At 41.7% G+C, this 69,063-nt stretch overlaps 3 protein-coding genes across 21 annotated transcripts in view; 2 read left to right on the forward strand and 1 right to left on the reverse strand.

Annotated features, from left to right (window-relative positions):
• Positions 1–919: 919 nt before the first annotated feature.
• Positions 920–18,102, reverse strand: ppp2r2ca (protein phosphatase 2, regulatory subunit B, gamma a). 5 transcript variants are annotated; one of them, XM_015954184.3, is made up of 10 exons: positions 17,818–18,102; positions 17,088–17,298; positions 14,480–14,577; positions 14,212–14,395; positions 13,833–13,945; positions 13,441–13,618; positions 11,344–11,508; positions 11,087–11,256; positions 4,139–4,230; positions 920–4,031 (listed from the first exon to the last, which is right to left on the reverse strand). In XM_015954184.3, exons 2-10 carry the CDS (start codon positions 17,149–17,151, stop codon positions 3,734–3,736), a joined length of 1,362 nt encoding a protein of 453 aa, XP_015809670.1. In that variant the 5' UTR covers positions 17,152–17,298; positions 17,818–18,102; the 3' UTR covers positions 920–3,733. The 5 variants fall into 5 exon arrangements, with proteins under 5 accessions (XP_015809670.1, XP_015809672.1, XP_015809668.1 ...); XM_015954186.3 differs by having other exon boundaries at positions 11,344–11,499; positions 17,088–17,385; XM_015954182.3 differs by having other exon boundaries at positions 17,088–17,385.
• A 407-nt stretch (positions 18,103–18,509) lies between these two features.
• Positions 18,510–33,825, forward strand: hpf1 (histone PARylation factor 1). Its single transcript, XM_015954181.3, has 8 exons — positions 18,510–18,662; positions 19,272–19,455; positions 20,319–20,505; positions 20,611–20,709; positions 20,900–21,053; positions 22,309–22,396; positions 22,469–22,641; positions 33,515–33,825. The coding sequence occupies exons 1-8, from the start codon at positions 18,513–18,515 to the stop codon at positions 33,647–33,649; spliced, it is 1,170 nt and encodes a 389-aa protein (XP_015809667.3). The 5' UTR covers positions 18,510–18,512; the 3' UTR covers positions 33,650–33,825.
• Positions 33,826–41,447: 7,622 nt separating this feature from the next.
• Positions 41,448–69,063, forward strand: part of ank2a (ankyrin 2a, neuronal) — a 110,709-nt gene continuing 83,093 nt past the window's right edge. For 8 of the 15 annotated variants that reach the window (XM_070553790.1, XM_070553791.1, XM_070553796.1 and 5 more), the window contains exon 1: positions 41,448–41,791. In XM_070553790.1, the coding sequence (XP_070409891.1) occupies positions 41,660–41,791 (132 nt within the window). In that variant the 5' untranslated portion in view covers positions 41,448–41,659. Of the gene's footprint in view, positions 41,792–67,821; positions 68,154–69,063 lie in introns of those variants that run through there. The other 7 variants (XM_070553793.1, XM_070553803.1, XM_070553806.1 and 4 more) reach the window with 1 other exon arrangement.

Below are 69,063 nucleotides of genomic sequence, written 5' to 3' on the forward strand. Positions count from 1 at the left end.
TCTTTCTATTCTTTCTCCGTCAAAATAAACGGTCAAATACGGGAACTATCCGGTCAACACAACACCAGCCCTGCTTTTAACTGTTCTGTTTTCTTGTGAAAATTGTTGCAAAGACATTTAATTTAACTTGATTAATACTGCCCCGTTATCTCCGTCACTATAAATGAGGGAAAAACAAAATGATCGGATCCTTTTCTGACCTTCCCCACCTGCAATGTTTAATTACAACAATCAAACGTGACAGAGCCTGGATTTGTATTCTGAACAGTCTAAACATGTTTTAAAAAGAAACGTATGACAAAAGTGGCACCTGCTCAGTAAAACCACCAACAGGGTGAAAAATATCAAAATATTGTAGGCAGAGACGGGCTACAACTTCTGGATCCATGCTATATAAATCGTTTTATTGATTATCTTCTCATGAAAGATAACTTTGACGTACACGAGCGACCGGTACTGGCTGCTGTCACCTGTTGTGATTGGTTAAAGAGCTCTCTGCTGTCTGAGGGTAGGCCCCGCCCACAACGCCGCGGCTGCTGTGGCTCCCAGTGTTTTCTTTACTGTGGGAAATGGGTAATAATGGCTCTTTGATGGGAACAGGTTGCCGACCCCTGCACTAGGCAGTAAGACAATAGTGTTTTTCTTTTGGATCATTTGTTTTTAATGAGGAAGCGTCGGTGAAAGAAGCTGACGTGTAAATACAATTAAAGTGTGTGTTACATGTTGATGTGTTTATGGGACTGAATCTTTTTAAAGACATTTGAACCACAGCTAGTGTTGGAACACCACAGCTGACCTTTGACCTTTCTTGTACAAACTGGATACTTCAGAATAAAAACGTTTACAAGAACAAATTGAAAAGCTGTTGAATGGATGACTTTTAAACTTACGATATTTTTAAAGCAAAACATTTCAGTCGTGTTTTTCATGTTATTTTATTAATGTACATTCCTTTCATTCACCTCACTTAAGATTTCTTTTCCTTGAACATTTAGATTTTTATTTTTTTATCGTGATAGATAAACACGCAAGTAGCTTTGAGTAGTGGCAACATGCTGCTGTTGTGATCCTGAACACAAGTCCTCCCACGGCCGACGGAGTCAGGTGGTGATGCATTTACAGCTGACTAAAACACACTGGAGGGTTGGGTCCTGCATGAGGCTGCAGAAGGCCCGACACTCATGACATTTATGTAGAATTATGTGAAACCATGTTTGCACAAGTTGGTGTCTGCATTTCCAAAACAAGGAGAAAGAAGAGGAGCAAGCAGAGAAGTGGGTGGGAATGTAATCTCTTCCTGGGATTAAAGACGCATTTCAGCTCTTTTGGAGTGTGTTTCTGTGTAAAGATTAACAGCTGTGGACAGCTTCCTGATCAGCCTCAGTTAGAAGAAACAATGTTAATGTCCTTCAGAACTGACAAGCTAACGGCTAGTCCAATTCCAACCAAGACCGAGAGTTTGTCATCTGTCTTAAAAAAATCTAGTTTCCAAAATGTCATAAAGATTCATAAAAAGTTGTTATGAAATAACTTTACGTTGCCGTTAGTGTCACAGCACAGTTATTAACCTTTATCATTTGCTGGGTTAAATATGACAGGAACTTCCTGCTAAAAATGCCATTCATTGTAAAATCAAATGAAAATGTCTGCTGCGTAAACTGATTTTCAAGACTGGAGCGACTTTGAGACAGAAGCAATTCCTTTTGGACAGCTCATTAGCTCAACAGTTAAATAATAATAGAAACACACTTTAAAATGGCTGAAATATGAATTTAAATGCTTATCGTCGTGTAAGAAAAGTAACTGACCCTTCACGTGTAAAATTTTGAACAGCACAAAAAGATGCCCAACTTCTTTAACTGTTTTGTTGCTCTATTATTTCTGGTTAGCATCCAGATCCACTTAGAATAATCCCATCAGGACCAAGGTCACTTAAGGACAAAGTGATCCAGCCTGTAAGAGTCTTAACAGAGTTTAGTCCAACTCAAGCATCGCCCTATTGTACGATGTGTGTTTAGCATGTAGCACTGCGAGGTATACGGTACGATAAAGTCACATTATATTATTGTTTGGACATGAAAAGATAAACATAATAAGCTATTGCACTTGACGATCACCTCCAACCCTTAAACACACCACAGACACGAACATTACATCTCTGATGAACTGAAGCAGGGCTTCTCGTTTGAAAACAACGTGCTCGTTTTCTCTTTCCGCCTGTGATTCTGAGATCCCTCATCCAAATGTGCTGATGGGATAGAAAATGAGCGAGACCCATTTCAGGTTTGTCTGCATTTGAACACCATCAGACTCAATTGAAGCATATATATATATATATATATATATATATATATATATATATATATATATATATATATATATATATATATATATATGAGTTCACCTAAAACACACTGCTCATAAAGACAACCAGACACAACAAGTGTCCCCCCCCCCCCACACACACACACACCTCTTCCTTCAATAACTTCACATGTATTGCTACAGAAAATCTCTGAATGAATGTAATTTGTTTAAGTCTAAGGAGCTTTGAAAGAAAAGTGTCTGGACTTCTTTGAGTTGCTTGAAGACGTTTCACCTCTCATCCGAGAGGCTTCTTCAGTTTTAAGGTCAAATGGTGGAGAGTCCCAGATTTAAACCCCAGTGGGAGTTCCCCCCCGAAGAGGGAACAAAAGGCCCCCTGATGATCTTCTACATAAACACATGAGCCAAGGTGTGCAGGTGGGTGTGGGTCCTGTACTTTTGTTCCCTCTTCGGGGGGAAACTACCACTGGGTTTAAATCTGGGACTCTCCACCATTTGACCTTAGAACTGAAGAAGCCTCTCGGATGAGAGGTGAAACGTCTTCAAGCAACTCAAAGAAGTCCAGATGCTTTTCTTTCTAAGCTCCTTAGACCACAATGACCTGGATGACTGAGAACCTTCACAGACGTAATTTCTTTAACTTCTGTTAAAGAAATCTGATGCAACAAATCCTGTCAGTTACTTGTTTAAAAAGGAAGCTAGACTATGTACAACAGTAAAAAGAGCATTTATGGTACCGACTGTAAATAGGGAACAGCCGTGCTGTTTGTAGGTGCTACGTTTTCTGAGCTGAGTTGGTTAAATGTGTAGTGTGTGTGTGTGTGTGTGTGTGTGTGTGTGTGTGTGTGTGTGTGTGTGTGTGTGTGTGTTCTCCTGGAGCATTGCTCAGGAGGAGAGATTCAGAAGCTTGAGGGACAGAAAACAAAAGGACTTTGTGAACAGATCCACAATTTCACCGTTCCACCTTAAGATTTGTTGCAGGTAGACGCCTTTTCATCCATTCACTTGTTTTGTAGCAGCCGACACTTTGAACTTTTTGTGTTGAAACGAGACGTGAGCGGTGCGACGCTGTATTTAACAGCACTATGTCTCTGCAGAGGGAGAGAGGTGTCCCTGCACCTTGTTCACTCTGCTTCCTGACTGGAAAATTACATCTTCAAAAAGTGGGAGTGCAACAAATACAAGCCATCAGAGACATCAGTCCGTCTGTGTTAAAAAAAAAAAACTATTGTGCACATTCAGCGGTGAAAGAATAAACCAGAAAAATGGTCCGATCCAGTCTGTGCTGTTGAGACACAGCCTGACTCACCCTTTTAAAAGGCTCCCAGCCTCACATGCCTTCCTTTAACATTCAAATATATTTAGGTAACAGTTTGAGCGGCAGCAGCGACCATCATTTATGTTCCTGTCACTGCGTCTGTGTGTCAGCGTTGACCCGATCCTGGAAGATGTACAGGTTGTTGGTGGCTGCAATTGCGATTATGTTCTCAGACGGGTGCCAGGCCATGTGCAGGATCTTCTTAGTGAAGTCCAGGCTGTCAACACCCACATCACCACGGCGACGCTTGCCACCGGTGTACACCCGCCGAGTCCGTAGCACAGCCCTGGGTTTACTGCTTTCCCGCCACGCCTCCAGGGTCACACCTCGGCCCGTTTCCCTGTCGAACATCCGGAAGAAGCTGTTGTACGCCCCTGTCATGATCACGCTGGATCCAGAGAGAGGGGAAAATTAAAGGAGATCCTTTAAGTGCTTTTTTCAGATCGGCAAAGAAAATCTGTGAAGCATTGTGATGTTGTTTCTACCTCTACTCACCTGTCAGAGCTGTTCCAGACACACTCAAACTTGTCAAAGATGCAGTCGTTCTCATAGAGGGCACACAGCTTGCTCCTCAGATATTCATGGACCTGAGGACGGAGCACATGGTCAGCATCAGTTTCTGATTCAGTTTAGATCATCAAGCTGCTCAAGTCCTGGCTGTTCCTTCGGCTCTTCCTTCTGACACTTTCCTTTTGTGTGCAAAACAATCAGTGGAGAAACGAACCTATCCAGGCTGAATCAAACTGCTTCTTTTTCCTTATTCTTTACTTCATTCTTGTGTCATCGTTAAGTCCCGTGAAGTTACAACATATTTCCTTCTTTACCACATCCTGGACCTAGCATTTATTTGCTAACTTGCAAAAATGTGATCAAACGCCAACTGTTCGATAAAATATTCTGGAATATCGAAACCAAAACATTGTCATGTCCTGTGTCGCTCGTCTCCCAGTTCATTCCATGTTTCTCCCCTGGGTGTCCTTGTCCTCCCTGACCCTTCCATACCCCATCTCCCTAGTCTCCGGTCCCCTCCTTCATTCAGGCCTCACATTCATCCCCGGCCACAGATACTTTAGCCACTCCTCTGCCCCAGTTTAGCTCATTTCCCCAGCTTTCTAGTTCAGCTGGAGTTATGTTTTACTTTTGGCCTCAGCCATCCTAATTTAGCTTTTCCCCGATTAGTGTATTATTTCAGTTTTTAGTTTTTGTGTCTTATGTTCCCACATCTTATTGTTCTGTCTAGTTCTCTCTCACCTTGGTGTTTTTCCCTCAGTGCCCGGTTAACTAGTCACACCTACTCATCATTGTAATCAGTAATCATCACACCTGTTCCCTGTCTCCACTCACCCTCAGTCTATTTATACCCAGCTCAGTCCTCCTCTCACTGTCATTTCCTTGTGTGTGGGTGCGCTCCTGCTCCTGCTCCTGCTCCTGCTCCTGCTCCTGCTCCTGCTCCTGCTCCTGCTCCTGCTCCTGCTCCTGCTCCTGCTCCTGCTCGATATTTTAAAACTACCTGGCTGCCTCCTGGATTCCACCTTCTTAGATTATTCTTGCCCAAAGTGCTGTATACCATATAATAAAAACACACCAATTATGTAGCCTACAATTAACAACAATTTCACTTTAAAATTGAAAATAAAAAATGAAATAATACAAATATTAAAACTACCTCATATTCAAATAGTAGCAGTAAGAAAAAAATGCAGAGAATAAACAAAACTCACTGCCACTCCTTTAAAAAATGCCAAAGGATAGTAGCAGCTTTCAGACACTAGAGGTCAGCAACTCCCCATGTTCTCTTCTTTTCTAAATGCTGTTGGAAACCAGAGTGTTGTTCTACTTTTTGCCAGCAGAGGGCAAAAATTCCCCATTTTTTCACGGCAACGAAACAAGGTTTGGAAGAATTAGAGGAATGTTTCTACTAAGGAACTTGATAATTCCAGTTACTTCTTCTTCTTCTACTCCTCCTTCTCTTCCCTACTTCTATATTTCCCAAGAGGACAAAAACAAAAAAAAATTGATGTTTTAATTTTCCCATTTCAAAAATTCAATTCAATAATACTTAATCCCAGAGGGAAATTAGAGTTTCAGTACACCCAATTCTGAGATCAGACATACATACATACACACATGACAAGAATTGCTGACTGTGGTCATTCGCAACCCGAGTCGCGCTACCGTAATAGACCAAGAGGGTTTATATGAGGATAGAGTGGGGGGGAGGGGACAAAAGGCACTTCAGAGTTACTTCACCAGAGAGGGCAGCTTTGCTATGCAAAAAAACACCTCTGACAGATATGCACACAGACTTCAGACATTATACAACATAAGTGTCCACTAGGTGGGGAGGTAGGGTTGGGTATCTCCTCACTTCAGTGCATGCAGCCGCAGAGCAGCACGTTTCACCTCCGTTTGGACAGGGGAGGGAGATAATGGGTTAGAGAGCACAGTGACTCCTAGATACGGTTCCACGGCCTTCACCGGTCACAGGCCCGCCCAGGCTGGGATAGGGAGAAGGGTTGCCATAGCGACAGCCGCATTCCACATTTCTTCTGAGGTGGGAGTTTTCACTTCAGCCTCACAGGCTCCAAGGGCACCAGATTCAAATAAGGATGTCACGATCTGCTCCTACCTCCCATCATCCATTCCTGCTTCTACGCCTCTGGATTAATCAATTCCCTCACCTTCTGGATCTCCTCAGCCTACCCAGACCTGACCTAACCCTCCCTGTACATTTCACCACTACCAAGAAACAGTAAGCCCAGCCTCCAGATAAGTATCCATTGCTTCCACCTTATATTCACTCTGTCTCTCTCCTCAGAATCCCCTCCTGGAATCCTGCTGCCAGCCCTGCACTTGGCCGGTTCCCGTCTCTCCCTTTGCTCCTCATTTAATAATAAAAACCTTTTTACTTACTTACTGGTTCTCTGTGTAGTGATTCTGCATGTCGTGGGTCAAGAAACTGCCAGCCACCATGACAGAATCATCCGGCCAAAATATTGACTCCATCGCAGAATCCAATCCGCCCGTTAACATCCCGCCTGCCGTTTCTGAAACACTCTCCCGTCATGAACACGCCATCCATAAATGGTAAATGGTAAATGGCCTGTATTTGATATAGCACCTTCTAGAGTCCTAGAACCCCCCAAGGCGCTTTACAACACAATCAGTCATTCACCCATTCACACACACATTCACACACTGTTGGGGATGAGCTACAATGAGCCACAGCTGCCCTGGGGCGCACTGACAGAGGCAAGAATGCCGAGCACTGGCGCCACCGGTCCCTCCGACCACCACCAGCAGGCAACGTGGGTTAAGTGTCTTGCCCAAGGACACAACGACAGCGACAGACTGAGCGGAGCTCGAACCTGCAACCTTGCAGTTACGGGGCGAGCACTTAACTCCTGTGCCACCGTCGCCCCACTAGCTTGCTGGAACAATTATCTGACTCCCACCAACGGTTACTCCACATGGACAACATGTTATGCAACCTCACCGCTAAGCTAACTCCTCCGGAACCTTCTGTTCAGCAGCCTCCAGTTTCTCCTCCGTCCGCACATCCGGTTCCGTCCCCAGCAATAGACTTCCAGGTACTCAACTCTCTCCCTTCAGACACCTATTCTGGTGAGTTTGGCAAATGTCGTATGTTGTTGTTCCCGCTGTATCATCTGCCATTAAATCCATTTTACTTTGTCTGAGCCTGCATTTCTGCCTCCTGGTCAGCTCCACCACACATGGTCCGCCGCCACCCACACCTCAACGTGACAAAGGATTGTTTTTGGGACAGACACAGATAATTTCCTCTCTGCCTTACAGTTCTGTTTGTCATCAACCCCTCTAGATCCAATAATGGTGTAATTAATCTATCCCAATCCATGCTGATCCGTCCACAACTCTGTCCTTGATGGAATCCACCTTTTGGGTTAGAGCCTGAATCTCACCCAAAGTTCCAAACTTACGACTCATCTCGACAATGATATGAGTTTGTGAGTTCACAGCATGATACATTCCATCCCTGAGCTCCAGGATTAAGCCAATATTCCTCGAAAGCTTGTTAATTTTCCGGTAAGCCGGGTAACCACTCAGGCCAAACAGCATGAATCCCGACACCAATACAACGAATATCCAGACGTCTTCAGAATCCTCTACAGACAGTTGAGAGAGGCAAATCATGTTCCACTGTTTCCAGGAGTCCATGATATACCCAGCTGGCTCTGTCCCAGAGGGGCATCTGGGAGCCCCTTTTCCCGTTCTCAACATTGAAAAACTTTTGTCAATCGCGTTGAGAGACCAGCTGACCAGATCCATTTTAATAATTTCCAGTTTTCAGAAATAATGCAGAAAGCACCGTGCACACAAAGACAGGACAAAGAGCTTTAGGATAAGAGAGGGAGGGAGAGGAGAAAATAGCATTTGTACTCTCCAAGAGCCGGAAGAAGAAAGCCGAACATAAAAGTGAATGTCTTATCAAGTACATTGAAATAATGTAAGAAATACATCATTTTTGCTAAGCCCACCCCCTGCCCCGTAAAGCTCAATGCAATGAACGGAGTGCCAGTCAGAACTAACCAATAGCTTTTGACTACCGCTTACGTACAGACGTTAACAACAGAGCATGCTCAAGCATTAAAGGATGTACCTCGGTTGATGCAGAGTTGGTGACCTTTCTCATGGAAAATTAAGTATTTAAAATATAAATATTCATAACAATAATAACAAAACATGAGCATAATATTTGTAAAGCTATGTGTTTTAGCTCTGTTTTGTTGGCTAGAGGAGCGCGTTCATGAACGAGAGGTGTTGCTTTCGGACGGAAATAAAAGTAGATAATGTTGTGATACACTTGTCAGACACTAGATGAAGCCATCAAATAAAGAAATATATTGACAGCTACTTCAAGGAGGCTAAATATTTTCCATAAAAATTGCTCAAAGGTACAAAAGTGTAGCACCAGCTTTCAGACACTAGAGGGAAGCAACTCCCCATATTTCCTTCTGTCCTAAATGTTGGAAACAATTCAGTATATTTGTTTTGTGTGTTGATTCATAATTATCTTCTTATTTGACACAGTTAAGTAATTAGATGTTTATTTACAGAAACGATGGTGTTTACACATTGTATCACACATGATGGGGGCAGCAGAGAGCAACATCATTCTTTGCTGCCAGGGGCGTGTCCAGGGAGTGGCCTGGGGTAGCACATGCCACCCTTAGAATCTGATTGGCCACTCCAGGTGCCACCCTACCAAGTTCCATTTTAAATTGACTTTACATCGTCGAATAAAGGCTTGGGTTGTTAACTCCAAAATAGTGTAGTAGCATGCACCTTTAACATTGTTTACTAGCCCAGGCCTACAGAACATTTCTGTAGTATTAATATTATTTATTATTTTTTCATATTTACGTAAATAGTATTTAGAGTCCCACTCAACTCCAGTTGGTGGCAGTAATGCAACAAGAAGTGACTTGCTAACCACAACAAAACTAGAAGATGAAGAGGAAAAAATGGTGATTGTGCAATGTGAAACTTAAAAACTCACTACAAAGTAAAAAAAAAAACTAAATAAACGATTTGTGTGAATAAATAAATAAGCATAACCATTGGTGCCACCCATGCATGAACAAGTGCCCCACATGGGCCACCCCATTTTAAAAGTCCTGGACATGGCTCTGTAACTTGCTCACTTTCCTTTGAATATGGCACAATGCTGGTACAAAGACTGAACTGAAAGTTGGTGAAAAAGAAGCCAAAGTCCAAAGAAAAAGATCCTTGGAGAGAAATGTTAATATCACTTACGTAGTTCTTCAGAATTCATTAAATTTTTGCAGAGAAAAGCACGTATGCTACGGGTTATTGATAGATGCAGACATCTCTTCGCCGCAACAGAAAACATACAATACAGCAGAATTAAGATGGAAGCAAGAAGATTCATGTGTATTAGAACTGTGGTTCGCAAACTTTTCACTCAACAGAATACCTGGCATAGATGCAGGGGCATGTGCAGGGAGTGGCCTGGGGTAGCACATGCCACCCTTGGAATCTGGATGGCCACCCCAGGTGCCACCACACTAATTTACCTTTAAATAGGCTTTTCATTGTCCACAAAAGGCTTGGGGGTAAAACAAAAAAAAAGCACAACCATTGGTGCCACCCATGCACAAAGTTGTGCCTCACCTGGGCCACCCCATTTTAATAGATCTGGACACGCCACTGTTTGCTGCCCGCACATAAACGGAAGTGATGCCACGACCAATTGGCGGCTCTGATGTAGGCGGAAGTTCCAGTCGAAACATGTCAGCCGAAGGTAAAGAAACACCTAATTACTTCAGAAAAAGAAGATTATGTTGGAAACCAGAGTGTTGTTCTAGTTTCTTCCAGCAGGGGGCACACATTTCCCGTTCGCTCAAGGCAAAAAAACGGTGTTGTGAAGAATTTAGAGTAAGTGCTCCTACCGGAATGCTCTTAACTTAATAAAAACATCCCAATAGCTCAAAGCTTTTTCACAAACAAAACTCCAGGTTTCTCTCTAGCCTTGTCACTAAATATTTATATAAACTGTATAAAATGTTTCACCTTTTTTGTAATTTGTATTTTGTAATTTGAATTGCTTTTTTTTTTGATTTATTCAATATATTTACCTTCTACTGTACCATGTTCAGCGCCTTGGGCTTCCTGACAGGGTTGCGGAAGGCGCTTTATAAATAAAGCTTTGATTGATTGATTGATTGATTGATTGATTGATTGATTGGTTGATTGATTGATTGATTGATTGATTTATTGAAACTGACTTTGCTATAGGGTCCTTTGACTATTACAATGCAATAAGCTGCTGTTTTAGGTCTTATACATAAAAATATCTTTCCCTCTCAAGTGATTTCCTGTGATGAGTTTAAATATGATCTATAGTCTGGTTCCTAAATTTGTCAGGATCTGCCCCTGCAGCACTTACCCTTCCCACCGATTCCCTGATTATCCTCGTTTATTTGAATCCTCTGTGCTTGTTTTGTCAGATTCTCGTCTCGTCTTCCCGACATGTCGTCCTGCCTGCCATTTTTCAATAAAACGGTTAATTTTGAACCTGCATCCTGTGTCAGCTCGCTTGTTTGGGTCCGTTTTCATTTTGACATCTTGGCAAAAATGATTGTGATATTTTGGCTGGATTTAAGTAACAATCCTAAGTAGTTTATAAACTTGAAAAACAGGAAGGAAGTTTGAGTAATAGTTGTTTAAACACCCCAAAACATTTTTGTCTTACCTGTCTGACATGTTCAGCCAGTCTGACATTTCTAAATCTACTTTAATCTACTCTCTAATGCAGAAAGACACGGGTAAGGACTAATTTTCTTTGTTGTGAGCTAGATTTGTTTTCCACATCTGACTTTTCACTAACATTAGAGTTTCATGTTTGACTTCAGATGTCATCTGAAACTAAAGAAGCCTTACTTGGTATGTTTCCACAGGACCTTTGTCCATATGCAGATCCCACACCTTGGCGGTCAGGTAATCTCTAGTCAGCAGGTAGCGCCCGCTGTGGCTGAACTTGACATCTGACACAGAGGAAATAATCTCTGAGAAGAAGGATCGGTTCCCTGGATCTTCAGGCTCCTCAAAAACTAGTTAAACACAGAGCAGTCAGAAACACCAAGCAACTTGTTGAGACTGATCTGTTCGTTAAAGCTCGGGTGCAGCAACCCACTCACGTTTGGCGTGTCTGTCACATAGAGCCGAGGCTCTCATGTCACAGAGGCGCAGGGTCCCCTTGCTGCTGCTGTACACAAACAGGTGGCAGTGCTGGGGGTGGAACTCTGCTGCTGTAATCACCTCCGTCAGGTCCTCCATGTTGGCGGGTTTGATGTCTACAATATCTGTAAAGGAGGTCCAATCAAGGAATGTAAAGACAGAAGATTACATTCACATTTGAAATGTATTTGTTTATTTTTAATCTCTTTGTATTAGGGATGTAAGAAAATATCGATATGGCAATATATCGTGATATTTTTTCCAGCAATATTATATCGATATTCAAAAACCGTGTATTGGAAATATCGATATGGCAATATATCGTGATATTTTTTCCTGCGTTTATTACATCAATATTCAAAAGCCATGTATCTAATCTTTGAAAGAATTTACATGCAAACATTAATGTATTTTCTTTTCGTTTTGTGCAATTCAATTGCCACCCGCTAGTTGGCAGCAGTGTGCAACGGGTTTTGTTTCCACCATTGAAATGTAAATCCCTCCATCATGGGTCAGATACCTCATGTTAAACATGGTACGTATCAGTTTGGACTGTTCATTGAGCATTCTTTCAATAAATTCAGTAAAAAAATTGCTTGTAACGTCTGACTGGATGTATTGCAATATATCGTGATATGTATCGTATCGCCAGAATTTCAACAATACACATCCCTGCTTTGTATGTTTTTTTACAGCGACTTCATCCAATGAAACAACAATAATGCCCATTACAGATCCGTTATTTAGATGCACACTCTTTTCCTTGTTCTATTTGTGTTTCAGTCCTATGTGCTTCAGTGGCTGAGTGAATTATTCAGACTAATTTTACATTGATGCCTCTGACTTTCTAGGTCAGCTTCCATTTGGATTGGAAAACACCAAAGGCAGCTGGTGTGATGTGTCCCAGCCTGAGCTGAAGACAACAAACCTGATTACATCACACAGTTAGCCTAGAACCTAGACCCACATTTGCCCAAATAAAAATGACAGTCTAGACACAATCCACTGGAACGTCGCAGCTCCAGCCAGAATTGTGGCTGGCCAATCACAGCATGTTTATTTAGAAACACAAAGTATTATTTTGTGTTTTATGTAGTTCTTCCACAATGCACTGGCAGAATGCCCATTGAGAGCCCTCCGGAGCAGTCCAATCACAGCATTTTATTGGTTTGGTGGGCCAATCACAAGTGGGTGGGATGTTGCTGCGACTGTGTGAAACAAAGATGGCCACTGCTCCGTAGCGTTCCAATCACAGCGCTCTATTGGCTTGGTGGGCCAACCACAGCACTCTGTTGGTGGGCAGGATGTTAATGATACCAAGACGGGGAAAACTCTTTTGAAACAGCTTTGGCATCAACTTTGGACTATTTTTATTTGGTCTTTTCTGTGACTCAAGAGCTGATAGAGGTACTAAAGTTTATTTAGGAAAAGGGTGTATTTGACAAAGCAGGGTGGACTGCCTCATTGACTGGTATCCATAGCGATGAGTATGTCACATTGTTTATTATCCAATAGCATGCGGAGACAGTTTGAAAGACAACCGTAGATCCCGCCCCATGACAGAACCATCAATGGACTGTGGCCATCCTATATATTCTCACATATAGGATGGCTTGCTAGGCTATCACAGAACGGCATGCATCATATGTGTAGTGTCTCTGTAGAGGTTATGAATTAGAACTTTGTTAATTAGGTATTTCTTGTAGTTCCATTTCCTCCTTGAGTTATTTACTCTCAACTCCCTGCCCATAAACATTCTGGGTTTTCATTGTCAGAGTGTCCTCTTCTCACTCATTGTTCTCCTCATTGATTCTTGTCCAAGTTGTGGCTTCCTGACATAGCTTTCTGACTGTTTATTTCACAAGGCTTAATATTTTTCTGTTTCAGAAACCGATTATCACAAATCCAACCAAACAAACTCTACTGTTTGGTTATTTTCATATTTTACAACCAATGAGAAGTTTTCACCTCAACGAGAGACTGAAATGGACCGACACAACTGTCGTTTTTGACACCACGATCAGTATTTAAACGACCATTGTGGTTGTAAAGGATACTGAAGCTACGATCTGTGATGTCCAAGTGCCACATGTTGATACGGAGGTCATCAGCTGACAGGTAGGTCTCCCCATCGCTGTTCACAGAGATGGAATTGACATGGTAGGTATGACCGTTGGAAAACACCCGCCTGGGACGGACTTCCACCATCAGATCAGTTGGTCTCAGTACTGGCACCTTGGATTAAAATATTAAACGGAAAAATATTACTGAAAATATGTTTTGTCAGCAGTTAGAAAAAGTGTGACAGACATTCACGAAATCTCAGAGGCAGAGGGCGTGAGAGTGAACGATCCCAAAAAATGTATCATGAAGAACAAACAACTTGATGGTTCATTGAATGCTGACTGAAGAAAACAAGTGTGTTTCTGTGTGTGCAGGTGTGTGTTACCCTCAGCGAGGTGATGGTGGACACGTCCTTGGGATGTCCCTCCTCATCTTTCAGGTTGTATCCCTCTGGTCTCTTGTCTCTCTCACTCACCTTCCACAGTTTGATGGTCTTATCTGTGGGAAGAAGTTCATCAATTAATGTGGTCTCAGTTCAAATAAATATTAGAACTCTTTATTTTTGCTTGATGTTGACAATTCACCACTGATTCATCCATACTGAGCCTTGATTAGATGTAATTTTATATTATTGGACTTTTGCTGCATTGGAACATGCGTTACTAAAACTTTTACGATTCCATGCCTTTTCTTAACATCTCTTTGAAAACAATTCCTTCTGGAAGTGGACTGAACCTTCTGACAGAGGCTGGGATGTTCCTCACCATTGGTAGAGAGCAGGAAATGTGCAGCATTTTGCTGTGGCAACCATCTTATCTTGTTGATTTTCTCCTCAATCTCCAGACTCTTCAGGTAGTCGAAGTCTGGCTCGTGGCTCTGAAACGTGCTGTAGACATTGTACTCCCCTGAGTCCCCCGTCTCCCCTGCCTCCTCCAGCTCATCTTTAGACTAAAGAAAGAGACGAAAACACGACTTTTACTAAACACTCTGTGTTCAGATACAAGAACTGAGCTGGACACTTAGTAACCTGACCTCAGTCTCTCTTTGGAAGATGACCACTCGGCCACCTTTATCCCCTGTGGCCAACAGGTCCCCCGTCTGGTTAAACTCCACCGTAGAGATGACATCGGCTGGGAGGAACATAAGAAAATGAGATGATGATTGGAATAAAAACATCAAGACATATTTTATAGCTACAGGGTAAATGGTGCAAGTATACATCCTTTTTTGTCCTCGAGATGTTTTGCGTTGAACCCGAGGAATCCTCTTTCAAAACATTCATAGTTTGGTCAGAGAAATTAAATAAATTGTGCTGAGCTGAAGAAGCCATAATGAAAATGAAAAGAAACAAGTTAAACCAAAGTGATCTACAATAATAAAATGGATAAATTATATGAAATAAACAACATTAAAAAACAGAAAACAAACATACAACCGGCCCAAAGCACCTGGTCGGCTGATCTAAGGGCCCACAAATAAAACATAATACAGAAACAGGGATTTAAAACATTAAACTAAGTAGGAGTTCTGTGGTTTTGCCCTCTCAAATTTAAAAATGCAGCCCTGGATCTAGATTAGTTTCACAGCATGCAGCTTCAGGACCAAAACATCTCACATGTGGACCAGGAGAAAAAAGCACCGCAAAGATCCTCAGGAAGTCGATAGAAAACTAGCTCATATTAACAAAGCTCTATCGAACAACGTTTTTATGTCCTTGAGAATGAAGAACTACACCTTCAATCCGGAGATTTGTAACCAAACAGAACATACACATCTGGATTTAACTAAGCAGCGCCTTCTTAGGGTCCTACAAGCCCCCAGGGTGCTTCACAACACAATCAGTCATTCACACATTCACACCCTGGTGATGATGAGCTGTGTAGCCACAGCTGCGCTGGGGCACGCTGACAGAGGCGAGGCCTGCCAAACACTGGCGCCATCAGTCCCTCTGACCATCACCAGCAGGCAAGGCGTGTTGAATGCCTTGCCCAATAACACAACAGCAGCATTCTCTGGTGGGAGCTGGGATCCAACCTGCAACCCTCCAATTACTGGGCAACTCAGAGAGGTGATGGTGGACACGTCTAGGGTTAGGGTAGGGTTAAGGTTAGAGAGAGCCTTGTGAGCTACTGCTGCCTGAGGTAAGAGCCCCCTATTGGAAAATTGCATGGGCGATTATCTTTCAGCTAATGACAAGTTATTTAACCCCAGCTGGTGAAATGAGTTGCTTCTCATTTCTTAAACAACCATGTGGAAAGGCACATGTGGTGGTCATGGAAAAGATGTTAGTCTGTTTGAGAAGGGTCAGGGTTGTTGGCATGCATCGAGCAGAGAAAGCATCTAAGGAGATTGTAGAAATGACCCAAACTGGGTTAAAGAACTGTCCAACGCATTTTTAAAGACTGAAAGAATAGTGGAGACCCATCGTCTTCGAGGAAGAAATGTAGCTGGGGGGAAAAATCTAGAATGAACGTGATCTGCGGTGCTTTCCCGTTTGGTTAAATCAACAGTAGAAGTCAGGGCTATGCTTAACAGTGAAACTAAGAGCATTTCCACACAAGGGGTGGGGTTAGGGCTGGCTACTAGGACTAAAGCCTCGGATGTTTTTCAGTCTGCCCCTGTTCCACACACAATGCAAAGGGAACTCAGGGGACTGGGAATAAACAGCTGTATAGCTGTAAGAAAACCACTAATCAGTGAGGTAAACCTGGGGAAAAGGATTCAATTTGCTAGTGAGCATAAAGATTGGACTATGGAGTAATGGAAGAAGGTCATGTGGTCTGATGAGTCCAGATGGACCCTGTTCCAGAATGATGGTGCATCAGGGTAAGAAGAGAGGCAGATGAAGTGATGTACCCATCATGCCTACTGTACAAGCCTGTGGGGGCAGTATTATGATCTGGGGTTGCTGCAGTTGGTCAGGTCTAGGTTCAGCAGCAGGATGTGCTCCAAGAATGACGTCAGCTGACTACCTGAATATACTGAATGACCAGGTTATTCCATCTTCCCTGATGACACGTGCATGTTCCAAGAGGACAATGCCAGGAGTCATCAGGCTCAGATAGTGAAAGAGTCGTTCAGGGAGCATGAGACGTCATTTTCACACATGGATCGGCCACCACAGAGTCCAGACCTTAACCCCAATGAGAATCTTTAGGATGTGCTGGAGAAGGCTTTGTGCAGCGGTCAGACTCAACCATCATCAATGCAAGATCTTGGTGAAACATGAATGCAGCACTGGAAGGAAATAAATCTGGTGACGTTGCAGAAGTTTTTTGAAACAATGCCACAGCGAATGTGTGCTGTAATCAAAGCTAAAGGTGGTCCAATGAAATATTAGTGTGTGAACCTTTTCTTTTGATGTTGACTTTTTGGGGGGCCGGACGGTGTCTTAGTAAATACAATTCAAAAGAAAGCATAAATAAGATCCATAAAAAACAGTGAACCTGTGATAAAATATCAATAAAATTTAGAATCACTAAAAACATTATCTTATTTCTAAAGCTCCTAACCACATTTCTATCTTCAGCCTGAGAATTTAAAGATGCAAAATAAGATCAGAGTTTGTCAGAATAAAAAATAAAACCAAGTTTCCTTTTTCAGTCACTCTAATCCGACCCTAGAGGTGAACCCAACTCACCTTCAGTGACGTAGTCTCGCAGGAAGGTGTGGTTGATTTTGGGGTTTTCAGCGTCCTCGCCCATCTGAAGCTGAAGGTAGGTGACCCGCCACCACACCCGTCCTAAGAGGAAGGGTCCAATCTTTGATATCTCGTCCCACCCAGGCTCCGCCCATGCTGCTGGGGCCTACCGTAGTGGCCTGAGGCAAGGCATCCTGGGAAAAGCGACCAGCTGGGAGGAGTAGAAGTTGTGTAAGGAAGAGGGAGGAAAGAGATAAACAGGATTGAATCGAGAAGGTGGAGGAGAGGGGTGGATGGCCTGATGTTGAAGAGGGTTTTGGAAAGGAAAACATGAAAGATGTAGTTAGTTAACTTCCTAAATGGTTGCATGTTCAGTGCTCTTGCTAACATGTGCTTGAATGAATTCATGTACTGTGGAATTAAAACAGGAAACCAAACATCACAAGCAGACACAGAAAACAGATCCATCCGAGGGGAACTGCATGCATTCAGCGAGAAGAGAAGGATGGAGCAAAGATTATATAAAAACATCAAACATTCATTCTGCTGTGCCGGAGGTTGTAAATGATCCCAGGGTGTGGTAGTCCTCCCAGCCCTCTGTCTCCCTCACACACAAACACACACACTTCTCAGATAGATAGTCCTTGACAGAGATCAGAGGAGAACGCGCTGTCTTGCTTGTGCTGCAGGAAGAAGGGGAGGGGGGGGGTTCAGGCCACAGCTCACCTACCAGTCCACCCGCTGCTGCTGATCCTGCTGCTGGTGTTCGTACACGTCCCTCTGCTGCAGTGTGCTCAAGCAGGGCCTCGACGTGTGTGAGTGTGTGTCCGCCGAAGGGAAGGGAGAACGAGCAGGAGAAAAGAGACAGCAAGGGTGGTGGTACGAGGAGGAGAGGCAAAAAGGAGGAGGAAAAGAGAGAGAGAGGGACAGTGAGGAGGAGGATGCAGGAGCGCTGGATTGCTGATGCTGAGGATGTTGTTCTGTGCAGCATCCACCGTGTGTCATGGCAGCCTCCTCTAGGAGAAGCCTATCACAGCACAGCTGTCACTGGTGGCTCCACCCACTGCAGGTGGTGAAGGGTGGGGGGGCGACCAGCAGAGGGAGACATTTAATGAGAATGGAGCGTGGTGGGGCCAGCCACGCTTTAAAATGAGACTGCATTCATTTTTTTATTGTCTAAATTAAACAGCTGAGTCAACTTAAAACTTAATTCATAGAAATGTGTATTTTCCCTTTCATTGGATGATTTTAATTATTAAAACTAACTGTTATTGTTTTTTATTTTTATTTTCTTATATTTATATATATATATATATATATATATATATATATATATATATATATATATATATATATTTGTGTGTGTGTGTGTGTGTGTGTGTGTGTGTGTGTGTGTGTGTGTGTGTGTCTTTAGGTGTAAAATTGATGATGTTTACACCGCCACGCCTCACGGGGGCACTGACGCACGACGTCACGGTGAACCCTCTACCACTGTCTTCAATCTGCAGAAGAAGAAGACGAGACGAGAGGAAGAAAATGACAGGGCGCGCAAAAAGAAAACCCAAAGCTATTCAGGTAATTTCTCCTCCTCCGATAAGCTTCCTGCGCTGAACGTGTCAGGTGAGAAGTCGGGCTCTCCGGGGCAAACGCAGACTTCTGTCTGGTGTCGCTGTTTTCCGGGTACATCTGTGTGAGACCATCGGGCTGAACCGCTGGAGCTGAGTGAGCGGCGGCGCTTCCAGACAACATGGCAGCAGCTGCTTCTCTGCTAAACTGTGTTTCCAGTCTAATCGTGTCCGCTTCGCATTTCTGACACGTGCGTTCGCATCTGGAGCGTTTGAGATGGGTCACCTGTCGCGTGCCCTGCAGGATAACTTGTGCATGTGTGTTTTATCCATAAAAGCTGAGCTTTAGATGGTCTCACGGCTACCTCTGTTCAGCTACTATAATAATGTTCAACCTGCATAAAACACCTTAGGTGTTGGGGACGCAGGACGCCCACTGGTGCACCTGTGTAATAAAACAAACCGTGACTATGGAGGCCATAGGAAACAGGAGGGTGTTAAACTTTAATATAATTAATAATCAGAGAGCAGCAACAGGCTGAGACAGGAGTGACAATGGTGTAACCTGGGTCCACAAACTAAAACTTGTAATTTTTCTTTTCTTCCTCTGATTCATTAGGGGTCGGATTCAGCCAATGGAGAGGTGAAGAGGGTCCGGACTGATGAGTCCACACCTGTGCTGCTGTCAGAAAGGAATCCAGAGCAGCGGGATGAGTTGACCCGGCTGTACGGTTTACAAATGCCAGAAGATCTGTTCCACTTCTGGGATTTCTGCAAGGAGCTTTGTCCCGACAACCCCTGTGGTACGTCCTGACTGCTCTCACCACTGATGGGACTAAAGCTGCAACTGGGATTTAGGCCCTGTCCACTCGTAGCCGGGGATCTGCCAAAACGTAGATATTTTTCTATGTTTTGGCCTGTCATCCACACGAAAACTGAGTTTTTTCACACGAAAACGGATCTTTTTAAAAACTCCGGCCAAAGTGAAGATCTGCGTTTTCTCCGTTTTGGGTGTCTGCGTGTGGACAGACAAAACCGGAGTTTTAAGGTCCGCAACGTCACTTTCCACGACAAAAAAATGCTGACATCACGTGTGCGACCTGTGTTTACACTAGCCGACAGCATGGATGCCCTCAGAGCCGCGCTCACTTTATCAATTGTCCAAGCGCTTTTTGCTTGTTTGTTTTTGCAAGCGGAATTACTGCTCCTTGCGGAAGAACACAGACGAAGGACGAGGTTAAGAACGGGGGAAGTACTGCCGCCTACAGGTCTGGCATGTCCTTAACGTATTTATCCGGGTACGTGTGGACAGAGTTTTCTTTAAAACGCGGTGGTGTGGATGCAAGTTTTTGGAGGGGCGGATATTCATTTTTAAAAAACCGGCTACGTGTGGACTAGGCCTTAAACACTCCTCTTCAGCAGTCCTTAGTTGGTGCAAGAGGCTAAATGTAATGAAAGCACGGTGAACTGTTTCTAGTGGGGCATTTGGAGGCTGTCTTAGAGGGTTATCCTGCAGAAAATGTGTGTTTTAATGTTGTTTGACTTTTAGGTGACGTCATTTTCCACGGAGTCCATCATATTGTTGTTGAGTTATTTATTTTATGCTGATGTAAGGGTTTCTAACCTTTCCAGTATGTGCGTGCTTCTGTTGTGTAAACCTGTGCAGGAGCGCTCAAAGACACGCTGGGCTTGGTGCTGGTTGGTCCATTTGATGTTCTGGCGGGAGCTCACAGAATCTCCAAGAATCTTCAGCCTAACTTCCACCTGCACTGTCGGTACTTCTACGACCCCCCCGAGTTTCAGACCATCCTGAAGGGGAGCGAGGACACCCAGCATCACATGGGCTACTACAGGTAGCGTCGCCACTTTTCAGCTTTGAGCTGAATCGATGGGAGAGCCTAAAACTGGGACAACAGATCACGAGTTACTGTTTATTTATTTATTTATTTATATTCCAGGGACACGGATGACTCCCTTCCTTCGTTTGTTGGGGAAAATGAAGCCAAGAAGGGCTACACCATAGCACAAATGGGGGATAACATATTTGCAGCTGTCTAGTGAGTCTCAACCATTAGTTGTTTTTCTCATTAAAGTTAGTCAACAATTAAAACAGGTTATAGAAGAGGATTGCGACTTTTTTACAGGTTATTTGAAATATTTCTTAGTTTTTGCACTTTCTGTCTCCGCTTTTGGTGTTCATTCCTCTCTCTAACCGACCGTTGATGTCTCTGATCTCTTCTCCGTCAGCCTGTTTCTGCAGAGGAAGAAGAAGGAGAGGAGCAGTAACGGCGCAGGAGGAGACGCTTTGGAAAGCTTGGAGGCAAAGCTGAAAGAAAGGGTTGTGACTTTAGGCTTGTCTTTAGAGGCGAAGACCAAAAGTATGAAGCAGAGGGACAAGAAGGTAAAGTTCACCCACGATAGGACAAAGCACTCACCTGCCGAGGTCGCTGCAGGACTTCTTAGATCTGTGTTTGTGTGTTGCTTACTGTCCTGTTGCCAGTGGATTTAGTTTCAGTACATTTAATTATTTCTTGGACATTGCTGGCTAGATCTTAGGGAAACTATAATATTACCATTATTAGTTAATAATTTTAGCTAGACTTTTCTTATTTTGTTTGTTTTTAAAATAAAAAGCAGAATGAAATGAGGTGTAAACTGCAGAGTTAGACTGGGGAGTCCACAGAGGTTTTTCTAAGGCTTTTCCCCCATAACCCTAACGCCGGGGACACACCGGCCGCGGAAGCGCCGCGAAAATGGGACCACCTTCATTCGGCGCCCTTGTTAAGCTATTCTATAGACCACATGGGCCGCCTCGCGCCGTGCGGCGATCATTTCGCCGTCGGCTCTATTTTTTCGCGAGCCGCGGGTGAATCACGTCAATCCTGGCAGGAAGTCCAACCTAGACATAAGAGGCAGACCGGTAAAGTTAACAAAATAAAGCATTTCAAAAAGAAAATTCCGCAATAGTCAAATGTGTTCGTAATCAGACACTGCAGAAAAACCACACGAACACACACACACACACACATTGAACTTGTGTGCGTGTGTGACCGCGTGAAAGGGGTGTGGTTGTGGGTGTCTTTTCACCGGAGCAAACAGGACAGAGGCAGAAAGTCTGAGGCAAGCAGTTAAGATGGATGACTTTAAATGAATTATGGAAGTTGAGAAACACAAGGAGCTGTACGACCCCCGAAAAACACGGTTATTTACGTACCCATGTCGGAAGAAACTGCTAGGACACAGCGGCAGAATTGGAGCGGGTTCCAAGAGATTCAACTGGCAGAAACAACTCATACCATAGGTACACACACACACACACACTCAAACACACACACACACACACACACACATAGAGGAAAAGAGCTGAGAAAAGGCAGAGAGGAAATGGAGGACAGCAAGTGTTTAAAAGAAAAACCACAGCTGAGCCGAGGCGCGCCTCGACTGGGGCGCGTCTGATCTGAACTGAGGAGCGACGAGCAGCGGCCGAATTTCGTGAGTGATTCGCTTTGCGGCGCTTCCGCGGCCGGTGTGTCCCTGGCGTAATCTGACTCAGGCTGCTTATTGCCTGTATAAACCCATATTCTGCTTTAAATTGAGTCTTATCAATAACAGTTAAATAAAAGCTACAGCCCGCACATTTGTCCGTCCCTCCGTAGGTTGTCACCAAGACGTTCCACGGGGCTGGAATCATTGTGCCTGTGGATAAGAACGGCGTAGGATACAGAGAACTGCCAGAAACAGACGGTGAGATCTAACTCCAATCATGATTCATGTAACGTGAAATCACCTAACAAGGTTTCTTTCCTCGTCTCCTAGCTGGCCTCAAAAAGATCTGTAAAGCTATTGCTGAAGCGCGGCATGATGAAGAGCGTGTGAAAGCTTTTGGACCGATCCAGGAGATGATCACGTTTGTTCAGTTTGCAAACGACGAGTGCGACTATGGAATGGGTTATGAACTAGGAATAGATCTCTTCTGTTACGGATCCCATGTGAGTCTTTTAAAAGTGTTGTTTCTACATCTACGTATTACTTCCTAAACTTGAGAACTATATTCAGATGCAGACGCTGATAAGTAGGGATGCACCGATCAGTTTTTTTCTGCCGATACCGATATCAAAGAATGCTGATCACCGATACCGATCACGTGGATTGGCCAGAAATTTTATACAACATTATAATGAGTGCTACAAACTACATAATCTGGGAATAAAGGAAATGTAACCTAATCTAAAATGGTCTGGATTAGGGTTATCACGGTGTGAAAATTTAACCTCACGGTTATTGTGACCAAAATTACCACGGTTTTCGGTATTATCGCGGTATTTTTTTTAAACGTGCTACATTTTCACACAATTAAATAAACCCTGTATGTCAGGAAATATTGTCCTCAGTTTGTGTTACTCCCCTCGAGTCTTAATAAAGCTCAACTTGTTCTTTGGTTTTTACTGACATTTATTTCGGACAGGAGGATTCTTGACATGTCTTAACATGTAATGATGTCCAACCACAGCCGATACAATGCCGTCAGAACTAAAAAGAAATACAAACTTAAATGAATATTCTTAATAAAGTCCTTAAGCATTATATGACGAACATGTCAACAAATAGATCAATAAAATACACGTTACACTTAACACTGCGGTAACTGCACTAGAATATCACGCAAATCTACATAATTTACATATACAACGATAATAAACAAAAGAAAACATTTACCTCATTGGCCTCACTCAAAGGGAATAAACTTTAATCCGTACACCGTGAGGTAGTCCAAAAAAGGCACTCTTTATTTAACTTACTGCAGACGTACAACCTCGTGGCTCGTCTCTTAATTGCTTGCTGAGTGTGCCAAGAAAAATGCCCCCTTAGCAACAATGGATGGAACTATAGAAAAGGTTCCCATCTAATTGCACAGTTAACACAAATACACATTTAAACATATAAATCTAATGAACAGAATATGAATTACTATTGAAATATTATTTCTCAATCTTTGAACTACTAATTGTTTCAACATTAAATCCAATAAAATGAACTTAAATGCTAGAGTTGCCTTTGACGGCAGCTACACTCCCACCAATCACTTGTGATTTTACCCATGAACTTATGAAATGTACACTATTCTGCTTCTAACAATGTCACAGTTTTGTGTATAGGTCTGTCAAGTAGAACTGGTTTACTCAGTCTCTTTCCATGATCATCTAGCAATGAGTCACTCATTAACAGTTGTACTTTGCGTATACATCCATCTTCACTCGGGTGTATGGCAACAACTTTGGCCAACTTCCAGTCGTTTCTCGATGCTTGGTCATCTTGTACGATCACTATGTCATTGACCTTCGCATTTCTGTTTGTTTTGTGCCACTTTTGTCTTTGTTGTAGGCTCAATAAGTACTCTTTCTTCCATCTGTGCCAAAACTCATTGGCCAAGTACTGGACTCTACGCCATCTTTTGCGAAGATACAAATCTTCCTTTACAAAGTCTCCTGGTGGTGGCAGTATTACTGACGACTTCATGGTCAACAGAAGATTAGGTGTAAGTGGCTGAGGTCCAGTAGGATCGTTGAGTAGATGTGGAGTAATAGGTCTGCTGTTAACTATCGCCATCACTTCATAAAGATAGGTTCTTAGTGATGAACTGTCCAATGATCTGGATGACTGATCCAGAATGGTTGTCAATACACTTCGGATCGTACGAATTTGCCTTTCCCAGGCTCCACCCATATGACTGGCAGAGGGAGGATTCATCACAAACTCGCAGCCTAGCTGTTTCAGACTTTCCTGATCCATTTCCTTTACTGCTTCCAGAAACTCACGTCTGGCTCCAACAAAATTGGTGCCATGATCGGACTGCAACTGACGTACATTCCCACGCAAAGCGATGAAAGAACGCAGTGAGTTTAGAAAAGCGTCGGTTGACATGTCATCGAGTAGCTCTATGTGCACTGCACGAGAGCATAGACAGGTAAACAGAAGCCCGTAACGCTTCAGTTCTTTTCTTCCTTCTTTAATGTAGTACGGGCCGAAACAATCCATCCCACAATACGTGAAGGGAGGAGTTGTCTCCATTCTCTCACTTGGTAGGTTTGCCATCTTTTGTTCTTCTGTTCGACGTCTGAATTTCCTGCACTTAATACAGTTGTGGATAAAGGATGATACTGCTTGACTGCATCCTAGTATCCATATTCCATTTGATCTCAGCTCATTCATCGTCATTCCCCGTCCTTGATGTTTCACCCGCTGATGATAGTGATCAATCAGTAACTTTGCGATATGGCAAGTCTTTGGTAAGATGACTGGGTGCTTGACGTGTGGCTCCAAAGTAGAACGCTCTAATCTACCTCCAACTCTAAGAACATCCTTCTCATCCAGGAAGGGATCGAGTCGATAGAGTCCATTTGTTCTGTCCTTGGGTAGATCCTTTTGCATTTGAAGTGCTTTGATTTCCTTGCAAAAGACTGATCCTTGTACAATGGATATGATTTTAAGCTCGGCCTCTTTCCTTTCTTCAAGGTTAGTGGCTTTATTGCTTCTCCTTTCCAAGCCCTTTAACTCTTTCACAAATCTGAGAAGTCTTGCCATAGCTTTAACCAACCTTGACCAACTGGAGAATTTCCGAAAACGTTCTGCCAAAGAATCTGTTTCCGTAGTTGTATGGAGTACACCAGCTTTGCGTACTTCTGGATCCTCTGCATCAAGTTTACCCACCTTGACTTCTTCGAGGGGAAGTTTCTCTTGCCAAAGAAAACTTGGACCGCTGAACCAGTTGGAGGCAATGAGGTCTTTGGCCTTCAGTCCGCGCGACGCATGGTCAGCTGGATTGAGATCTGATGCCACAAACTTCCATTGCATCGGCTGAGTGCTTTCCTTAATACGCTGAATGCGATTTGCAACGAAAACATGGAAACGTCTTGCATCATTGTTGATATATCCCAAGACAACTTGAGAATCTGTCCAGAAGGATTCTTGAGCATCTTCGAGCTCCAACTCTGCTTTGAGCATGTCCCTAATCCGCACTGCTACAACTGCTGCAGACAGCTCTAATCTTGGAACCGTAGTAACCTTCGTGGGTGCTACTCTGGACTTGGCAAAGACAAGAGAGCAGTGGACTTGTCCAGCTTCACTGACAGCTCTCAGGTACGTACAAACACCATACCCTGAAACACTTGCGTCTGAGAAATGGTGAAGCTCGTACTTCTGAACTGTTTGAAAATCTCTGGGCAGGTAACATCTGTCAATCTTGACATCTGCTAGATTTTTTAGATCCAACAACCAGCACTCCCACCGTGACTTCAGATCGCTTGCGAGTGGTTCGTCCCAATCTGCTTTCTCACGACACATCTGCTGTAGTATCTGCTTCCCAAGTAGAACAAAAGGTGCCACAAAGCCAAGTGGATCGTAAATGGAGGCTACTGTGGACAACACTCCTCTTCTGGAAAGTGGCTGCTCATTCACAACTACTCGAAACTGGAAATGATCCGAGTCAATGCACCATTTGACACCTAGGGCTCTTTCAATTTGTTGCTCGCCCAGTGACAAGTCTTTTCTCACTGTATCTGCACAATCTTCTTCCGGCAGCGAATGAAGTACTTGCTTACTGTTTGAAACGAACTTATGAAGTCGCAAGCCTCCTGTGCTGCAAAGTTCCTTTGCTTCCTTCACCAAATGAATTGCCTCATCTTCTGAGTGGAAACTGATAAGACCATCGTCCACATAAAAATTTCTCTCAATGAACCTTATGGTAGCTTCACTGAACTTGCCTTGACCTTGTGCAGCAATATACTTGAGACCAAAGTTTGCACAGGCAGGGGAAGAAGCAGCTCCAAACAGGTGTACGCGCATGCGATAGACAGATGGAGTAGAGTTGAAGTCTCCATTGTCCCACCACAAGAAGCGAAAGTAATCTTGATCTTCTTCTCTGACTCTGAATTGATGGAACATGCGCTCAATGTCGCACATCACTGCAACTGGACCTTTCCGAAATCGACACAGGACCCCCACCAGAGAGTTGGTTAACTCTGGCCCTGTAAGCAGGTAGTCGTTCAAGGAAGCTCCTTCGTACTTTGCTGAACATTCAAACACCACTCTTATCTTGCCAGGCTTTTGTGGATGATACACCCCATGGTGTGGAATGTACCAGGCAGGGCTTTTGTCCAGGTCTACAGAGGGAACTCTTTCAGCATCACCACGCTCTATAGTCTCTCTCATGAACTCTGTATAGTCTTTGTGGTATTGCTTGTCCTTCTCAAATCTTCTTTTCAAATATTTGAGTCTGTGTTCAGCACAACTCCGGTTGTTTGCCAGACTTGGTCTGTCTTGCTTAAATGGCAAAGGTAACTCACAGTGTCCATCTGATTTCATCTTCACTCCTTCTTCCAATATGGAGATGAACCTCAAATCTTCTTGAGAGAAGTGTGAGTCTTCCACCTTTCTTTCATTGAAATCGGACTCGAGCACCTTAATTACATCTGCGGATGTGACCACCTCTTTGACTTGTGTGCGACAGATGTATCGCACTTCTTTGACCAACTGCTTAGCTGACTGATTAGGTGTCACTTCCTTGACAATGATTTTGTGGCTACATCCTATGGCATCCCCATAGTCAACACATGGATTAGTTCCTCCTACTATTGTCCAGCCAAGGTCTGTTCTTTGGGCAAAAGGTTCATTATCTTCTCCTGCCACAACTTCTCTGGGTACCAACACTTGTGAGCAATTGTAACCAATGAGCAGGCCTACTTCACATTCAATCAGTGGAGCGATTTCTTCAGCCAGGTGCTCTAAGTGTGGCCACGCTCTTGCTGTCCTTTGTGTGGGAATATGACTCAAATTCGCAGGAATAAACTCTCTTGTGTATGTCACAGGAAGCGGAATTCTCCTTGAAGAATAGAAACCTCTGACCTGTAATCCAAACAACCGTTGACTTGGTACTAAAGTATCTTTAGAAGACATTGTCGAGAGCTTTAACTGCACACATGTCTCCTCTGCATCTAGAGCTTCTGCCTTTTCTTCCAAGACGAATGTCGTGTCACTTTGGCTGTCAAGAAGAGCATAGAGAAGAATCTCATGTTCAGGATTGCTTATTGTGGATAACCAAACTGGAATGATTGTAGATGTGAGATTACTTCTGTCACTTTGAATCACACGGTTTGATATTGCTTCACTTGGTGCTTCCTTGGGTTTGGTTTCTCTACTCTCTTTCATTTGTGGTTCCTTGTCACTTTCTTCCTCTTTCCTTTTCCTTGAGGATTTGTCTCGTTCTTCATGCAAACATGTCGGGTGTTTCCCTTTACATGTGTCACACATCTTTCTCTTTTCACATTTCTTGGATTGGTGTCCAAAGCCTAGACATCCAAAGCACAGTCCCCTGGTTTGCACAAACTTGACTCTTTCACTCAAGACCTTGTCCATAAACTTCCTACATGTGTGAATGCTATGATTTGAGTTTTCACAAAACACACATTTTTTTGTGTTGGACGTCTCTTCTGCAGCACTCACTAGCACCTTTACTCCAACACTTCTTGTCTTGGATGATTTCATTTTCTCTGAGTCACCTGCTTTGAGTGCATGAAGCGATGTTACTGGATTGCACGCAATCTTGGCCTCTCTCGCAATGAAGTCAACAAAGTGGTTAAATGTTGGAAAAGAACCATCTTGCTCTTCAATTTCAATGACCTTTCGATTCCATCTTGCTGACAACCAATCAGGTAGCTTGCTTAGCATTCTCTGATTCTCATGGCAGTCGTTCAAAACTTCAAGACCTTTAACCTGAAGCATGGCCGCTTCACATCCTCTGAGGAAATCTGAAAATTCTCGAAGTTCAATGCTATCCTTGTTACCAATCCTTGGCCATGATGTCAACTTATCTCTGAAAGCTTTGGTGATTACAAATGAACTTCCGTATCTTTCCTCCAAAATATTCCATGCTGAGTAATAAGCACGCTCTGTTCCCAACAGAAAATAACTCTCAACAGCCTTTCGCGCCGGTCCTCCAACATACTTGCGAAGATAGTAAATCTTTTCATTCACTGGGATGTTCTTTCTGTCTATCAGCATTTGAAACGACAATTTCCAATCCTTGTACTTGAGAGGATCTCCGTTGAAGACTGTAGGCTCTGGTACTGGCAGGCGACTTATGTGAATGGACTCAGCTAAAGCTTGGGCCAATGTTATGGTACTATCTTCATGTTTGCTTTCTCTTGTTTGTGCCCTTGAGTTGGCTTGTGGCATATCAAACGGCTCTGCATTTGCATTAAGTTGCAAATGTGCAAACTGATTATTCGGTTCGGATGTAACATTTCTCCGTTTACTCCTTTCGTGCAGAATGTCTGATATTTCTTCATCTGAGTTTCCTTCCTCATTGTACACTTTCAGACGTGCTTTAGCAGCATTCATTTTCTTTACTGTTTCTAGCCTTTCAAGCTCTCTTCGCTTTTGCTCCAAGGCCTTCTGTTTCTCAGCATTCTCTGCTTCAAGGACTTCAAGTGCCTTTCTTTCACTTTCCATTTCCTCCATAATCTTCAGAGTTGCTTCAGTAGCCGCAAGCTCTGCAGCTGCTTCTTGCCTCTTTACAGACAACTTACTTGAGCTTCTTGATTGCCTGCTATTTGAACTCTTGGATCTTTGAGAGGTCGCAGAATTAAATGATGATCCTTTATCGCTCCAGTGAACTAATATCTCAGAAAGTTCTTCGTCTTCTTCTGCTGCTAATTTTTCTTGAGTTAGCCTTATGATCTTCTGCGAAACCGCGTCACAGGTATCCACTCTGCGGCGAGTGTCTGCATCAGGAGTTTCATGACTGCGCAGCTCATCATAAACTTGTTTCACTTCTGCTGAGGCATATTCGACTCGGTCAATAAGCTCTTTAAGTTTTGCACTAACAGGTTCCTCAAGTGCCTTTTTGCCTTGTTTTGCAACAACTTTCCACCTTTCATAACGGACTTTAAAGCAAGCTTGAAGCTTGTTCACCTTTTCATCATGTAGTGCTTGGCCCTTTTCAGTGAACCTCTTAACTCTTTGACTTTTCCTCAAACTTCCTTCTTTAGTAGCTTTACTTGTGCATGGTTCTTGCAAACTTTCTTGCTCTTCAAAAGCTTCTTGCTGCTCCACAGTTTCAGTGTTACAGCCTTCTTGCTCCATGTCACAGGCAGTCAAAGGTATAATACTGAATTCACAAGTCACCTAGGTCCACTTAAACACGTGAATGGTCACCTTATGAAGCACCTAAGAACTTTAAATTGCTTTACTTTAAAGAGTCTGCTTAAATATATGTCACCATCACTTAAACCAAATAATAAATTGTTCTTCACTTGTAGTTTAACAGAAAATAACCTTCAAAGTCAAACAAAATACTATAATGTGACCTTTAAATATCTAATGCAGTCTTAAAAATAAGCAAACCCTTATAATCAACTTAAACGTGCCTTAATTGCAGTTACTTAACATGAACAACTAATAACATGAACTTAAACTTTTACTCTCAACCACCACACTTTCCCTTTCACTGCTTGACAGAGTCCTTCAAAGATGAGCTAAAGAAATCTTCTCTCCACATTTAACTTGTATAAACGTGTTACTTATTTCTAGCTTAACAAGCTGCACCTCTGGACTCTGGTTGCCTTATGGGATGTCTGTGTGTGTGTGTTTGGGTGTCTTTAATGTTTGAGAGCGAGACGCGATCTTAATCACGTGACCCAGCGCGCTGTCGGCTCAGCTTCGCTCCCACTCGGCTCCGCTCGCTCAGCTGTCGGCTCGGCTCTGCTGCGGCAGACTTCTTTCTCCTTCTCTCTCCTCCAGCACGAAGCAGGCTGAGTTCTGACTGTTACTCCCCTCGAGTCTTAATAAAGCTCAACTTGTTCTTTGGTTTTTACTGACATTTATTTCGGACAGGAGGATTCTTGACATGTCTTAACATGTAATGATGTCCAACCACAGCCGATACAATGCCGTCAGAACTAAAAAGAAATACAAACTTAAATGAATATTCTTAATAAAGTCCTTAAGCATTATATGACGAACATGTCAACAAATAGATCAATAAAATACACGTTACACTTAACACTGCGGTAACTGCACTAGAATATCACGCAAATCTACATAATTTACATATACAACGATAATAAACAAAAGAAAACATTTACCTCATTGGCCTCACTCAAAGGGAATAAACTTTAATCCGTACACCGTGAGGTAGTCCAAAAAAGGCACTCTTTATTTAACTTACTGCAGACGTACAACCTCGTGGCTCGTCTCTTAATTGCTTGCTGAGTGTGCCAAGAAAAATGCCCCCTTAGCAACAATGGATGGAACTATAGAAAAGGTTCCCATCTAATTGCACAGTTAACACAAATACACATTTAAACATATAAATCTAATGAACAGAATATGAATTACTATTGAAATATTATTTCTCAATCTTTGAACTACTAATTGTTTCAACATTAAATCCAATAAAATGAACTTAAATGCTAGAGTTGCCTTTGACGGCAGCTACAGTTTGTGTCTAAATTTAGCCTAAAATGTGTTATTTTGTCATTATGTTGTTTATTTGTTTACATTTTTCCCCTTTAGTCTTTAAAATACCAATATTTGCCCATAACTTCTTATTTTATGTCAGTTTGATGTCATCATTTTAAAAGTATTAGACCAGATGATACTCAGTACTCAAGTAGCCTTCTAATCACATACTTTTTTACCCTTACTTGAGTAATAAACCCTATAAAAGGAAAATATTGTCCTCGGTTTGTGTCCTTCCAGTGAGCTTTGCAGATGTGGGAAAATGTCATCAGGCAGTAATCGTTGTTAAATTCATAATTATTCTCGGAGAGAGACCAACTCTTATCTGCCCCTGGGAGCCCCATAATGCATAGCGTCATTTCAACATGGGGGTGTCCGCGACAAGGTTTATATGCAGGTAGCGGCGCTGCGGCTGCTTTATATAGCGACTCGTTGCATTCTCCCTCAACCCAAATCCTCGGATCACGCATTTTAGCTAAAACGCTAACGTTAGCTTGCCTTGCGTTGACTAGAGTTGTGGGTGATGGTCACGCAGATGTGTCATGAGATTTGAAGCGTTGCTGCCTTTCACAGACACTTTTTCTGCACGTGCTGCAAACAGGATAGCTGTCTTCTATCAGCTGTCCCTCGGCATTCTTCAAATATCCAAAACATGCCCGTACTTCCCAGTTTGTCTTCTTTGAGGGATAATAAATGTCCTGAGCACTGCCGTCTCCTCCTTTGGCCGTTATTTCAGCTTTAGCTTCAAGAAAGTTTTGGTTGTAAATAGGGTTGTCACGGTATGAAAATTTTACCTCACGGTTATTGTGACCAAAATTATCACGGTTTTCGGTATTATCGCGGTATTTTTTAAACGTGTTGCATATGTTCAGGAAGCATTGATAGTCCTGTTCTACACAAACTGAAATAGTTTTGAAAAGGTTTAATATTGTTTATTAAACCTAGAATAACACAAAGCCTTAGCAAAAGTGCAACTTTTCACAAGTAAAGGAACAAATAGCTTCTTTTTCTGGAACATGTTACAGTAGTCAGTGCAGGTTTAAATTAAACAAATCCAAACATTCAAACCATAAACAATATGTAAACAAATCAAAGAAACACCACTTGTTTTCTCATATACTTGTTTTCTTCATTATCAAAATGAAAATCTAAAACTCCAGTCCACACTTGACTTGAAGTCAACCTTAAAAAAATATGTATTTAAAATAAATAGCCACTTTAAACAAATGACTAAAATAACTACTACACTATGTAATCAAATCCAAATGTTCAAGTATAAATGGCATTGAATAAGTAAACAAATCAATGACAAGGAACTAATTGTATATTTCTCTTCATCATCAACAAAGAAGATGCTTCATCCAGCAACAGGGTGTCCGTGACACGGTTTAAATGCTGGCAGAGGACGCTGCGGCTGCAGTATATAGTGACTCGTTGCATTCTCCCTCAGCCAAAAGTCCTCACGTCATGCATTTAAGCTAAAATGCTAATGTTAACTTACCTTGCACTGGCTGTAGAGACGTGGGTGATGGTCACGCAGATGTGCCATTAGATTTGAAGTGTTGCTGCCTTTTGCAGACACTTGTTTCCTGCACGTTCTGCAAACGGGATAGCCGTCTTCTATTAACTGTCCCTCAGCATTTTTCAGAAATCCAAAATATGCCCATACTTCCGATTTAGTCTTCTTTGAGGGCTGATGGATGTCCTGGGCGCTGCCGTCTCCTCCTTCGGCCATTATCAGCTTCAAAGTTTTGGTGCCGTTGCAAACTAAAAGTGCGTGTGTGCGCCGCGGGAACTTCAGCTGAAGCGATGGTGGCTGGTAAGGGTCATTGCGCCGAAACCGCGGCCACGGTAAACCCACCGAGATAATTGAGTTTTTTAAAAACTGGACGGTTATTTTTATTGTCAACTTTTTTACCGGGGTTTACCGCTATACCGGTTACCGTGACAACCCTAGTTGTAAACAACAAAGTGCGCATGTGCCGCCGGCAACTTCAGCAGATGATACTGTGGCTGGTAAGGGTCACCTCGCCTACACCGCAGCCTCGGTAACCCACCGAGATAATATATTTATTTAAAAACAAGACAGTTATTATTATTGTCAACTTTTTTTTACCGGGGTTTACCGCTACACTGGTTACCATGACAACCCTACCTGATTGGTCTGCTTTGATCTATTTTGAAAACTCTGATCAAAACCGATAGGGGCGCTACCAGCCGATTGGGATCAAATGCCGATCCATTGGTGCATCCCTATTGATGAGCCTGGATTGCTGAGAGCTCGGTTGTTATGGTGTGAAGTTCTAACGTACCTGTCGGTAAATCTCGGTTTCCTCTCTTTTGCAGTACTTTCACAAGGTCATCAAGCAGCTGCTGCCCATGGCTTACAGCTTGCTGAAAAGAAGTTTGTTTGGTGAAATTTTGGAGGCCCACCTCTCCTGCCGCAGCCATGACAACCTGGACCAACTCTCCGCACATTAAAAAAGCCTCTGAAGTAGTCCGTCAGAGGTTCCCGTTCTGGTTCTGATAAGCTTTCCCACCATGCGTCTTTGATTTGTGTTTGTGTTTTTGGTGGTTTTGTTGCTGCTGTCACTTATGAAACCATTCCACTGGTTTATTGTTAGATGTGTAATAAATCATTTTTATATTTTTACTTATTTTTTTGTGTATTTTTTTTATTTTAATGCTTTGAGAAATTCTCCCCCAGTGACTGACTGGATGACACAGAATCCGCTTTATTTAATATCGTTAAAGCTGCTTTTCATTTGGTCATATTGAAGGTTTACATCGTTCTGCACAAAGTTTGCTGCAGCGGGTGTTTGCTGGATTTCCCTGAGCATGCTGCAGACGTCACAAATGCAGTCGAATGATTTTGGGATTCGTTGTCATGAAAATTAAGGTTTTTACAGTTTGGTCACATTTCATGCTTATGTAATTTGCTAGAATGAAAGGGAGAAATGTGAATTGTGTCATCAAAATGAGTCCAGGCACAAACTAGCATAAACTGGGATAAGAAATACTGTATAACTTGAAATAAAGCTTTAGCCTCACACTTGATTTAAAGAAACAGCATTTACAGATAAAATGTTAAATTGCATCAAAATAATCTGCAAAATGGATGAATGGTAAATGACTTGTATTTGATATAGTGCCTTCTAGAGTCCTCGGACCCCCCAAGGCGTTTTACAACACAGTCTGTCATTCACACGCTGGTGGTGATGAGCTACAATGCAGCCACAGCTGCCCTGGGGCTCACTGACAGGCGAGGCTGCCGTGCACAGGTGCCACCGGTCCCTCCGACCATCACCAGCAGGCAAAGTGGATTAAGTGTCTTGCCCAAGGGTACAACAACAGTGACAGACTGAGTTGGGCTCAAACCTGCAACCTTCCAATTACGGGGCGAGCGCTTAACTCCTGTGCCACCATCGCCCAGAAAAACTGAAGTCCCATACAGAGGGTAGATCAATCCATCCAGTAACTTCAGAGAGAAAAACTATTTAAAAGGTACAAATAAAATAATCAGTTAACCCATTAATTTTCTAACGTTTTTGTCCTTGAGCACAACAAAATGCACTAAGGTCGTATAAGGGTTAAAAGAACGACCCCAAACTCCCTCATGAGCAGAGTTTTAGCTGATATCTGAAAATGGTTAAGTCCTGTTAATCAGTTTCAGTGATGAGATGATGTATCTTTCCTTTTACAGGCAGATTCAGACTTTAGATAAATGCTTTTACAAAGTAATTTAGGCTGTTTAAAGCCCTTTGTGTTTATATGAGCTGTAATTTAATGTAATCCAGAAGATGGCTTCATAGCACAGTTGGTAGCACTGCTGACTTGCAGAAAGATGGTGTCATGTCTGCAGCTTTTCTGAATGGAGTTTGCATCTCCAGCAGTGGCGGATTTAGCAATTTGGGGGCCCAAGGCGAACACAGACATGGGGCCCCCTTACACAAAATTTTTGACAATCTTGTCTTTAACTGGATTTGTGAAATTCTACCCTCTTATGACATGAGTTGTTTTCACTTTTTATTAGTCCTCCTCTTTTTTCCTGTCTTTCTCTCCCTTTGAGTGCCTTCAGTATTCGCTCTTCTTTCTTCTTCTAATCAGTGCTCCTGTGCTTTTGCCTTTCTTTATTTCTTCTATTTTCTATTTTGGTCTATGTTTTTCTCCCTTTTAACATTTTCCATTGTCTTTCCTTTTCTGCTTCCTTTTGATGTTTACATTGAAAAACGACGTCACTTTTGGAAGTGAAGATAAAAGCTTTTTTTAAAGCAAGCTGCTTCTTTCTCTTATTGGAGCCACTAGGATAACTCCACTTCCTGCTTAATGTTTTGACTACCACTTCGAGTTTGTTATGAACATAGATATGTATACGAACATCAGATGGCTAAAGCGGGAGTCGAGGGCGTAGCTAAACGGCGGCCATCTTACTTCAGACAACAGACCCCTCCGCTCTCAATGGTAGCAGCTGGAAGGTGAGTGATCAGCTTAAACAAAAACACCCTTAACTCGATTAAATATTAACGGATTTACAAGCGGTTTGCCTTGTTATAAACCTTAGAACACATGGGCTTGAGACAACATACTTGCACATCTTGAAAGTAACGCTTTTGCTTTTGAAAGTGGCTTAATTGTGAACCATGTGTCCCGCCTAGGCTATCTGCATGTTATTCAGGTTGAGACCACAATCAATATTTTATGCGGTTTTAATAACGACTTTACGACAGCCACATTGTTGTGGAAATAGCTGTTTGTGGATGTTTCTGTATTTATTAGCTGTCTAACTTGGCTTAGAGATGACGAGGCTACGGTGGGTGCACTGCTTAGCAAAACAAAGTTGGCTGTTTACCTCAGTGGGAGTCATTTATTTTATTTTAAGTAAACTAATGCTAAATTGCCCGTGATTTTTAAGCGTCTTGGTTTGTTACACTAAACTTATATTGGGATATATTAAACAGGACATTTCTGGATTTACGTTTGCAGAAATACACCTTTATTAATCGTGAAGCTGAGGGTCAACAGCCTACGGATGCTCGAATCGCCGCTGTGACAAATCGAGACAACGAGGGATCACCTGCCATCTGTAACTGTTGCAAAGAAAACCTATACTTGTACATTATTCAGTCTGTTAATTGTTTTTATGTCAATAAAATAATTAGAAACTGCTGTTCCATTGCTGCTGGTACCTCCTTCTATACATTATTTATCTGGTTTGATGAATGTTGAAAATCTCCTTCACAAGATCAGTCCATCATCCATCTGTCTTATTTATTAACCTAATCTATCTTTTGATTATTTCCTAACTTTTTCAGACAGCATTTCCAAAGAACTCATAATTAATAAATGAAAGTCAATAAATAAGAAAACAAAAGTTAAGAAATGGTGAAAATAATAAATAATTTGCTGGGTTAAATTTTATTGCTAGTGGGCCGGTTCTGGCTGACAGATGTGATTTGGGTGTTGGTTGTCTTATTTGCTGGGGTGCATTTATCTGTGTTCTGTTAATGTGGGCTTTACCTCAAAAGAACCTTGAAATCTCATCTCCACACAAATCTTATTTCACAAACCAGGAATATAGATAGATAGATAGATAGATAGATAGATAGATAGATAGATAGATAGATAGATAGATAGATAGATAGATAGATAGATAGATAGAGCTATATAATATAATAATAGGCTATGTATAATTTAAGTTACTGTAATTAAATGTGTTATATATGAAAGATTAAATGCTTTGTGGAGTGAAATAACAAGAATTTCTGGGCCAAGCCCATCCTTTTTCATAGACACGTCTCTGGCGTTTATAACCAAACAAACCATTTGAAAATTGGTTGAAAATTGAGCAAGTTAGAGTTGTTTAAATATTACATGCACCATACACCCCAATGTCAAGAAAGGGGGCAGCTGTCTGAGGTAAGATGGCCGCCACGTTCCTACATCACATCCCATTGGCGAACAGCGGGGACGAGGCATCTAGTGTTTATGTATACATATCTTTGGTTACAAATGCTCCCGCCTCTCTTCTTCTTTTTCTGCTTTTCTTCTTCTTATTTGAAGTTATCTGAACTTGAGACAGTTCTCCACACCTTCATCTCCTCACGCTTAGACTACTGTAACTCTCTTTTCACGTGTCTGAGCAGAACCTCCCTGAACCGTCTACAGGTGGTTCAGAACGCCTGTGCTCGGCTTCTGACCAAGTCCACCAAACACACCCACATCACCCCGCTTCTCCTCCAGCTTCATTGGCTGCCAGTCAACTTCAGGGTTCATTTCAAGATCCTGGTTCTGGTCCATAGGGCCTTACATGGACAAGCACCATCTTACATTGGTGATCTTCTTAGTCCCTACACCCCCAGCAGGTCCCTGAGGTCCAGTGATCAAAGCCTACTGGTTGTGCAGCAACAGGCTAAAGGTCAAAGGTGACAGATCATTTGCTGTTGTGGCCCCCAGACCCTGGAACTCTCTCCCCCTGAGCCTGAGATCGCTGGACTCAGTGGTCTCCTTTAAAAAGCAGCTGAAGACTCACTTGTTCAAGCTGGCTTTTGTATGACCTTCTTCACCACTCTCTCTTTATTCTGCTCTCCCCACCTATTCCACCTTCCTCAGGATCCACTGATTTCCCTCTTTCCTGTTCACTCTCTCTCTTTCTTAACATTTTTTCTTTTAAATCCCAATTGCCTATTTTTGCTCATTTTAAATATATTTTTAAAGAGCTAGTCACCGCCAAATCAACAATTTTTTTCTGATAAACTATATAAATGTGTGTCTAATCGTGCTGCAGATACGTGTAGTCAATAGTTTAGCACTTTAGTGCATTTTAGCTAAAATTTAAATTTTCTGCCTGAAACTGTCAGTGTTGTGCCGTTGTCAGGTAAAAACTCTGCACTGCAGTTGAATTTAAATCTGCCATCGCTATTGGCTAAGAGGTATGCTATGATGTAATCTGGTACATTATGATGTCACAATGTCGTGAGTGTGTGTATTTGTTAGTGGCTCCACCCTCTCGGTCTGCTCGGCAACAGCATTTGTTGCATTTTTCAAACATGAAGTGGGAGTGAAGTACACTTCTTGTAAGGGGTGACTTGCTCTTTAAACATTTTCTAAATGCATTTTTATATTTTTACTTTTTTTGTTTGTTTTTGTGAAGCGCCTCGTGATTTTTATCTTGAGAGGCGCTATAGAAATTATATTTTCTTCTTCTTATTATTTGTGGTCTTATGGCACTTGGCAAACAACAATTTGGTGCATTACCACCACCAACTGGATTGGAGTGGAATGACTACCAATCACTTCCTGTTTGTGCATCAGCATCTTAAAGGAATAGTCCATTGTGGCATTAACAGAGGGGTGCCAGCAGTCAGGGCTAGGGGTCGCCAACATAAGGGGGCCCCAGGCGGCCGCCGACCTATGCCTAATGGTAAAACTGCCACTGTTCTCCAGCCAGGTTCTTCATACAGACCAAAACATGTTCAGGTTTAACTGGGACTAAATTCTCCCTAAGGGTGAGTGAGTGACTGTTTGTGTATGGGGCCTTGTTCTGAAGACCAGGGTGTCTTCATCTTCCCCATAACCCTACTGAAGAATAAACAGCTTACAAGGTGTGTGAGTGAGTAAACAGGAAGAGAAAATCCAAAGGTGAGTTACTGAAACATTTGGTTCTATCTTATTTAAAATCCTGAAGACAATCAGCGTTGACATGTCACATTTTAATTGTTTGTTTTGTTTGAGCCTTTCACCTCTTCTGTCCTTTTATTTTTTCCAATGCACTGTTACTGATTTCTCTGTCAGCCTTTATCAAATGTATCCTTTAGTGAAGAAACCCAGGCCAAGGGCCTGATGGCTACTGAGAGATGACATCATAGCCCAACCCAATATTCTTATGTTACCATTTAAACAATCTTAACATCATATTCAGTTTGAAGTAGGAACTCTAAACTTGCAAGGAAGCCTTGCCTCTCTGATGCTACCAGGGCTTGCAGGTGAGAATGTAGATCTGCAGAAATACAGCAGAAGAGAGAAGGTTTGCAGGTCTCTCGTGAGATATCAGGATGCTGTGAACACAGCTCAGTTATTTACCCGATATCATTGCATACAACTCACATAATCCTAAATTTCTCTTCAATATGTGTTGGAACGTCAGACCCCAAGTCCAACTCCTTCCACGGTTGGTGATTGCAATGAGTTGGTTTTTGTTGAAAAGGTTTCTGTTATTGGAGCTTTGTTTTCAGGTTCTGTTTCAGAACCCGTACTGCCAGTCCCGCCCTGAGCTACAATGACCAGTTTTGACCTTAGTATCCATAACTGAGTTGGAAAGACTTGTATCAAATCAAAAGCCAGCTGGCACTCCTCTTGATGTTGTTCCTTCTCATCTCTGTAGAGGCATTTTCTTCATTGAGCCCATGTATATTATTCATTATAAGTGGTAGCTTGAGCACAAGTGTAGTTCCATCATTGTTGAACACAACGGTGGTAGAGTCGTTATTAAAAAAATCCAGGATCTGATGTGCATTGGCTAATTGCAGGTCCATTTCTAAACTTCCTTTCATCAGAAAGCTGCTGGAGAAAATTGTCTACCAGCAGTTAGTGTCCTTTCTCAATGAATTAGAAATGTTTGAAATATTTCAATCAGGATTTAGGGCTGGACACAGAAACAGCCATGTTGATTGTGCTCTATGACATCGTTATAGCCTTATGCCAGGGTTCAGCTGTGGTGTTGCTGTTATTGGATTTAACAGCTGCATTCGACATGACTGATGATGAAATGCTCCTCGATCGTTAGGAGCACTCGGTAGGGATCACTGGGTCGGCTCTTCAATGGCTAAGATTATATCTTCAGGGAAGGAAGTTTTGTGTGATGGCAGGTGATGCCTTGTCTCCCTGGGAGGACCATTGTTTGGGGGTACCGCAAAGTTCAGTCCTGGGGCCACTATATTTTTCCCTTTATTTGCTCCCTTTGGGGGCTGTCATCTGCAGACATGGTGTTAAGTTTTATCGATATGCAGATGACTGCCAAATTTACTTTCCACTATGTAAGATGACGGGGAGTTCTTTTGTGGCATAATTGGCATCTATATGAGGACAAGTCGTGGCTTGCTGCAAATTATCTTCACGTAAATGATGAGAAGACCGGGCTCATCACCTTCTATCTGATTATGAATTTAGATGCTTTGTCACAATTTCAGAAGTTGGTGGTCATCAGCTTGGGGGTGAGACAAGATTAAGATCTTGAATTCGATGCCCACATTAATATGGTGGTGAGGTCCTGTTTCTTTCACGTTTCTCAAGACCTCATCTTGAGTCAGTGCTGCGTGCATTTGTATTGTCAAGACTGGTCGATTGTAACACACTGTATGCTGGTTTGACTCAAGCATCATCGAGTCAGCTGCAGTTGGTCCAAAACTTAAAACTAGCAGCTAGACTTTTGACTGGGATGAGGAAAAGAGAAACATTACACCTGTTGGCATCTTTACATTAGTTGCCTGTGTGCTACCGGCCAAAGTTCAAATATTTTTTACATGTATAGGTCCTTACATGGTTTTGCTCCTCCATATCTGGCTGCATAGTTGAAACAGAATGTTCCATAATGGTCTCTTCGCTCTGCCAGTCAGCGTTATTGTCTGTCCCTTGTGCCAGGTACAGTGGCAGGGATGGTCGAGCCTTTTCGGTTATGGCCCAATACACTGTGGAATGACTTGCTGTGAAACAGTCATAATCACTGGACCTTTTTAAAAGTCGCCTGAAGACTCACCTTTATCATTAGGCTTTTATGTAATTTTAACCCTTTTTAACCTTTCAGTTGTCCTGTTATTTGTCTGTTCTTTGATTTTTATGTTCTTATGTCCAGCGCCTTAGGCTCCCGCAAAGGCACTAAATAAAATTAGATTGATTCTCATCACGGACCAAACTATCTAATCTTGAACTGATGCAAGACCTCTGCTCTGAGGACAAAAACTAAAAATCGAGAATACGTCAAAACATTGATGCATTCAAGTGCCACAGGAAAACGTTCTTTATCCGTTTCATTTTAATTTTTTCAAATGTGAACTTTAAATCAGTTAAATTTATTATTGTTAGCATGCTTTAAAACTGTAAACAGGTTGCAGCCTACTTAAATTTTCACTTAAAGCGAATCATTTCCAGTATCATTGCCAGCGAGAATTTGCGTTTGAAAGATTGTCAGTGAACGCAACACGGATCCTGCGGAGTTTCGGGGAAGCGCATCTGAAGATAGCGCGTTCACGTGCCCATACACATCCACTTGCAGGCTACGGCTGCACACCAGGAGCATCCCGGAACAGGAGCGCTCGTTTTCCTTGCAGTCTGGAACATTCGGTGTATTAACTTCACACACGTTTGCTCATCACCGACTCTGTCACTGAAGGACGCATAATGGTCCCGGGCCCCACCGAGCCCTGTGGAGTCTGAGGCCCTTACGGAAATCCACCTTGCACCGGCAGGAAGACCCTCTGGTTCTTTCCCAAAGACGGAATGTCAAGCAGTCCCGAAGACAGTCGCTCCAGGGGCGGCGGCTCCGACCGCGATTCAAAGAAGGCCTCCTCCAGTAACACTTCCCCCGAGGGTGGACCTCCACCACCTCTGCACCAGAACCGCATACGGCAGGTGGGTGTCTGCAGTCTAGCCCCGTCAGTCGCGTAGCTATGGCCACAGGACCGCTTCTGTTCCAGACCGCTGCTGATGCTGCGCGCGGAGCCCGAGCGCTCAAAGGCGTTGCCGCGCGTAAAAACACCGTTTCTTAACCAAATTAGCCACTAAACAGAGAAGGTGTCCAGATGTTTTGATTAGAGGTTTAAAGTAACCTGAGATGGGTGTTAAAAATAAAAACAAATCAGCTAAAACACCACTATGTCTGCAGAGACGTGTTTGTGGATCATGGGAGGTTTTGGTGAGGAATGTTTACAACCAAAATATATCTCTGCAGCTGTGTTAGGTAGGGTGAGATTTTCTGCGTCTAACCTATTTGTCTTTATACAAGCATCAACATATTAGAGCGCTAGTTTTTTTCTGGATGTCTAAATTATTTATGTCAGATATCACACACAGACCAAGCTGTGCAGTTTATTTTGCTTCAACATGATTTCGTAAGAGAGAGAGAGCGAGAGAGAGAGAGAGAGAGAGAGAGAGCGAGAGAGAGAGAGAGAGAGAGAGAGAGAGAGAGAGAGAGAGAGAGAGAGAGAGAGTATTTATTTATCTGGGGTAGACTTAGAAATATGTCTTATTGCTGACTGTGTGTGTGTGTGTGTGTGTGTGTGTGTGTGTGTGTGTGTGTGTGTGTGTGTGTGTGTGTGTGTGTGTGTGTTTAAGTTGATGTAGGAGGGTCAGGAGGTGGTAAAGCTTGGTTTCCTGTCTCGGTGCACTCTCAGAAGCTAATATGATTTCAGTAATGGACTCTAGTGCTACACACACACACACACAGTTACACACTTTAGGCTCTTTTCACTGGGTGGGGCCATTCTTTGATGGATTATACAGATATTGTTGTATTGTCACTGAAAGATTTAAATCACTGTCCAGTCAGGTGTTTGGGTGTTGAACAGGTGATTTAATCACCGATTGGAGGCTAATTTTATGTGTTGTTTTTATTTAATTAGCCACGACTCCCATCTGTAAACTCTTTTAAATTTAAAGTTCAAATGAAACATTTTTATTTGTTCGTAATGGATACACTTTATTGCATTTGAACTTATTGCCACACATCAGAAATATCCTTGAATAATACCAACAGTTATTTTTTTAATTCCATTTGTCTATTTCCTCCTCCGTCAAGATGACGTCTCAGTGTCCAGAGGCAGAAATAACAATCAACAAGACAGTAATGGAAAGACAAAAAAAAAAAAAAAAAAAAAAAAAACAGGAGGACAATTGCAAGGCTAAACCTTAGCTGCAGCCTTTCTGCATGTTCTCACCATGCACAGTGAATGTTCTGCAGCTTCATCCCAAAGACCAAAAACATGCATGTTAAGATTTATTGTTCATTTATCGTTCATAGTTGTGATTGAGTGTGTTAATGGCTGTGTATCTGTGTTCCTGTCATGGACTGGGGGCCTGTCCAGGATGTCACCTTCCTCTCACCTGGTGACTGATAACTCTAATCAGGTGCTTTAGATCAGTGGATTCTCTACAAGATTACAAGGAATCCCCACAATGTTTTTGCAATGAGGTTGAGAGGTTACCAAAGTGATAAGTGTTGGAATGATTGGATGTTAGAAAATGTTACCTAATATTTATTTTATTTTACATTACTTAATCCTTTCTCCAGAAGAATGAAAAAAGAAACCAAAAAATATTTCATTGCTTTGGGCATGAAAGGGTAGCCTGGCCTGCCAGACTTGTCCTATGTTTAACTCTGCACAGAGAGAGAGTCTGGTAACTCACAGGCAGAGAGGCACTTGAGGGGCGGGACTAGTCAGCTCAAAAATAACCAATCAGAAAAAAGAAGGAAATCCCGACTGTACCGCACGACGCGGTAGATTTCTAGTTGTAGTAAAAAAAATTGCATCTGGCAACGGTGCAAACATCTTTCTTTTTTTTTTTTAGAAGAAATGCTTTTAGCGCTTCTACTTGTGGTTTTAAAGACGTTTGAGTCATTTAGAACAGAGGAAAGAGTCGCGGCGAACTCCGCCGCTGTCTTCGTTGTTTATGAGAAACTGAGCGCCGCCGTGTGTGATGTCCGCGACGCTGTAGTTTTTTTTAGCTGTAGTCAAAAATGGAGTCTGGCGACAGCGCAAACATCTTTGTTTAGAGGAAATGCTTTTAGCGCTTCCACTTGTTGTGGTTTTAAAGACATGTTCAAATCATTTAGAACAAAGGAAGGAGCCGCGGCGAACTCCACTTCGGTCGCCATGTTTATGACAAACTCGGCGTTGTGGTGTGTGACGTACGATACTCAGCGCTGATTGGCTCGGTTAGAATTCTCAGGGGGCGGGGTTATTTGAATAGGAGAGTTCCCAGAGCCTTTCTCTGTGCAGAATTAAACAGAGGAGACTGGCAGGCCAGGCTAATGAAAGGGTTAAGCTTGTTTACAAGTTCACTCAAGAGTATACTAGAATATTTCTGACCTAATGAAAATATTTAACTCTAATATTTCTTCTGATGTTGCAATGGCTGTAATCTGAGCCTTAAAGGTTGATAATGGAACAATTTTATAATAAGCTTTATTTTAAAAATACTCCACGGGGTGTTAAGAGGTGTGCAGAATGAAGGTACAGTATTTCCTTTAAAGGCTATATTTTAATTAAAAATAATCAAATATCTATTTTGTCGGGTATGACAGTGGGTTTATGTTTACATCTACCAGCCAATAGAGGGCATCATTGTGGGTTGACAAACAGTCTCCTGACTCGGAAAGTCAAGCCAGTGCTTCTGAGCCAAGAAGGTGTTCTAATATTAAGTGCTGTTGTAAAATAAATTTATTAGTAGAAATCAGTCCTTATCCTGTACGACTTGTCACTTGTAAATGGTGCTGGCTGGCTGGTCACGTCATAGGCAACCTGACAGACGGCTGGAAACTGTTCTGTTGTTGCATCTACACCTTCACACACCAGATGTCACTTTGTTGTTTGCGTTCCATAATCAACCTTTAAAGTGATAGCTCAGCTTTTCTGAAGCGGGGTTTTGTTTTGAGCGAACGTCTTACCTGTTGTGGACAGTTCTTTGAACAGCCTCAGCTAGAAAAAGTGGATTTCTGTCTTTTTAAAGATACGATTTAAACACTTGACAAGCTGTGCCTGTCAGGTAATAAGATGTGTGCAGCCAGTTGGTGCATCAACCATCATAATGCTTACTTACACTTCATGAAATCATTCAATCCATCATACTTCATTTATAAAGCACTTTTCCTACAAAAAGTGCTTTACAGATTAAAATGACCCTACATAACCCCCATTGCTCTCCCTCCCACACCAATTAACCCCCCCCCCCCCCCCCTTCCCACACACACATACACACCGCCCCAACTCCCATACACACATCCATTTAAGAACATCAGTAAAAATGATTTAAGGCTGAGTTCAGATGATCCAGATATGGTAGCACAAGGAAACACCATCACAGGAGGCATCTGCCCCGTCAGTAGCAGGACAACCGAAGCAGCTGAGGCACCAACACTGGGTGCAAAGCGGAGGGAGGGTATAGGCCCCACCTCCACCCAAGCACTACCCGTAAAGTACCCAGGCAGCAATCGTCTACCACTGCCCCCGAGGCAGAGGGCCACCACAGTAGAAGCGCTGGAAGAAAGACTAATGTACCGTAAGACAAAATAAAAAATAAAAGGAGCTAATATAATAGTAAATGTAAGTAAATTGATTATTTTTTAAATGTAATAAATATTAAAATAATATTGATGTAGAATAAAAAGTGATAAAATGTAATCAATAAAAATATGCAAAGTAATTTCTAAAATAATAATTAATTAAAAGCTAAGCTAAAAAGTAAGTCATATATAATTCATTTAAATGTAATAAATATTAAAATAATATTTGCTGTAGAAAGTGGAGTAGTGCATCACAGGTTGTTAGAAATAATGAGTTCACAGACACAGTCCAGCTTTTGTGTTCAGTAGGGATGGGAATAGTATTCTTTATGATATTTCTTAATACAAATTTACCAATGATTAGAATTATTATATTTAGTCCTCCTGCAATATTTTCAATAAACTTAAATTAACAGATTAAGTTTAACAGATATTTAAATAAATATATATTTAAATATCAGTAACTGGAATAGTTACATTTTGAGAGACATACAGTATAACTTTTTACTAAATTATATTCCCCCAAAAGCTGATAGTATGTTTGGGATTCTTGGGGTTTAGTTGAACACAAGAGGGGAAAACATTTCTTAACAGTGCCCTAGTGACTTAATAATGGAGTTACTTATTTTTAAGTTGTTCCCATACTAAATTGTCTTTAAATTTGGATGTTAACATGAAAATGATATTTTGCTAAGAAACTAGGCGGTAAAGCAGGGGTCTACAACACGCCGCTGCTCGTGACCCACTTGAAAGTCGCTCACCTGGTAGCAGTATGAACACTATGAAAAACGGACATTGCTGCTTAGGCTCCGGGCAGGGCACTGGCTCAAGGACTGAACAGGAACAGGTTAGCTGCTCCTGTGTGCTCACAAAGTTATGTTAGTGATCCATTGTAAAATAAATGTCAAATAATTCACACAATTTGTTATTCATCATCTGAAAGTATCAGATTCATTAATGAACACATATTTGGTTTAGTTTGAGTTTCAGAATGTCACTATTTTCCTTGTACTTAAAAAAACCCAATATTGACGTATTGAAATATGGAGAAATCAACTTGCATGTGTAAGCTTTTTTTTTACATATTCACACATGGAAAGTATCAATGTTAATAAATCATATGACAGTAGCTCTTGTGTACTTTCATTGTGTAAAAGTAGCTCAAGATAGGTTGGAGACCCCTGCTGTAAAGTCTAGTCGGTACCCACTAAAGTCTACCTACTAGATTTTAGCAGGACAGGAAAATCTGTGACAGATGTACATCACAAATAGATATCTGAAGATAAAAGGTTAAATACAGAGTGCGTTCAAACTGAGGTCTGCTATAACAATAACAGCTCTACGGGAGACAAAAACAGAATGACAAAGAGACACATGAGCATCTCCTTTGCAGGACTAAAAATACTGCCTTTCGCCAGTGTGGTATTCCTGGAGGAAAAATTGCCTCATTCTAGCTTCATGCATTTTTACTCAGCAGGTCATGTATCACTGGGTTTTTGCAAGGAATTTTGGGTCATTATTAAAGTTTGATGTAATCACACAAAATTTCTAGCAACTCTCTGAATGTGCCAAACCAAATTCCTGGGTACCATTGGGTCTGTTATGATTTTTAATATGTTCACTTTGCTGAAATCTATTAAGGACTAGAACTTAGCCTATCCCAGCTGGCAATAGGCAGGTTTGCATGGATTGTCCTTTTGGCTGCTGTTTCTGCCCACCTCCTGTTTCTGTGCAAAGTACCCCCTCCCTCCCTCTCGTTCTGCTCCCTGTTCACCCTGCTGTCCTCCAATCCGATCCCAACAGTACAGTCCCAGTGTGCCAGGAGGTCTGATTACACCACAACCTTTGACATTTTCAATCTACCTCTTTTCCCACCACTCTGTCTCCAAAACTTGTGTACCTCTCTGGATCTCCCCATCTTTTCTGCTGCTTCTTTTCCACTGGGAGTGGCGTGATGGGACTCTGCAGGAAGGGTGTACTAATGGAGCCTTGGCCTTCATTACATTACTTATGGACAACTACATCAATGCACACCCACGTATGACTACAGCTGCCTTCCTGGGCAGGATATTTAATAGAAATGTTGGACTAGATTGGGTGTCTGAAGATGAAGTTTTACCAGCTGTGTGTCTATTCACATGACACCCTAAACATACTGTATTACAAATCAGATTAATGGAGCTTTTAGAGCACTTGCCTGGTTAAAAATGCTTACATAGACACCTGCGAATAACCACAATCAACCACTCTGTCACATCGACTGATGTTTACCAAATGCATCATAATTGCTTGCATGATGCTGCGTTATTTAGAAGTTGGCTGTTTTGAGATTATCCATTATTTAGCCCTACTCCACACACACCATTGTAGATTCAAGCATATGTGTTGCATGCAATTTTCATTTTCAATCTGATTTCTGATTAGCTGGTTCATTCGTCAAAACCCCTAATACATGCTCCATGATTTTGAAGTCAGATTGTTGCTAAGTCGAGACTGAGTTTGAGACACAACATTGCAAGAAAATATTCCAATTTTATGTAACTTAAAACAAAAAAACATTCCAGCAACACAAATGACCTGTATTTGTACTGCACCTTCTGGGATTCTACAGCCCCCCAAGGCATTGAACAACATAGACAGTCATTCACCCTCATACACACATTCACACAGTGGTGATAAGCTACATTGGAGCCACAGCTGCCCTGGGGCGCACTGACAGAAACGAGGCTGCTGTACGCATGTCCACCAGTCTCTCTAACCACCACTAGTAGGCAAAGCAGGTTAAGTATCTCGCCCAAGCACACAACCACTGCGACAGAGTGAGCGGGACTTGAACCTGCAACCCTCTGGTGGGGGTGTTTGAGTGTCCCAATGATCCTAGGAGATAAGTGGTTTCAGGCTTTATTTGTCTGGTAGGGTTGCCCATGGCAAACAGCCGTTGCTGCCTATCCGACCCCAGAGAAGCGGACAATGATGGATGGATGGATGGATGGATGGATGGATGAATGGATGGATGGATGGATGGATGCATGGATGGATGGATGGATGGATGGATGGATGGATGGATGGTGGGTGGATGGATGGATGGATGGATGGATGGGCATCTGCATAATCACTTAAGCCACATTTCTTGAGTATTTGTCCAATATTAAACTTCATATTCTGAATTAGTCATTTCATCAAATCTAAATGAGTTTAAGAGCTAACTGGCTTTATAAACACTGAGTTCTGATTTAACATGCCAGCAGCAGTCAACTGACAGACTGGGTTTTGGATACGTTTCAGTGCTGTGTAATGGTGATACGATGATAAGAAAAGCAGCATTCCTGTCCCAGGTCCAGATTCGGTGTAATGCATCTGCATATCTGTTTGGATACAAACAACATTCTGCCTCTCGGTGCCCTGGACTATCTGGTTCAGTCGCTATGGTGCCTCTGGTGGGCTGTCCCAGTTTGATCTGACACATCCGTCACTGGCGTTTCTTCCACGGATGGATGCTTCATGGGCAGAGGTAGCATATTTTGATGACTCATACTTGCTTCTTTGTGTTTTATTTATATTTTTTTTACTCAGCTGTTTATTTATTTCTGTATTTCTATATATAAAAAGAAGATTTAAAGAATTACTTTGCTATAAGGGAAGCGATTCATTAATAGGCTGCAGAATATGAGAATTAGGAACCAGATAGTTAAACCGATAAATTAGTTTGAGGAATGCCCTTTGTTCTATGATTTTGGACTGCTGGGCTGGGAGGCAGTCAGAAGTTTAATTATTCATTATGTCTTCATAAAGCTGCTTCCAGTTAGACAGGGGCAGAAATGGGGGGGGGGGGGGGGGGCAGGGTGTGGATGGTGATCAATGCACTTCTCAGAAGCAAAACTCAAACACATGCATGTAAAATATGCTCGCTTTTGCTCTTGTCGGCTCCTTCCTAGTGTTTCTACTTCCCCCACCCTCCCTGCATTGTCTGGTGCAGTGTTTAATTAGGTAGGGTTTTATATAAAAAGACATTTCTAAACATTTAGTTGGGTTATTGAGAGTAGCACATCTCACGGGGCGAGGTACATGAGGACATTAGTCTGATTTTTCAAATGTTGACGGAACTGCAGACTCAGGTCATTGGAGGTTCTTCCCAACGGTTTAAACGTTAGTTACTTTCTTGCTTCACTCGGACCGCTTCACTCGGACCGACAGCATCACTCAGCCTTTCCCGTCTGACGTTGGACTGCAGCAAATTTTAGGTCACACGCTTCATTATTCATAAAGCATTCGACTTGGACTGAAATCCGTTTCTGCTTCAATACCCTTTTGTCATTTGATGCTTGAAGAGAATGGCCATCAGACAGAAATATACTTAACTGTAAAAGTAATTCATCGTACTGTTGATGGTAGTTATCAAACATTATTGTCTGAGCCATTGTTTTATGTGTATGCACATTATCTAAAACATATAGGAAAGCGGCCGTTTAGGGACAGGATTGGACACAGTATTATTTATTTATAATTAGTATTTGCCAAAAAAACAAGAGTGCTTATTGCACACCAGCATACTGAGCACAGTTGTGTGACTTCTGGTGCTTAACGTTGGTGGTGTGTGGATTGGGGTAGTCTGTATGTGGGGTGTTATTATTATTATTTTTTTTGGTAAACCTATTTAGTTAAAAGCCTCCTTTTCATCTAATTACCAGGAATGGCAGGCCGACGTTATGTGTTCCCAGGAGACATGTATCACTGCAAAGAGTCGAAAAGGGAGCACTGTAAATTAGTAGGGATGGGTACCTTTGACATTTGAATCAATTCGGTACTAATTCCCGGTACCTACGAATCGATACCGGTACTTAACGGTACCAATTTTCGATACTTTTGAGTGTTTATTATTTTAATTCTCTTTTATAATTAAATATATATTTTTCTCAATATATAACCATATTTGATAAATATCACGATAAATAACATTCAACTGTTTGTATTTTAACATCATCCTTGTAGTTTTATAAGCTGATAATTAAACTGAAGCAAACATCTTTACTGTGAACTAAATTTACTGTGTATCTTCATTCCTTTTGCCGTCTTTTTTCATTTGATTTTTCCTACTGGGAAGTTAGAATTTCCGAGGAGAAAGCGAACGCACCATTAGCTGATAACAATGGTAGTAATGGAAGCTAACATACCAAGCTAACGTTATTTTAAACAGTTTATTTAGCTGCTGGAGCAGATTAAAACGATGATGCCTCACACTTAGATCGTTGTCGCTGGTTTCATCTTCACCCAATCACCCGTCGCATTTAGTAAAGTGAAGCCAAACTTTAGAGCGCATTCATGTTCTTCTAGTAGGGAATTCGGAGTTCTGAGGAGAAAGCGAACGCACCATTAGCGAAACGGAAGCTAACATATCAAGCTAATTATATTTACCTACCGGAGCAGATTAAGATGAGGATGTCTCACTTAGATCGTTGTCGCTGGTTTCATCATCACCCAGTTACCCATCACATTTAGTGAAGTGGACCCAAGCTTTACCGTGCGTTCTTTCTACCATGCTGCTCTGTTTACAACTGGTTCGCAGCGAGCGACGACATAACGCTCTTGCGCATGCGCAGCTGTCTTGGCAAGTTCTCGTTATGAAGGACGGGTACCGAAACGAGGCACCGTTTGAAATTACGTGAATCGGTGCTCGGTCGGTACTATGGAATTTGGTCGGTACCTTAAAAAGTACCGAATTCGGTACCCATCCCTATAAATTAGTCATGTACAGTAGTGACGTGACCCACCACTGAGGCCAACTCGATCACATCTCAATACGTTACCAGCGATACGATACATTAACTACACGGTGAAACCCTCTGTCGATACGTTTCAATACAATTCATGAAGCTTCAAGCTTCCGGTGAAAATGCATGGACCGTGTCACGGACTCCATGTGTGTGCAAATGGTCAACTGTCTGCAGTTTGTGGTTTTCAGGAAGTTTATTTTATTTTGGCAAGTTAAGACAGGTAGCTCGCCTTTCAATATGTCTGCTGCTGCATACCACCTGGCTTCCGCTAAAAAATACCGATGGTGCATTCAATGCGCCTTGAAAAAACAAGGACAAAGCAGGTAAACTATAGAGTAATTTATGTAATCATGTTTTTTTACTGATGAGAGACACAGGAAAAGATACATTGCAATATTGCCGTCTGTTGTATGTATCCCGTGCACACTGAAACAACCGGTGTAATGAACGAACCACCGGGATTCTTTCCATCCCTAATGCACATTGTAGTTATATGTGTGTATTTGTACATAAATAGTAAACAACATCATAGTATAATCCAGTCATGTTTTTGTATTCTCTCCATCCCTAATGTACAGACCTAGGCAGTGGCATTGCTTGATTCTTATGTTGTGGTCATAGCTTTGTTGCAGGCAAACACAATGTGGCACTGCAGCCCTCGCACAGGACTGCTGCTTGTCCTTCTGTCAAATGGGTGTGTGGGGGTTTTGTAATGGTTGCAGCAGTGAAGGACAAATGGATCTTGTTGGCTGAGTCACAAATCAGATGTTTGTGTGTGCAGGCAGGGTGCTGCTCCAGTTACAACAGGGCGTGGCCTTCTTGACTTTCTCTTCCTTCAATAGAATTTCTCTCAGGGCAGATCGTGTTACCGTACCAAGGTTGTGTGTTTTACTGAAGCCCTTCCTGACCATCCAGCATCTTGTTCATTACTGGCTTTGTTTGGGTGAGGTTTGGTCTGCGTCTTTCACTGCCTGCATTGTACACTTGCTATTTAATTTGACTTTGCCTGATTTAGTTTTGTGAGGAACAGAGAGGGACAGGGGGAATGTGTATGTGTGGTACTCTTTATGGCTTTGACCTTTCTTAAGCAGTAAAACAGGTGTAAAATGCCTCGATGTGCTCCAATCAGTTACTGTCTCTGCATTTTGTTTATTCACAAATACACAAATTGATCAGCTTCTTGAGGACATTTTAAAATTGTGCCAATAAAAAAATTCTAAAAGTTCCCCTTTTTCTGTGAATAATTTCACATTAACCTGTAAGACTTTTAATAAGAAAGAACTCTCTTTACTTGTTTACCAATAAGAAACAAGACATGCAGCAAACAATGACTGCAGTGCTTCTTTTCTCATGTAACAATCAGGTGATGAAGGATAACTGCAGCTTACATTATATGTGCTGTGTATGCCATATGTAGTGTATATCATATGTGGTGTGCATATCATACGTGGTGTGTGTATCATATGTGGTGTGTGTATCATATGTCGTGTGTATCATATGGAGTGTGTATATCATATGTGGTGTGCATATCATACGTGGTGTGTAAATAATATGTGGTGTGTGTATCATATGTGCTTTGTATGTCATATGGGGTGTGTAAATCATACGTGGTGTGTAAATCATACGTGGTGTGCATTTCATACGTGGTGTGTGCATCATATGTGGTGTGTGTATCAATCGTGGTGTGCATATCATACATGTGTGTAAATCATATGTGGTGTGTAAATCATATGTGGTGTGTAAATAATACATGGTGTGCATATCATACGTGGTGTGCATATCATACATGGTGTGTAAATCATATGTGGTGTGTAAATCATATGGGGTGTGTATATCATACGTGGTGTGCATATCATATATGGTATGTACATCATGCGTGGTGTGCATTTCATAGGTGGTGTGTAAATCATATGTGGTGTGTGTTTCATATGTGCTGTGTATGTCATATGGGGTGTGTATATCATACGTGGTGTGTATATCATGCGTGGTGTGTAAATCATATGGGGTGTCTATATCATGTGTGGTGTATATATCATACATGGTGTGTATATCATATGGGGTGTGTATATCATGCGTGGTGTATATATCATACATGGTGTGTATATCATATGGGGTGTGTATATCATACATGGTGTGTATATCATATGGGGTGTGTATATCATGTGTGGTGTATATATCATACATGGTGTGTATATCATATGGGGTGTGTATATCATACTTGGTGTGTATATCATACATGGTGTGTATATCATATGGGGTGTGTATATCATACATGTTGTGCATATCATACATGGTGTGCATATCATACATGGTGTGTATATCATACATGGTGTGTATATCATGAGGTGTGTATATCATACGTGGTGTGTATATCATACGTGATGTGCATATCATACATGGTGTGCATATCATACATGGTGTGTATATCATACATGGTGTGTATATCATGGGGTGTGTATATCATACGTGGTGTGTATATTATGCGTGGTGTATATATCATACATGGTGTGTATATCATATGGAGTGTGTATATCATACATGGTGTGTATATCATATGGGGTGTGTATATCATACGTGATGTGCATATCATACATGGCGTGCATATCATGGGGTGTGTATATCATAAGTGGTATGTAAATCATATGTGGTGTGTATATCATGCGTGGTGTATATATCATACATGGTGTGTATATCATATGGAGTGTGTATATCATACATGGTGTGTATATCATATGGGGTGTATATATGGTGTGTATATCATATGGGGTGTGTATATCATGTGTGGTGTATATATCATACATGGTGTGTATATCATATGGAGTGTGTATATCATACATGGTGTGTATATCATATGGGGTGTGTATATCATACGTGGTGTATATATCATATGTGGTGTATATATCATACATGGTGTGTATATCATATGGGGTGTATATATCATACATGGTGTGTATATCATATGTGGTGTGTATATCATACGTGTTGTATATATCATACATGGTGTGTATATCATATGGGGTGTGTATATCATGTGTGGTGTATATATCATACATGGTTTGTATATCATATGGAGTGTGTATATCATACATGGTGTGTATATCATATGGGGTGTATATATCATACATGGTGTGTATATCATATGGGGTGTGTATATCATACGTGGTGTATATTTCATACGTGGTGTATATATCATACATGGTGTGTATATCATATGGGGTGTATATATCATACTTGGTGTGTATATCATATGTGGTGTGTATATCATACGTGGTGTATATATCATACATGGTGTGTATATCATATGGGGTGTATATATCATACGTGGTGTGTATATCATACATGGTGTGTATATCATATGGGGTGTATATATCATACATGGTGTGTATATCATATGGGATGTGTATATCATACATGGTGTGTATATCATATGGGGTGTATATAGGTTGGTTTATGCTTGACGCGTCCGCGAGGTCCGCACGGCTCCGCGCGGAAAAGTTGCGTCATTTTGCGTCATTTTAACAACCACGCCCCTCCACCGCGCCTCCGCACGGCCCAGAATTTCCGCAACGCGCACCTCGGAAAATTTCTAACCACGCGAACGGACGGACGCGGAAAAAAATGGCGGACCGGCAAGAACTAGTACGGCAGAGGTTCGTAAATACAGACATTTGTATGATTCAGCCCTCAGAGATCACCGTGATCAACATGTTGTTAATAATTCTTGGAGAGAAATAGCTCGCACTGTCGGAAAAGACGAGGACGCTGTTAAAAATGCTGGAATGCCATGTTGTAAACAGTAATTTCTACTTCTACTATGGTGTAGTGTTGGACGCATGCCGTAGAGCTCCATGCTGCCCCCTACAGTTTGGGAGAATATTGGCTCACCGCACGAACCATAAACACTGCGAGTTGTGAAGCGAGTTCCAGCCGCGAGCCGCATCACCGCGCGGAAAGTGAATGTGTCAAGCATAAACCAAGCTTAAATCATACATGGTGTGTATATCATATGGGGTGTATATATCATACATGGTGTGTATATCATATGGGGTGTATATATCATACATGGTGTGTATATCATATGGGGTGTATATATCATACATGGTGTGTATATCATATGGGGTGTGTATATCATACATGGTGTGTATATCATATGGGGTGTGTATATTATACATGGTGTGTATATCATATGGGGTGTATATATCCATCATACATGGTGTGTAAATCATATGTGGTGTGTATATCATATGGGGTGTGTATATCATACGTGATGTGCATATCATACATGGTGTGTATATCATGCGTGGTGTATATATCATATGGGGTGTGTATTATCATATGTGATGTGTATATCATACATGGAGTGTATATCATGGGGTGTAAATATCATAAGTGGTATGTATATCATATGTGGTGTGTAAATGTCACATTCCTGAATGTTGGATATGATTTTGTCTTTGCTTATGTTTGAAATTCAGTTTCAATTATTTGCTTCCAAACAATCGCAAAAACACAAAATGACTATTAAATATTATTGGTGTTTTGTTACTTAATTAACACTACTAAGTTCTGATCTGAACTTGCTGCTGACATATTGATCTCTGCAGATTCCTTAAAATGTGAACTCTGAATATTAAAGGCTTTACAAAAACAGAAGATTTATGCTAGAAAAATGTTGTGCTTTACCATCCATCCTGCAGGACAATTCATTTTTGAATGTATTCATTCAAAATATACAACTATAAAAGGGTGGAAAACATTATTAAAGTGAACACAGATCATAATGACTGTGTTGTTTGTCCGACAGAATGTGTGTCAAGGCCTTCACTTCACTGTCTTATTTTTAAGAGCTGCACCACTGTGTTTCTGGTGTGTTTTCAGTTGCTTTTGGGGTTTTCTTTTACGAACAGCAGAGCTTTTTAGTACAGCAGAATTATCATAAAACCCTTAATAAATAATAAGAAAGCTACGTAAATTATTAAACGGTTTAGTTTTAGTCTGTGATAGAAATGAGGATTGCAGTGCTGAGAAATACATAAGCAGCCATAGGTCTAAATGAGTTGTTTCTGAAGGGAAGGATCCATTAACAATTTCAGATACATTATACACGGCTGGACAATCAATGCAGGAAAAGCTTCACCTGTCATCACTGTAGCTCCATTAGCAGGCAGACAAATAAACAAGAACATCCAAACCGAAACAGAAAACAAAAGGTTGCAGATCACAGAGATGCTTGAGAAATAAACACTTTTTATTCAAATTATGTGCTTCACTGTCACGTTGCGAGCCACGAGGAGGTTAGGACCCAAGATGCAGAAACCCAGAGCAACACAAAGGCAGGAGTGAAGTAAAACGTAAAATCCTTTATTTTGGAATAACTGTCCAAAAACCAAAAATCCAAGAAGGGTCAGGAAGCCCAGATCCAAATGTCCAAAAATCCAAAAGAGCAATATCCAAGAGACCTAGAGAAAAAAACCAAATACCTAGAGACCAAGAGGGGGGAACGAGATAATGCTGACACAAACAACAATGAACCAACAACACTGAGACGCAGACAGGGTCATATACACAAGGGCTGGGTGATTAGGGAATTGTGCACAGGTGAGACTAATAAACAGAGAGGAGGAGCACAACGGAGCAGGGGAGGAAACCAGACCTAAAAATGGGGAAGGGAGCTAAATGAACTAAAGGGAGAACGTAAGGGAAACCCAGAGAGAACCTGGAGGGGGCTGGGGAAACACAGGGATGCAGAAACCTAAGGGGAACACCTAAAGCCGGGCGTACACTGTGCGACTTTTTCACTCGCAGCGTTCAGCTTCAGCTCAAACTGTACGACTTCCTCGCAGAGCAGATCTCACGAGTCATGTGCTCACACTGTACAACCCAGTTCTCGCATGCGACCTGACTGCTCACACTGTACGTCTGGTAGCAACACGTCGGCCCTAAAAATGTGCTAAAAATAGCAGTTTTTACTCAACACGTCAGACTTTTTTGTCTTGTTTTGCCTGTTGTCCTTCGGGAGTGCTGCAGGAGGACACACAGGGATTTATGGGGGTTGGATGAGGAAAACGAAATAAAGAAAGTAAATCTGTGTTTTGTGATCAGTTTAATTTGACATGAACACGACAAACACGCTTTCTTGACAATCTTTGTGAGTAAAAAAAACGTGTAGAAACAAAAACGAACAGCGTGTGTTATTAGGGAATAGCGAGCGACCGGCGTTGATGCTGGATTGCGCGCGCATGCGCCGTGAGCGGTTCTGATACATTTTGGATCGTAGCTGCTCGCAGCGCCGCTTCAACAGTGCGATACCCTCACGAGGGACGAGCGAAATATTAAACACACCAGAAGTCCGTGCGACCTCACGACTGCTGATCGGCAGCTGGTCACGTGGTGTTAATCGCCTCCCGTAACCCCCTGTACACTACACGACCGTTCGGCGCAAAACTCGCCCCGATGTCGTGGATTCTCGCACGACTGGAAAATCGGCTCAAAAAAGTGAAAAAGTCGCACAGTGTACGCCCGGCTTAAGGGGAAAAACCAGTAATGGGCTGGGGAACACAAGGACGCACATGAGGGGGGACGCAGAACATGACATTCACATGAAAAATAGTCAGGTTTCTTGATTTGATTAAACATGTTTCAAATTGTTTTTTTAATTAATTCATATATTTTTTATATCAAAATAAAAATACCAAGTCATTAGAACTGTTGTAGTTATACAGATGAAATCATGAAAAAGTTTACACTTTTTGCCGACTGTAAACTGGCTTTCAGCCAAAGACAGGCAGTTAACAGCCACTTATCTGCCAGTCCCATCCATCGACATATAAATGTTGGACAATGGGTTTCCATAGACTCCAATAACACATTTTTGAAGATAAATGGGAGGTGGCCACCACCGCCATTTTGACTGTCACAGGTTCCATCAAGCCCAGACAATTCCACTAAAGGGAAGAGAGGTGGAGCTGAGGGTGGGGCTGTAAGGCTGGGATCAACTGACGACACCCGGTCGAACTAGCTACAAGCTAACCTGAAGCTAACCCAAAGCTAACGCGGAGGTGGGAGCTAAGCTAACGGAGGTAGCAACCTAGCTACAACCGGAGTTAACTGTGCACAACACCAGAGCTTCTGAGTCAGAGATACGCCGGGCTGACCGCTGGGTAAAACCGGGTAGAACACAGAGGTCTCAGAGACCTCCACAAGCTGGCAGCTGCACAGCAGACAGAAGCCCCGATCAGACAGAGATGCGCCGAGCTGCGGGGAGGGGAGAACCGGGTGGAAAACATCGGTCTCCCGAGAGCTCCACAAGCCGATAGTGGGAACCCAGCTCCACCAACATGTTATATTTCAACCCATTTTCTAAAGTGCAGCATTATGTTCAATGCACTGGGTTTTACCCTATTACATTTAAATTTCATGGTTAAACAGTACATGTTAAAATCTAAGCTCAGCTCGGCAGTGACCTAAAATACATAAATATAATTTTACTTACCGAAAAAAATGGAGACTCCTTGGACGCTCTATTAGTGCATTTAATGCCACAGCAAGTCATTTTGTCCAACAATTGCAAAAAAAAAAAATCCAAAAAAGAATACACAAACACAGAGACTCAAAATCCCGGAACAGTTTCCAGGCCAGACCGAGGCTCTACTGAGGCCTTTCCACGGTGGTCACGTGGGTCGGATGCTCATTAATTATACAGAATTTTAGGCTTTTAATACACTTAAACAGAAGAGTGAGAGAAAAATTCACCCCCCTCAGAGTTGTCATGAGTGGAAACTAGATCATTTAAACAAAAACATGTTTTTGTACCAGACTGTAAACATGTTTATTTCTGCTGTGAAATTGGTATTTTTAACATGGGAGTCAATGAGGATTTGCTCGTTTCTGACACCAGCCCCTAGTGGATGAGGGTGGAACTGCAATTTTTGGTACTTCCGGGATTGCTTCAATTTTTGAGCCGCTGTCGGTACAGGATCTGCTCGGGTGCAAGATCGGCTCGGGGTCCGTCGACTGCCGATGACGTCTAAGTAGTTGATTGGCTGAACATGAACCTTACGGAATTACGTAATCACGTTACGTTGTTATCACGTTACGTTGGTCCAGGCAAATCTTTCTATTGGAAAGATGGACAACTTTTACAAAGAAATCCATCATTACCTCTTTGAAAATACACTTTTAGCATAGAGCTGCATGTATATTAGGGCTGAACGATTAACTGCATGTGCAATTAAATTGCGATGTGACAAAAGGAGATTTTCTAATCTCAAAGGCTTCAATTTGGCAGCGAGTGGTTAGCGCAATGCTAATATACATGGAAAACCCCATAGGAATGCTAATGCTAATATCGCCGATTACATTATTACAAATTATGAATTAGAAACGTGCCAAATGATTACATTTGGAGTCTTATAGAAAGTAAAAATACCATCAATCAAATAAGTACAGACAGGTATTTTAGTAAAGCCAGGAGATTTTCTAATCTCAAAGGCTGCAATTTGGCAGCGAGTGGTTAGCGCAATGCTAATATACATGGAAAAACCCATAGGAATGCTAATGCTAATATCGCCGATTACATTATTGCAAATTATGAATTACAAACGTGCCAAATGATTACATTTGGAGTCTAATAGAAAGTAAAAATACCATCAATCAAATAAGTACAGACAGGTTTTTTAGTAAAGCCAGAAAACTTTTAACTCCAGAGTTTTGGCTAGCAGCTACAGTCTATGACAAGACATCAAAAACTCTAAACACAAAATACTTAAATAAACGGGACACACTTCTTTCCTGCAAATACAATTTCACAGGTGTTGCTAATACCTATGATTCTTCAAGCGAAGGGATGTGCTCAAAGAGGAGTTCAACATTATGAATAAGATATATAAGATATAGTGTTTTATTTTACAAATACCATTATAAACACAAACTTATGTCTTAAGAAACATTATTTTAATAACGAAAGTGCTAAATTCTTTCCAACAGTATAGATGTGTAGAGCATTTTGTCCGAGTCGGTTTGCCGTACTTTGACGTCATCGGCAGTCGAAGGACCTCGAGCCGATCTTGCACCCGAGCAGATCTTGTACCGACACCGCATTGTGGGGACATGGTCCCATCACACAGGGACACGCCTACGGTCCCAGGGGGTGTGTTTAATTAGCAAATATTACGTAATTGCAGGATGTCACCACAAGATGTCGCTTTACTACACTGTTTGGTTTTTGACACTGTCACAGAAAGGCTCTCATTCAAGACAGCAGAAGTTATGAGATGAACGCAAGGAAGAATTCTTTTTGAAATAATAGATAGTGTACTTCAATACCATATATGGGTTATACTAGGAAAGAACCAACAATAGTTAATAGGGCTTTGTTGGTACTTATTTAAATAGTACACTTAAGATAATGGGAAAACATCCTACAGGTTTGTGTGAGCACTGTCAGGTGGAGGAAAACATTAGGCATGTTATTTTTATTTGTTCTTTGTATGATCATCTATGGAAGCGTATAGGATTATCTTGAAAAAAATGAAAAGCTCTGTTTTTCTGAATTACTGAACTATTTTTTTAACTGAATGCAATATGCTTCCGTAATGATCAGATATCTTGGTTGAGAGGATATTTTATTTAATAATCTCATGATTTTTTTGATTTGTCTTATAGAAACTAGGCTTATAAATAGAATGTAAACTCTGATCCACACTCCAGAGCAGTAGGGGCACCTTGCTATCAGAATAAACCCAACCCTACATATATATATATATATATATATATATATATATATATATATATATATATATATATATATATATATATATATATATATAAACAACATCATAGTATAATCTAGTCATGTTTTTGTATTTAAAATGTTTTCTTCATTTTATACATAACTTGAAAAGATAGAATTTAAACCTGTTTATTCTACGCCTTTTTTATGCAAAAACATGTACATGTTCTCATGATTTAGCACTATCTACAGTTTGAAACACGTATGGTTGTGCGTGCTGGTCGTTGAGTCTCTATCTATCAAGTAATCCTAATGGACCAAGTAAAAGCCTTTGGATCCATAATATGGAGGAGAGCATTAAAGTCTCACAGTGTTTCGATCCACTAAACCTACAGAAACACGAGCTCACATTAGCTTCTCATCTGATCAAAGTCATCTGACTTCTAAATGGGCAATGCATGCATGAAAGCACACTCACCATCATTGTGATGGTTAATTCATTTTTTTATTTCCCAGATTCTCATTTTGTTAAAAATCATCTATAGAGACCAGGCGACCCGGATGAATGGATGCTGTCAGATGTTGGTGAGCTGTTGTTAACCCTCTGGAGCAGGGGTCGGCAACCTGTTCCCATCAAAGAGCCATTATTACCCGTTTCCCACAGTAAAGAAAACACTGGGAGCCACAGCAGCCGCGGCGTTGTGGGCGGGGCCTACCCTCAGACAGCAGAGAGCTGCTTTAACCAATCACAACAGGTGACAGCAGCCAGTACCGGTCGCTCGTGTACATCAAAGTTATCTTCCATAAGACGATAATCAATAAAACGATTTATATAAAATGGATCCAGAAGTTGTAGCCCGTCTCTGCCTACAATATTTAGATATTTTTCACCCTGTTGGTGGTTTTACTGAGCAGGTGCCACTTTTGTCATACGTTTCTTTTTAAAACATGTTTAGACTGTTCAGAATACAAATCCAGGCTCTGTCACGTTTGATTGTTGTAATTAAACTTTGTAGGTGGGGAAGGTCAGAAAAGGATCCGATCATTTTGTTTTTCCCTCATTTACAGCGACGGAGACAACGGCGCAGTGCGCCTGGCTCTGGTGTTAATCAAGTTAAATTATATCTCTTTGCAACAATTTTCACAAGAAAACAAAACAGTTAAAAGCGGGGCTTGTGTTGACCGGATAGTTCCCGTATTTGACCGTTTATTTTGACGGAGAAAGAATTGAAAGAATTACCCCGAAGCATGCAGACGAACTGACATTATATTCTACGCACATCGCAGATGTAGCTAAATCACTCAAGAAATGATTCCCATCTGAACATCTGAGCTGGACAATGCTCAGCGCAGCTCGCTGTCAGCGCGTACATAAGGTACACAGCGAGCTGAAGATGTGGAGAGGGGCTTGGAGCGCGTCGCAGAACCAGAGCGCATGCAGGAAGATTCCTCCGACTGAAGAGAGACTTGTCACTTAGAAAATGTTCCCTGATTATGAAACTTTGGCTGAATAGCGCTTGTTCCTGTCTCCAATGTGGCGACACATCCAGGAGCCGTCTGAGGAGAATCCCAGAATCTCACATCCTCTTCAGCTGATAAAGTGCCTATATGATTACGCACAAGCGTGACCGGTCAACCACCGCAGACCGGGTTGGACCTGTTCAGGTTTACGCAGACAATCTTTACATTTAGAATTGGCATACAGATGTAAAATTAATGCAGTAAAATATAAAGCATTTTATTTAAATATCCATTCATTATTTTACAAGCACAGGGAGCCGCATCAGATGGATGGAAGAGCCGCATGCGGCTCCAGAGCCGCGGGTTGCCGACCCCCGCTCTGGAGGCAGGCGTTGCAGATTTGCAATGTTAAAACCTACGTACCTAGCTGGTTACTCCACATACGTATTTCATGAGCATTATTTAACTCAGAAGTACCCCTGAAGGTTTTTGTTGTTCGTCCTTTCATCAAGACTTATTTTTAGCCTGAGAGGGTTAATTTATTTGTTTTGATGCGATTCGCAAACTTTTTATTTATTTATTTATTTTCATTTCACAAACATTTCTAATTATTCAGTTGATTTCTTCTTTTACGTATTTGCACAGAGACCAACTGTCCTCTGCATCACTCTCTTGGCATGACTGCCATTCCAAGTTTATCATGTTTTAAAGCTAACTGATTATTAGAAACCCCTTTTGTTGTTGTGTCACCCACAGCCTGATAGTCTGATGAGATTGTCATTAAAATCTTCCTCTCTAACTCAGAAAATGTCTGCATCCTGTCCATTAGCTGTATTTCTACTCATTTTAATTTGTTTTCATTGAAAGTAAACATTTCCAAGTGATGCCAAATGGTTGTTATTTAGATGTGTTTTATGATAATTTAAGTGTAATAGTTTTAGAAACCTGCAATTACAGATGTGAGCCATCTTTTGTGGACGTTTCATGGTGACATGTCTCATATATTTTGTTGCAAATTTGAGGTTTCTGATTTAATTTATTTTATCACAAACCTATTTTCTTTTCATACTTTAATTAAGAAATGTTATTTCAACTCTGCACATAAACCTTCCTAAACTTTTATTTGAAGGATTTCACCTCGTGAATTGTTTCATTTGATTTATTATTATTTTATTATTATTATTTTTTACGTCCCTCGGCTCTACTAGGAGTATGATGGTTAAGGAGGGAGTAAAGAAAATGAATTGTGAAAAGAACCAAGCAAATTAAATCTCTTAAAATGGTGTTTAATAAAGAAAACAACTCTCTGGGCTGGAAGGAATAAATAGAATTAACACAAAAACACAAATGGTCATCCAGAACTGGGGAAGGACCGATATCAAAAAAAAAACAAGCTCTAATGAAAACAAAGAGCAAGCGCATAAGGCTGGGTGAAAACTATAACAAACGCAATAAGCTTCACCAAAAAGGTGAGCCTAGTCTCTCTTTAACGAGGATGATACTAAATAGATAAACAAACGAAGGTGTTTCACTAGAACGGATCAAAATCACTCAGGTAACCACAAGCTAAGCTAAAGTCTGCTCAAAGGAGGGAGAGAGGAGAACAAACACCTCCGTGCATGCTCTCATCTGGTTTCTCCCTCCTTCACATCGCCAGGTGCTTCTGGAGCACTGTGATTAGAATCACCTACAGCTGTGCTGGCTGCGTGCTGACGCCATCTAGTGGCCACAAACAGACATCGTCTGTTACAATTATTATTATTATTATTATTATTATCCACCCATTGTCTGAACCCGCTGTGTCCACGTAGGGTCGCGGGGGGCTGGTGCCTATCTCCAGCGGTCAATGGGCAATCAGGCGGGGTACACCCTGGACAGAGAGCCAGTCCATCGCAGGCAACACAGAGCCGCACAGGACACACGCACACACGCACACATACACACAATTTAGACAGACCAATAAACCTAACAGTCATGTTTTTGGACTCTGGGAGGAAGCTGGAGAACCCGGAGAGAACCCACGCATGCACAGGGAGAACATGCAAACTCCATGCAGAAAGATCCCAGGCTGGGAAGCGAACCCAGGACCTTCTTGCTGCAAGGCAACAGCTCTAACCACTGCGTCACTGCGCAGCCCTATTATTATATCATAATATATAATAATATATTTATTATAATATTGTGATTAAGTCACAAATACAATGACAATTTGTTTCTGACTATTAATAAGTACCAGTCAGTAATAAGCATCCACATATTTGGATATATGAATATTCATACTCTAACTGAATAAGACACGTGAAAAGTTCTCATTGAAAATCCTTCACTCTTTGGTTTTTGACTTAAAAATGATATGTATTGAAAAATGTTTGTGTATTTACTCCTTTTAGCAACTTTGAGAATGTTCTGGGACATTTTATTTGATTGCATCTGCAAAATCTGCTGTGAGCCAGCCGTTGCACCAGCAGGGTGTGCCAAAGGAACATAGAAAAGTTTCTTCTCCCTAACAGCAGGACTGCTTATTAGCTGAAGGAATCACTCAGTCTCAGGACTCCAGAGTGAGGCATTTTAAACAGATTCAGCTGTTCAGTTCCATTTGTGAGGATTCCTCATACAACGAAATGTTGCTGTCGAGGGAGCCTGCTCAACACAAAAGGTGTGAACAGAAACAGGTGTGAGATAGTGGTTCAATGCTGAAATCTCACATAGCTAACATCAGAGACCTTCACACACACGCGCACACACACACACACACGCTCACGTGCATGAGCTGTCAAATTATATTTTAACAACTTGATTCAGACTTAGCTTGTTTCTGAGATAAATCTGAATGTTTCAGTGTTGCCAAGTCATGTGCCCGTTGTTCAGTGGCGCTCCCAAGGGGTGGTCCCTTGAAAATTTGTAGCCTGGCCTGCCAGACTCCTCTGTTCAATTCTGCACAGAGAAAGGGTCCGGGAACTCTCCTATTCAAATAACCCCACCCCGTGAAAATTCTAACCGAGCCAATCAGCGCTGAGCAGCGTACGTCACACACCACAACGCCGAGTTGGTCGAACATGGCAACTGAAGCGGAGTTCGCTGCGGCTCTTTCCTCTGGTTTAAATGATTTGGACACATCTTTAAAACAACAGCAAGTAGAAGCGCTAAAAGTCTTTCTTCTATAGAAAGATGTTTGCGCTGTCGCCAGTCGCCATTTTTGACTACAGCTAAAAAACTACAGCGTGGCGGACGTCACACAAAGCGACGCTCCTCATAAACAACGAAGACAGCGGCGGAGTTCGCTGCGACTCTTTCCTCTGTTCTAAATGACTTGAATGTCTGTAAAACCACAACAAGTGGAAGCGCTAAAAGCCTTTCTTCTAAAAAATAAAAGATGCTTGTGCCGTTGCCAGATGCATTTTTTTTACTACAGCTAGAAAACTACAGCATTGCGTGGTACAGTCGGCATCTCCGTCTTTTTTCTGACTGGTTACTTTTGAGCTGCCTAGTCCCGCCCCTCAAATGCCTCTCTGCCTGTGAGTTACCAGACTCTTTCTCTGTGCAGGATTACATAGAGGACGAGTCTGGCAGGCCAGGCTAGAAAATTACTGCTTGGAACCATCATTGTATCCGGGGACGCCAGGGACATGCCTCCACCATTATTTATAGTTGACTGTTTTGTTCACACCACATTTGTAAACCTGATGCAGATTTTTATGCTTGCGCTGATGTATTTTCTACTCGTACTCTCTGCTGGATTATCATCTACTCCTTGCAACTAACTGTTATTTAAACCCCTCTATACCGCTACCTGTTTCAGTTATGGTGTTTCTTGCTTATTGCAAACTTCAAAATAATACCTAACTTTTCTTTAAGACATTTAATTATTAATACTTTAACTGTGAATTAAACCAAAACCGTAATTATTTGAAGAGCTTGGCATGCTGGGAAAGCTGCTTCATCCTACCTGTTATCAGTGTACTGACAGGTCACCACTAGCTACTCCTTTAACTAACCTGCTGGTAGCTTCAGACTGATATCAAACATGAGAAAACTGGGTTATTTGTAGCGAGTTTTACTTTTAGGGCAGCACTTACTGCACAATTTTAAATCAGATCCGTAGTTTTTCTTGGTGCATAACAGTTTTAATTTAAAACCACAACTATGTTTTATTATTTTTAATCGGGAAGATCCCAGGACAGCTCGGCTCTGGTGAGAGGACGTGGAGTTAAAGCAGTGGTGCAGAGATTAAAGGTGTTGTTTATTCAATACATCTGCAGTGGTCGCTAGTAGAAATGAATGTCATGTAAGTCGTACTTTGGGGAAGTAAAACCCCCCAGTGCACCATTTCCAGGAACTACATCAGAGCTGAGCTTCAGACGGCAGGTTATGGATTCATATTTCCTGATATTTGGACATCCGTCCTCTGATTGGATAACAGCCGCACAACTTTACCATCGAGTTTGCTTTGCAACGATGATGTTTTATCTCCACAAATGTCGCAATCCGGAGTTCTGCTGTGTGGTGTCAGCTTCCACTAGCCGAGACGTTCTCTGCTATTTCCTGGACGCTAAAACAGCTTTCCCCGTCGCGTGTCAAGATGGATAATCATTTAAAATGGGTTTTCCGTGAACCACGCCTCAAGAGCTTGCCCTGGAAGTGAATTTGTGGGATCAGTTCCTAGTTTTAACTTTTATTTATTGAATAAAGCTCCGGTTTTCAACACCTGGTATTACAATGCCTGGCATGTTGTTATTAAAAATAAATATTATAAATACTTATTTATGTATAATCAATAGTAATTGTCCACAGCAATCTTTAAGCCACACTCAAGTTTATGGTTGTTCTCCCCAGCAACCCTTAGGTCTGAATGATCTCTTTAATGATCTTGCTCTAACCAAAACCTCCCACCTTCCACTGTGCTGTCCTCACATGTCCTTCTGAGTCCAGAACAATTTCAGCATTAAAGTGAACAGCTGTAAACACAGCCATTAGCTGGCCGTTGGCGTACAGCCTCTCTGAACGCCTTTCACTGTCAGCACACTCTTGTGACTGGAGGTCGTGTAGTCAGTAGCATTCAGAATGAATGGTAAGCTCTCAAACACACACACACACACACACACACACACACACACACACACACACACACACACACACACACACACACACACACACACCATCATTTCGTAACTACAGCTGTTCACACAGACAAAGGTTTTCACGTACATCTGGTTTGGATCATCCCCTGTTGGTGTGTGTATGTGTGTGTGTGTGTGTTCTTGTAATGGAACATGTGATGGCTGAGTGGACGGGTCTTATTTTCATCAGGCGACATCTCTTTTCAGTCGTCATGCCTGTTTAGTCTTGTAATGTGCATATTGGTATTTATGAAGGCTCGCGAACCCAGCGGGTATTTTCCTGATCAATAAAGAAGAAGAGAAGTAAGAAAAAGAAGAGGAGTTACAGCTTTTTTATAGAAACATTTTTGGGACATTTTCTTTGTTTTTGAAATTGTTTGTGCAGTATTTTTGCACCATGAAGTCTGGATTATATTTTATGAAGTAAATGCAACATTTTAGCAATGGTTGCAGCCTGGAGTGTATGAACGGCACCACAGTAAGGCGCGAGATCATTGGGTAGAGGGATGAAGTCATGGCTCATGCTGCTGCACATCTCAAGAAAGCTCGAGAGCTTGAGCAACATCCAGAATATAAAGCTCTCCAGAAAGCCAGGGAGAGGAGGAGACGGCAGCGGGAGAGAGCCAAGCGGCAGGTAAAACCAAAATACCAGTTAACCTCCTAGGACCCTGTGTCCACATATGTGGACACTGGCTCCTTTCACTCTAAAATGTGTTTCTTTTCTACTCAGACCTTTGTGTCATAATTTATAGACACTCGATATTGACTTAAATTTTACCAATTTTTTTTGGTTGTATTTCTTTTTTTAGGATTTTTGACAACATTTTTATAGAATTTTTATTGTATTTTAATTTTTTTTATTTTATTTCTGTTAATTGCATTTGACTAATCTGTAATAGCTAGATATGTTTTTTTCTTTTAAATCAGACCAAATTCAAGGTTGGGTCCCAGGAGGTTAAACAGACTGAAAGGGATTTTTGTAAGTGCTTGACTTTTAGTCTTCTTTAATGGAAACAGCAGCCTGACGTTTTCCAGGAAATGATGCTTTGGATTTGCTGATCTTTCACTTCCTGGCTAAGCTAAACTGTTTAACTTATTGGTCAGTTACTTTGTTTGGCCGAGGTCCGAACGACTGGGGCCTTTTGGGGCGATGTTTCCTTCCTTTGTGCCACTCTGTAGAACCTCTCAACACATTCTACATAAACTCAGTTTTATTTTATGTAACAGAGTTTTTTTTAACTAATCCACACTTCATTCTTCTGTAGAGAGGCTTAGAGGTTTACCCATGTTCTCTTAGAACAGCTCTGGTGAACTTTGTAATCTTCAGTCTCACAACATGTTGGTGGAAATATGGCTGAATACTCGTTTCATCCCCTCTAATGATTCTCATTCAGATTTCGCTTCCTTGAAGTAACTGATCCGTTTGGTTATTTATTTATTTATTTATTTATTTATTTATTTATTTATTTATTTATTTATTTATTTATTTATTTATTGTCTCTTATTCATTTCTTATTTCCTGGCTTGGCAGCCAGATTTGTTGG

The sequence above is a fragment of the Nothobranchius furzeri genome, chromosome 7 (genome assembly GCF_043380555.1).
Source record: "Nothobranchius furzeri strain GRZ-AD chromosome 7, NfurGRZ-RIMD1, whole genome shotgun sequence".
Lineage (NCBI taxonomy): Eukaryota > Metazoa > Chordata > Actinopteri > Cyprinodontiformes > Nothobranchiidae > Nothobranchius > Nothobranchius furzeri.

Excerpts from the sequence above, each read along its gene's own strand:
- ppp2r2ca (XM_015954184.3), bottom strand. The coding sequence starts at position 17,151 with ATGGGCGAGGACGCTGAAAACCCCAAAATCAACCACACCTTCCTGCGA. Across the intron at positions 14,396-14,479 it reads TCTTCCAAAGAGAGACTGAG|TCTAAAGATGAGCTGGAGGA; the intron begins GTCAGGTTACTA and ends CTCTTTCTTTAG. Across the intron at positions 11,257-11,343 it reads ATGTGACAGACACGCCAAAC|TTTTTGAGGAGCCTGAAGAT; the intron begins GTGAGTGGGTTG and ends GTGTTTAACTAG.
- hpf1 (XM_015954181.3), top strand. The coding sequence starts at position 18,513 with ATGATGTTTACACCGCCACGCCTCACGGGGGCACTGACGCACGACGTC. Across the intron at positions 20,710-20,899 it reads AACATATTTGCAGCTGTCTA|CCTGTTTCTGCAGAGGAAGA; the intron begins GTGAGTCTCAAC and ends CTTCTCCGTCAG. Across the intron at positions 22,642-33,514 it reads TCTTCTGTTACGGATCCCAT|TACTTTCACAAGGTCATCAA; the intron begins GTGAGTCTTTTA and ends TCTCTTTTGCAG.